This window comes from Peromyscus leucopus, chromosome 5, assembly GCF_004664715.2.
Source record: "Peromyscus leucopus breed LL Stock chromosome 5, UCI_PerLeu_2.1, whole genome shotgun sequence".
Classification (NCBI taxonomy): domain Eukaryota; kingdom Metazoa; phylum Chordata; class Mammalia; order Rodentia; family Cricetidae; genus Peromyscus; species Peromyscus leucopus.
In genome coordinates this window covers 94983353-95045179 of record NC_051067.1, presented here as the reverse complement: position 1 = coordinate 95045179, position 61827 = coordinate 94983353, and the positions used below count along the sequence as shown (strand labels likewise).

General features: G+C 48.8%; 1 protein-coding gene across 3 annotated transcripts; it reads left to right on the top strand.

Annotated features, from left to right (window-relative positions):
• The first annotated feature begins 1158 nt into the window (after positions 1 to 1158).
• Positions 1159 to 39503, top strand: Tom1 (target of myb1 membrane trafficking protein). 3 transcript variants are annotated; one of them, XM_028854872.2, is made up of 15 exons: positions 1159 to 1302; positions 15585 to 15669; positions 19197 to 19275; positions 20345 to 20494; positions 20745 to 20879; positions 20973 to 21119; positions 23750 to 23866; positions 26576 to 26709; positions 27622 to 27655; positions 27995 to 28088; positions 29721 to 29841; positions 32185 to 32260; positions 36485 to 36544; positions 38486 to 38525; positions 38625 to 39503. In XM_028854872.2, exons 1-15 carry the CDS (start codon positions 1251 to 1253, stop codon positions 38777 to 38779), a joined length of 1479 nt encoding a protein of 492 aa, XP_028710705.1. In that variant the 5' UTR covers positions 1159 to 1250; the 3' UTR covers positions 38780 to 39503. The 3 variants fall into 3 exon arrangements, with proteins under 3 accessions (XP_028710705.1, XP_037062054.1, XP_037062055.1); XM_037206159.1 differs by having other exon boundaries at positions 20973 to 21179; XM_037206160.1 differs by having other exon boundaries at positions 1187 to 1302; positions 15574 to 15669; positions 20973 to 21179.
• The last annotated feature ends 22324 nt before the right edge of the window (positions 39504 to 61827 follow it).

Below are 61827 nucleotides of genomic sequence, written 5' to 3'. Positions count from 1 at the left end.
AAACTAAAACATTTTAGACCAAATGCTGAAATAAAGGTCAAATTTTCATATTCCTACCTATTCTGGGTCCCAGGCTCCCAAATATCATTTGTGTATTGTAAAACTAGAGAATCTGTCATTGTGGCTGTAATGCCTGGCAAGTGAAACCATGTACATTATTGTATTGGCCTAAATCAAGTATCCATTAATTTTTGTCAGGGTTGCATGAAATAATGTGCTGAAAAATATACAGTTCATGTCCCATGAGCTTCCAGAGTCTTGTCTGTAAAAAAAAAAAAAAAGGTGATGTCACCTCCCTGTCTCTGAGTCTACAACCAGCTGGCCTAAAGTGAATGTTTGGTAATATTATGAACATTGAATATATGGAAATTTGACCTTTCGTGGTTAAAAAAAAGTTAATAGAAATACAAGATGTTAAAAATTGTAAGTAGCAAAATAAAACTTATTAAAGGCTGAGTTTTATGGTGCACAACTATAATTCCAACACTCAGGAGATCCGAATTTGAGACCAGCCTAGGAAGATTATGTCAAAAATAGGTGCAGAGCACTGGCGTGGTGTGAAAAGTTGTGGTCTGTCCTCTGTACTCACCATGACACACACAGTAAAAAGAATTAAAAAATTTAAAACATGTCTTATAAAGATATATCAAGGAAGAAATACTGAATGCCTACTATTGAGTGATTTACGTGTCATCTTAATACTCTCAAAGCATTATGGATATTGTCCCCCTTTACAACTGAGGGGAACAGATGCAGAAAAAGTACTTTTCCCATTTGCCAAGTAAGAACAGAGGCCGGTGAGGTGGCTTGCCACAGTCCTGGGCGTAGACTGAGTTCATTTTCTGTCTCAAGGGAGCACAAACCCAGGCCCTTGCCTCTTGGCTACACACAAGGTGGCTCTTGGAGCAGGGAGACATCAAAAAGAAATTTCGAGTCTGACAGTCAAGGAGCCTGCCACTCAGGGCTACGTCCCCAGGATTGAAGGCTAAGACACTGATACCAGCCCCAGCTGTGTAACCAGACCCAAGGCAGTCCCTGGCCAGAGACCCAGTTTCCGGATGCGAAGACTTCCAGGCTCCACCGCAGAGCAAGCGGAAGCCTTTCAGGGGCGTGGCTTAGGGGGCGGGGCCTCGTGGCTGTGCGCCAGAGCCCCCGCCCGCGGCCCGACCAGCGGGTCACGTGACGGGTCGGCGGCGCCGGCGGTTGCTGTCACCTGATTCTGGGAGCTGGTGGCAGCGGCAGCGGTGGCAATGGACTTTCTCCTGGGAAACCCGTTCAGCTCTCCGGTGGGACAGCGCATCGGTGAGTCCCCGAAGCCGCGCGCAGCCCCTCCCCTGTGTACCGCTCTGGCCTGGGCCCTGGGACCTGTCGGAGTCCCCGGTCTAGAGTGGGAGAGGTAGACGAGGCTGGCGCGGCGCTCCTGGCTCCGCCTCCCTGTGATTCACCCTGATTGACAAGATCAAGGGCCAACCAGAGGCCTCATATGGGGATTGATGCTGAGGATGACCAATAGGCAGGGGGAGGGCGGGTCCAGGCGTATGTGGCTCAACCAATGCGTGTGTGTTGGGGTCCAGAGTAGAGGGAGAAAGTTTGGGTTAAAGGGACTGCTGTGATGAGCGGGCGTTGGGCCCCGCCGACGCCGTGCGCGCGCAAGCTGAGGGCCCCTCCCGGGTTGGCCGCGCTCAGATCATTCGCCGCTTCTCCGGCCCCTCACGTACCCGGACACCGGAGTGTCTGGGCTCGGCCGTGCCTCTGTCCCCGCGGTCGGGAGACTGGGGTTTGTGTGACGTCGCCCCGGTGGTGTTCCTCGCCCGTAGTTAAGGGACGGTGGCCTGGCCTTCCTAGGCTTGCTTGATCATTAAATGCATTAGTAAGCGCGAAGCACTGAGGCTGCTGCCTGACACATGACTAACGCTTGTTGTTGTCACTGCGATGTACCACCTAGTGGGGCTGGAGCCCGTGGGAAGATGCCGGCTCCCAGAACCTATTCTCGGGCGGAGGGCAGGCGACATTTCCCCAGGAATGGGTGGTCTGGGTATGCCTCCTCCCCCCCCCCCCCCCTTGCCCGAAGGGTCTCAACAGCATTGTGAAATTCTTTTTGATGGCTTTTCGCCTTGGGTTCAGACTGGGAAGCCTGGATCTTTTAGTTAAGGCATTCTTTGCATTCTTCCTGCCTTGGAAGCCAAGGCTTCCCCAAAGTCGTTAGCCCAGCTCTGTGTTGTAACCGCCACTGCGGCTATTAGTAGCTCTTTTGAAGTTCTCATCAGTTCTCTGCAAGGGACTGCTAGTGCCTGAAATCCAGGTGCTTCACAAAGCCCCACCCTGAATCCTTGTTTAGGACCTGGAAAGAGAAGGCAGCCCTCTTTACATACTTGCTACGTAAAAACAAGCAAATTAGTCTGGCTGTAAAACCCAGCCACAAAGTCCTGAGACTTTCTGGATAAGCTTATTTGGGCTCAGTGTGCTTACCAGCTGTTCAAAACTCAACATCTCTTCGTGCCCTGAAAGGTTGCCTTCCTTGGGCAAGAAATACTTCTGGACAGACAGAATGCTGCTACATCAGTGCACTGACTAAATCTCACTGCTGGACCCTCTCTGCCTTGGGATTCATGTCAGATTAGGCTAGATCCATCTGAGATTCAAGCTGGCAGCTGTGGGGTTCTCATTAGTGCTCTTTGCAATGCAATTGGCTGGGAGACCACAAACTTTAAAACCTCCCACCAGAAGCAGTAGCTCACACCTTTAATCCTAGCACTTGGGAGACTAAGAAGATTGCCACCAAGTCCCAGACTAGCTGGACTACAAAATGAGTTTCAGAGCAGCATGAGCTGCAGAGTAAGACCCTGTTTCAAAACAAAAATACCAGTCTGCACAGTCCTGTTACTGAGGGGGCAGGGGATTGAGTTCTACAAAGGGAAGGTGGTGAAGACTGAGTCTCACCCAAGAAGCCAGTGAACTGATAGAACAACTGAAATGAGCCTTCCAGGGCTACTGAAGAGGCTGTAAAAGAGCCTGGTGTAGTGGAGCATGCTTATAATCCCAACACTCAGGAGGCTGAAGCAGGAATATTTTGAGTTCAAGTCCAGCCTGGACTACATAGAGAGCCCTACCTTGAACAACAACATCAGTGTTCCTAATGTACTCTTTTATGTGTAGAGACAGAAGTACTAGAGGTGTGTGTGTGTGTGTGTGTGTGTGTGTGTGTGTGTGTGTGTGTGTGTGCTCACCTGCCTGCCTGCCTGCCTGTCTGTCTGTCTGAGACAGAGTCTCAGTGTTGCCCAGCTTGGCCTGGAACTTAGGGACTCAAGCAGTCCTCCCCATCAGCTTCCAAGTATCAGCTGGCTGTAATGATGGGTGGCCAGGTTTTAGCTGTTTGAATTCCTGAATCTAGGCCTCTCTTTGCTACAGCAGTTAAATGGTGTCTTCTCAGGTCTGACCTCATGCCCTGAGAGTAGAGTCTTGTATGGTTAGCATGCTAGAGGACAGCAGTCACTAAATGGTGCTAGTCAGGGCCCAGTGTCACTGGCCTCACAATTCACATGCAACTTGATGCTTGCTGGTTTCACTGTCTGGAGTGTCTGCTTCTGTGAGGAGCTAGGCTCATCCCCTCGAGCACTAGGCACCATCACCTCCTCCACTGAGGTCTTTCCTAACTCCTGCTCCAATCTCTGTTCTTTTATTCTCTTGTCACTCTGCTTCCTGTAGGCACAAAACTGCTCTCACCTCAAGGGAAATCACAGATAGTTTATGAATCACAGCCAAATATGAATTGCTGTGACCCAGGAACACAGATTCACATCGCCGCAAATAACATGTTCCAATGTGGGAAATAGTTTCATGACATTTTTGTAGCTACAGAACAAAAGCAAGCCAGAAATCAGGCAATTGGGTTATAGCAAAGCATGAAAATCTATGCTGCATGTCTCAAGTGCCAGCTGATGACATTCCTAGCTCTTGGGTTGGTGGACGCTAGTTTTCTATTAACTTATTCCAAAAGGTGTTACCTGATAGTCACAGATTTGTTAGGTCAGACACAGATGAGATGAGCAATAAGTGATTACTAAAGGGTCTAAAGCAAGGTAATTTGTCTCAAGATCTGCAACATTTCCACTTTCCACAATCACAAAATTGTAGTCAGCCTTCTAACATCTTTAACACAGGTGTAGCTTTTTCTGGGAACTTCAGTTTGTAAACTTAAACTCTCTTGCTTGAGAGTAGTTGTAAGAAAGCTGGTTCCCAGAAAGTGCCTGCACAGTGAGAGGGTGTGGGGAACATCAGCTCCTGCTATCTCACCATCATTTACTGTTTCTACCTCCATCATACTGATACACCACCATCCCTGCTAGCCTTGATTTGAGACCAGGAGTTATCCCTTCCTTTTCTGGTGCCTCAGGTGAAAAAAGAAAAAAGAAGGACATGACTGCTCCTAGGTATGGTGGAGGAAAAGTTTATTGTAGATTAAAGGGAGAGTATAGCCAGTGAAGTGGGCCATGTGGAGGTGGTAGGGGAGAGGACACATGGACGGGGACACACGGACACACACACACACAACACACACACACACACACACACACACACACACACACACACACACACATGTTGGAGCTGTCCTTGGATTCCCAAAGCCTACCCATGGGCCCATAGACAGGAATCAGAAATGAATGACCAGCATCGGGGCTCTGAGGTTCTTTTGGGGCAGATGAGCTAGAAACCCATAGGCTAGGCCATGTTGTAGACATTGGGCTGGGTTAGGAATGATGGTATTGGTCCCTGACTATTGCAGTTCTGTCTCACATCCCCATCTGTAATGAAACACAGGGGCATCCCAGTCCCTCGCCTTCCCATAGGACTGGTGAACAGCAGTTGAAAGGTAGCAGGAATGGGGAAGGGTTAGTACTATAAGGCACAAAGGGGCAGTGTGGTGTTACAAGAGGAAGTCAGTGCTAGGGTAAGCAGCCTACCCTGGACTTGTCAGAGATGGGCCAATTACCTTGTTCATAATGAGCTCCTCTGCCCACTCTTGGTGAAAGGTAGAGGTCAAAGGAGAGGGAGCCTCAGAGGACTCTTACGACTGCTGGCAGGGTGGACTAGACCAGGATTACTCTACAAAGGGCCACACAGTCAATCCTAAAGGCTTAGGAAGGCCATATGGTCTCTGTTAAATAATTCAACAAGGCTATTGTTGCATAAGAGCAGCCAGAGACAATAGGTAAATGAATGGGCGTGGTGATGCTCCAATAAAACTATATGAGTCATGGAATTTGAGTTCATGTCATTTCCATGTGCCATTAAGTATTATTCTTGGTGGGTGTGGTGTTGCATGCCTTAAATGCCGCACTCTGGAGGCAGAGGCAGGCAAATCTCTGTGAGTTCCAGGCCAGCCTGGTGGACATAGTAAGACCCTATCTCAAAACAATGTCTACATAGGGCTTTGCCTTGGCTGGACAAATACTAGTAAGGCCCAAGGTGACCTTGAGTCAGAACACTCGCTCTGTGACCTGGAGTAGGTTATTAGCATCACTATCTTCTGGTTCTTCATTGGTAAAAGGAGGCTAATAATAGCACCTGTCAGGTGGGGTTGCTGTGTACTGTGTGGCATTTGAAGCACTTGGACCGACGGCTGCCAGACAGGAGGAGTTCACAGCTGTTAGCCACGGGGATGGTCATTGGTGGTGTCACTGTTCTAGGGCGCACTTAGCGACAGAGCCAAGGTAACAATGCAGGCCCAGACTCCAGTGCAGCCTTTCTGTTGGTCTTTGTGTCCCTGGGATGTGAGCAGTCACTGGCTGGGTGGCAGCACACTCACAGGCAGGTCAGGTTTCAGGTTGTAGGTGGAGCCGCTTCTGGGGATAGGGCTCAGCCTGACTGTGGACTGAGCTGCTGCTGAATAGGTTTTGTTCCCACATGGAGCACTGAGAAATAAGAGTAAAGTCCTGGATTTCTGCTCTCAGAGGGTGGTGTTTGGGCAGCTGAACTAAAGCCCTCAGTGTGGAACTCTCTTGGGGCTGCCACTCCATAAGGAGCCTGGGGATTCAGGACACTAACTCTTAACCCTTTGATGAAGGAGGTCCTGATCTAGGCCAATACTCTCACCTTGCCACATTCATCTGCCACCTTTTAACCTTTGTATCTTCATGCCTCCTTTATTCTTATTTTCATGGTGTTTTCCTTTAATTGGCTCACACACTCATTTCTCCCTGTCCTTCACAATTGGGCCTACAGGGTCATGGCAGCAAGCGCCTTTACCCACTGAGCCATCTCACCAGCCTGGTGAAGGTAAATCTTAGATGAGGTTAATAATGAAATAGTAGACCCTGACAGGCAGAGATTGCCCTCTATAATGTGGACGATCCCTACCCAATCAGTTGAAGACTTTCCTGGAAAGACTGACATCCCCAGAGCAAGGGAAATCCTGCCAGCAGACATATCTGTCGCTGATTCTCACTTGGCTCAAGATTTTGGACCTGCCAAGCCTCTACAATCATATGAGTGCATGTCTTAAAATCAATGAGCCCACTGGTATTTGCATGTTTGCTCACTCTCTCTTTCTCCACTCTTCCAGTCTTCTATTTCTCACTTATTTTTATTTTATATGGGTGTGTTGTGTGGTATATGCATGTACATGTGTGTGCACAGGTTCATGTGCATTTGTGTGAATGTGTGTGGAAGTCAGAGGTCAGTGTTGAATGTCTTCACCTTTTTTGATAGTGGCTCTCTTACTGAACCTGAAGCACACCAACTCAGCAGACTACCTGTCCAGCAGCTCCTGGTACTCTCCTGTCTCTGCCTCCCCAGAGTTGCTATCACAGGTACATACCACCACACCCAGCTTCTTACAGCTTCTTACATGGTGCTGGGGATCGGAAACCAGGTCTAAATAAACACAGCAAGCACATAACTAACCAAGCTATCTCCGTAGCTGCTCTTCCATTTCTCCGAACCCTGACTAATCCCAGCACCCTCTCCCCCTCCTATGCAAGGCTGTCCACACGACTTACACAATCACAAGTGGGGTGACACCAGCACTCCCTCCTGCCTCAACAGCTTAGGGAACTCTCCTCTGTCTAACCAAAAGTTTCTCAGCAAAGAACTGTAGTTAGTTACATCAATTTGGAAAAGGTGGAGTGAGGAAGCAATACCCTCTGTAAGGTTTTTTTAAGGTTTCTCTTGTGGCCTGTGGTTAAAAAAAAAAAAAAAAAGACAGGGAGAGACAACCAGGGTTTTAAAGGGTGTTTCAGCAACTTAGGAAATGGATAGAACATTCCAGGCTGGGTCTGGAAAGAGTTGTTCATTTGGAAAATAGGCTTCAAGACAACTTGCTGGCTAGAGAAAAAAAAAGTTAAGTTGGCTACTCTATATGATTTTAGAATGGTTTTTTTTTCGAGACAGGGTTTCTCTCTGTAGCTTTGCGCCTTTCCTGGAACTCACTTGGTAACCCAGGCTGGCCTCGAACTCACGGAGATCCGCCTGCCTCTGCCTCCCGAGTGCTGGGATTAAAGGCATGCGCCACCACCGTCCGGCTTAGAATGGTTTTTAATGGGAAGTCTTGAAATTTTGGACTATAGTTTTGTGGCTGATACTTTTGTAGTGGGTAACATTTGTTTGGTGCTTATGCTATCGTCAGTGGACTTAACATGCGCACTTTCATCCCCTTCTCACACGACCCTGGAAGGCGGGCACTTTAGTTACCCTATTCTGCAGAGGAAGAACGAGGTGCAGAGGAGCTCAGGTGTTCACTCAGGGTTACACAGGTACTTGGTGCTAAAGTCAGGACCTACACTGGGAATTTTCTGTTCACATCATGTGTTTCTAGTTTTTCCCCCTCACTGCTGACCCACAGGACTGAAAGGGACTCACTGGGCTTCTCCTTGCATCATAGGGTGTCCATCTAGAATGATTGATTGTATCCACTAATGGCTCCGATATTCCTACCTCTTCCATAACAATTTCCTTCCTAGGTCAGGGAGCTCAGCTGAGGACACCACCAGCAGCTTGAGTCTCTTTACTAGGAAAACAAAGCCTATAGGAACCTGTGTTCAAGTGGCTAGGAGTGAGTGGAGGGAGACTAGGGAAGAGAAACACTGTGAGCCAGGGGAAGGAGTCTGTCACAACAGCAGGTCAGCAGTGGTGTTCATGAATGTCATAGATCAGGTGTCCAGTAGTATCTATTGTGAGCAGATAAGTTACAACCATGTGTGGATTCCCACGCTGTACTTCCAGGTGGCTGGCACAACCAGCCTGTATCCCAGGGGCCACTTGAGATGGTGCTAACTGGGGGGATTATGTCCAGAATCACATCAGAGAAGAGTGTCTTAGGTTAAAGGGCAGATTAAGAAAAGATTTGGACCAGGTATGGTGGCACAGATCTTTAATCCCAGCATTTGGGAGGCAGAGGCAGGTGGATCTCTATGAGTTCGAGGCCAGCCTGGTCTATAGAGTGAGTTCCACGACAGGACAGCCAGGGCTACACAGAGAAACCCTGTCTCAAAAAAGCAAAAGGAGAGGGACAAAGAGAGAGCAAGAGAGGAGCAGGGGGACAAGAAAAGAAAGGAAAAAAAGGACCTGGAATTTTCTGAAAGATTGGGATTTTATCTAATAGCTACTAGGGATCAAGGAATGTCAAGTGGAGGTGGTGCTTCTCCTAACTAAAGTGCTATAAAGGTGACTGTGCTGAAAATGTAGCCTCATCATCATCCAGTCACTTAGCAAACAGGCCCTGCAAGCTTCATCCAGTGTAGAGAACTGGGAGACTTAACCTGCCTCCAGATGCATCACACTCTAATTGAAGGACAGACAGACCAAGAACCCAGCTGAGAGTTACATTCTATGCAGAATGCTGGTGGCCCACTGAGTACAGGAGCAAGCAGGGAGGACTCAAGGTACCCAGAAAATGACCTGACCTTATTGATGGGACTAGGAACTGAGTTAAGGAACAAGGGCACAGTCCCAGAAGAATTGAGTCTGAAGCTGAGCTATGGGAAGGTCATACTATCCCAACACTTGGCTCCTGACCACCAAATTCCAGGAAGCCCAGGGCACTCAAATTCATTCTATAGGTACCACAGCATGGCCAACCTCTAGGAAAGCCAGACAGCAGAGCCTGATAGAGGAACCCTGATCAGCTTGCCCTGTTCAGGCTTCTGGCAATAGGAAACCACATGTTTAAGGAAATCTGGAGAGAGACAACTTCCCATGGGCTGACATCTCAATACTGTCCTTACCAAAGCTCTTCTCTGACATTAGCTTGGAGGCTGAGGTGTGAAATGCAACAAAGAGTACTGGGGAGAACAGATGTCCAGGCCACAGCATTGAACTAAATACCTGGTAGCCTGGAGACTCAGGGCACTGTTGCTGGAGGGCTTCTCTCCAGGTTCCCCAAGCCCCGCAGTCCCACAATCCACTTATAAAATAATCACTCATACGCTTATATCACTTATAAACTGTATGGCCATGGCAGGCTTCTTGCTAACTGCTCTTTTATCTTAAATTAACCCATTTCTATAAATCTATACCTTGCCACGTGGCTGGTGGCTTACCGGAGTCTCTACATGCTGCTTTCCAGGCGGTGGCTGCAGTCTCTCTCCTCCTTCTTCCTGTTTCCCCAATTCTCCTCTCTCTTTGTCCCGCCTATACTTCCTGCCTGGTCATTGGCCATCAGTGTTTTATTTATATAGAGTGATATCCACAGCAGGGCACTATTACACAGACACACCAGGACCCTCTCCTGTCTGCCACCCAGAGTGTGGGGGTGGGAGAATTATGAGCTGGGCAAGTAGTGGTAGCCTTCAGGGGACAGAGCAAAGTGGCCAGCACTCTGGGATAAGTGCAAGCAAGCAGACTTTGCCTGTCTTCATCAGCATTGGCTGATACATCAGCCAAGGTGACAGGAAAGGAGGGTCATGGAGCTCATACACAGATACTTGCTCTGTGAGTGCTGGTCATTTGATCCTTGTTTTCTGGTGATCACATGGTACTACTGGAGGAGGCTGGCTGAGGAGATGGTTAAGGATGGGTGTGGGTGGAGTAAGGGTGGGGTATGCATTAGCAGACTCATTTCCTCTTCTGCATCCTAGCCCCAACAGCCTATGTGCTGACTCAGCCTCACTTTCTGCATTACCCACCATAACCTCCATTGGATGCACATTGGCTGATGGCAGGACTTTGTTAGCCTTGCTCACCAAGGTCTCCCCAGAGCCTGGACATGTTTCAAGGTATTTGGGAGGCATGTAACAGTGGTTACAGTCTGTTTGAGCCTGTAATCTAGGTGGGAAGCAAAGACAGGAGGATCAATACAAGTCCCAGGCTAGCCCTGCCTAAAGAGTGAGCATCAGGCAGCCTGTCTACACAGTAAGTCTCAAGCCAGTCCTCTCTACACAGTAAGTCATAAGCTATTCCTCTCTACAGAGTAAGCTCCAGGCCATCCTTGTCTACAGAGGAAGTCCCAGGTCACCCAGGGTAATAAAAAAGCAAGATTCTTTCTCTAAACAAAAAAGAGTGAGTGTGTTTGAGAACCAGACCTTTTGGAGTGTGAATCTCTGCTTTGCAGCTTACCAACCATGTGGCTGTGGACAGGTTACAGCCCTCTCTGTTCTCACCGTTGTTCTAGACTGTTTTGAGGGTAGTGAGTGTCACTATGTGCAAGACATTCTCAGTCTTACGTTTGGTGCATACTGTGCCCAGTGAGTGTGTGTGTGAACTGGCTGTCTGACTACATGAAGGATGACCTTCCAGGCAGCACCCAGGAATGTGAAAGAAAAAGAGTTCTAAAAGTGGGGACTCGGTATTGATTGTTCCTCTGAAGAGTTCAGATTATGACCCTTGGTAGCAGGGTTATAGATAACTTTTCAACAGAAAAGAGTGCTAGTTAGAATTGCATTAAAAGAGAAGGGTGTAGGAGTGACAGTCTAGGCCTCGGCATGTGATGGCATCTGGTCCAGAGCTGGCCCTGTCGTGAGAAACTTGGTAGCTTCTGGCCTGTGCAGGTGAGGAGACAGCTGATGTGGCAACAGGAAGGCAATGTGCCGTAGCTGTAATGCTGTCTGTAGCTCTACTGAGCACCTACAGAATGGTTCCAAGGGACAGAGCAGGGCCCCTCTGGGACCATGAAGGCAGCTGTCCTGCCAGGGATTGTAGGTCACCACTGAAGGTGAAAAGGTAGTGGACAGGCACAGGCACCTAGCAACTGCCTGGAGCACAACCATTTGGCTGTTGCTCATTCCTTTCCTTTGGCCCAAGTTGCAGTCAGACCCCAATGATCATCACAGCCTTCACCTGGCCTGAGAAAATTGACTGCTTGAGAAGCCACACTGCTGTGAAACAGGCAGGCTCAACCTGATCTAATACATGTAGACAGGAACTGGCTCATTTTGACCCATAGGCAAATAAGTTTGAGTTAGGAGATATGGCCAGCAGGCCCAGGCCATTGCCCAGCTCAAGTCACTATAAATGGAGGAATGTTGCATTTGTGCCAGACAAGAGACCAAGGGTCCTCTGGGCAGAGCATACCTGCATTGGTCCCAACACAGGACAAGCTGCTGACCATAGGACTGCTATCCCTAAGCAAAATTAGCAAGCCCTTATTGACAGCAGAGACCTGCAGGAGCTGGGAGACAAGAGCCATTGCCCAGCAGCCCTTGAAAGTCACTGCCAGCAGCCAGAGGTGGAGGAGTCAATTATTGTGCTCTAGGAAGCTAGTGACCATTTTAGGGTTACTAACTTAAAATACCTTCTTAAAATACCAAGTTATGCTGGGCACAGCCAGTGCTTGGAAGGCAGAGGCAGGTGGATTTCTGTGTGAGTTCAAGCCCAGCCTGGTCTACACAGCTAGTTCTAGGACAGCCAAGGCTACACAGAGAAACCCTATCTTGAAAAAAAAAAAATTTTTTTTTGTTTTTTCAAGACAGGGTTTCTCTGCGTAGCTTTGCACCTTTCCTGGAACTCACTTGGTAGCCCAGGTTGGCCTCGAGCTCACAGAGATCCGCCTGCCTCTGCCTCCCGAGTGCTGGGATTAAAGGCGTCCGCCGCCGCCGCCGCCGCCGCCGCCGCCACCCGGCAAAAAAAAAAAAAATTTAAATAGCAAGTTACTTTCATGGTCAAAAGCAAAACATAATGCCACTGTTCTCAGATTCCACACTTACAGGACACTTCTCCTCAGGGCACATCAGAAGGAAGTCCAGGATTGAGGAGCAGTGGTCTGCACACATCCACCAGGCCAGCCTCATCCCCACCTGTGATTCCCAGCTTTCCATCCCCAGACACTGGCCTTCCCACATGGCTATGTCTCTTCTGAAACTTCAGCTCTCTCCCCAGGAGAAGATGCTCAGTTACCAGGGTGTGCCAGTGGCCAGCAGCAGCACCAGCAAGAGGACTGCTGAGAGGAGGCCTTGAAGGGTTGGGGTTGGAGAAGGCAGAGCGCACAACTCTAAGCAGGTCAGGAGGATGCTTTGCCATGTCCTGACCCCAGGAAGAGCCAGGCACCAAAGCAGGCCTGACAAGTTTGTTGCAAAAGATCAGCCACCCTTCATCATAGGATGGCTAGTGTTTTATTTTGTTCTGAGTTTTTGGGGGTTTTTGTTTTGGTTTTGTTGTATTGAGATAGGATCTGACTATGTAGCTCTGGATGGCCTTGCTCTGTTGACCAAGCTTGCCTCTAACTCCCAGAGATCAGCTGCCTCTGATCTCTGAGGTTAAAGGTGAGCACCACTGTGGCCAGCCTGAGTGGCTGTTTTAAGGGGCTGACTCCTCTGTCTTGGTTTCCTCACTAGTGAGATGAGGTAGTAGTATACGACTCATGGGGTGACAATTAAATCTTGTGTTTTATATAACTAGCTAATTACACTGGTAATTGTGTAACATATAGCTCAAGAGGTTAAATTATTACAGAAGTGTTTTGTAGGCAAAGACTGGAGAGCCCTGGAAGGCCATGAAGCACAGGAAGGACATGGTCACTTTCATGGGAGGGGTAGACATGGGGAGGGAGAGAGAAGAGAATGGGCACAATGCAAACTTGGGAAGTGGGATTGGCAGGACACTGTGACTATTAGACATAGGTCTGAGGTCAAGGATGACTCAATACCTGCTGGTCATCTGGCTGAGTATAGTCTGTGGAAAAGGAGCAAGTTTTCATGTTTAAGCAGCCCCTGCTCCCAGGCCCTCTGTAGCAAGTCATAACCTGCTCAAGGGGACACTTGCCCTCAAGATGAGAAGTGGAGCACAAAAGCCACACTCAGTAGATATTTATGGAAAGAATAGGCCTTGTCTTCCAGCCCTCTAAAGGGAAATCTTCCTGGCTTCCTCCCCTGGCCATAAGCCAGTGGCAAAGCAACTGCCCTTCTATCTCAGCCTCCTGTCATATGTTTGGGCCACACAAGCATCTGTCTGTCTGCAGGAACCAAGGGTAGAATGAAGGCTGCCTGCCCAGCCCAGCAGGGGCATTGCTGATGGTTGGAAGAGGCAAGAGTCCCATTCAGTCACGTGGCGATCATGTTCTTCCTCTCCTAGTCCTGTTGAGACTGGAGCCTGTTCTGGATACCATGGGTCGAGAACTGTACTTTTTTGTCCACCAGGCATCTCAGTGCCTGGAATGGGTCTGGCTTACAAATAACTACACAATGGTAAGCTGTCAGCACCACCCAGCAATAAAGACTGTGTTCCTTGTGAGACAAATTACACCACCAGCCAAACTGGCTGATCAGCAGGTGTGTGAGTACACCACATCTACAGCCAGAGTCTGAAAGCCAGAGGAGATAGCTAAGGAGGAGGGGAATTTGGACAAACACCAAGGTTCCACCCTCTGAATATTGAATGTTAGCCTGTCACACAGATTACATGTGGAAAAATACATCTGTTATGACAGGAGATGGAACAAAGGGTGTGTGTTCTGTCTGAATAATAGACATGGTAGTGTGTGTGCATGGAGGGTTGGTGAAGGTCCTCACATTTTATCTGTTCCTGGATTGTCATTCACTTAACACGTATCAATGCTCTTTGAGATGGATATGTAGCTTAGTTGGGTTTGGACTTGCTGTGTAGCACCAGGCTGACCTTGACACTCAGTCCCTCTGCCTCTTCCTCCTAAGTCCTGGGATTATACGTGCATGCCACCATGTTCACCTACCCATTACAAGCCTTGAGAACTTTGTAGCTGGTTCCTAACTAAGAGATCTTAACCTAAGGATCACCCTAGCATGAAAATACCATGAGAGGTGGAAGTGGTTATACAGCATTGTGACTGTACCACTGATTACACAATTGAAGATATTATTTTATATGGTATGACTTCGTATCAATTTAAAAGGAAGAACTGGATTAGGAATGTAACTCAGTGATAGAGCACTTGCCTGCCATCTATGATGAGTGTTGTTTGTTTTTAGTCTTTTCTGAGTTTGTTTTGTTTTGTTTTACTCTTAGTGGCGGGGGGGGGGGGGGGGGCCGCTACCCAACTCCCAAATAAATCACTCATGGAGGCACATTATTACTTATGAATGCCCAGCCTTAGCTTGGCTTAGTTATCCCGACTACCTTTTGCCTCTGGCTTTTCCCCTTCCATTCCTGAATACCTTTCTTTGTTTCTTACTCCCATGACTGGTTGTGTGTGCAGCTGGGTGGATGCCCCTGGAGTCATCCTCCTGTGGCTGCTAGATCTTGGCTCCCTCTTCCCAGATTTCTCCTTCTATTTATCCTCCCTGCCTGCCAGCCCCGCCTATTTCTCTCCTGTCTCGCTATTGGCCGTTCAGATCTTTATTAGACCATCAGGTGTTTTATACAGGCAAAGTAACACAGCTTCACAGAGTTAAACAAATGCAACATAAACAAAAGTAACACTCCTTAAAATAATATTCTGCTGCACATGAGACCCTGCATTCAGGCTCCAGAAGGAAAAGAATAATCCTCAGCCAGCCGTCACTGCACAGCCATTCTGAGAAAGTGCCATTTGGACATTGCCTGCCCTTGAAACTATTCTTTCATTGACCCAATCTACAGAGAGAAACTGCCTCAAGGTGGCATGGAAAGAATGCCCCGGGAGAGAGCAGAAGAAACTGTCACATAGCTTTCATGTGGTAAAAATACATACATTTGCTATGCCAGCTCAGGCATGACAGGAGGTAAAACAGAGTGCGAGTGTCATGTGGGGGCCTGTAAGAAATGAGACCTAGGGCAAGGACAGAGGTAGTTGCTCCCCATTGACTACTTCTTTGGAACATTTTACCTTTTAAACCACATTGACTACTTCCAACTCAAAGGATAATATGAAATGAAGAAGAGCATATTACCTATACAAATAAAGCAATACATGATCTCTGCTAGCCTGTTACAAACAAGCCCTCTGAGGCCAGGCCTGCCTCAGTTCTTGGCCCCTTTATCCACTTATGACTCTCTGAGCCACAGTTTTCTTATCCATGAACAAGGAAGGACACTTCTGGCCTCACATGGCTGGTGCAATCCAATGACAAGTAGAACAGCATATAAACCTGGGTGCCCAGAAAGCAGACATGATCTTCTGTCTTATCTGTTCCCTTCTCCACTATTTTGGGTCTGCCCATAGAGGACTCCCCATACCTTTGTGACTCACAGTTTCTTCACAGAGAAAGCTACAGATGGCTCCCTGCAGAGCGAGGACTGGGCCCTCAACATGGAGATCTGTGACATCATCAACGAGACGGAGGAAGGGTAAGGGCCCTGAGAGGGAGGGGTATGGGAGGTGATACAGGCTGTGACAGCCAACTCTAACGTAGTACACACCAGCACTGATTCATACCTGTGTCCCACCAGATGATCCTCCCTAGCCCTCCACTGTTGTGGTCACAAAGTCTAACCCTGCTGTGCAGTATCCTGCTCCCATGCTAAACAACAGCATGGCATTTTAAACATCTTTAGACCATAATCCAGTCCACTGCCTTCATCAGGTGGATGAAAAGCTCAGAATTGTGAAGTTCAAAGACACAGTGTGAGCCAGGCAGTGATGACCCACAATTTTAATCCCAGCACTTGGGAGGCAGAGGCAGACAAATCTCTTGAGTTCAACGCCAGCCAGGTCAACAGAACGAATTCCAGGATGACCAGGGCCACATAGAGAAACCCTGTATGGGGGGGAGGGGGACCCACAAAGGTACAGTGTGTGGCCACCTGGCCCCTAGGTGCTGTGATACACACAGTGTCTCTGAACAGCAGCCCAGATGGCACACAGATCTTGAGCCCCTGCCTTGGTGCATCACCTCCCTGGAACAAACAAAGCCAGCTGAAGAGTCACAGTGCCTTTCTGCATGCTGAGAGCTGGAGTCCTAGGACAGCCAGATTTTCTCAAAGAGCAAGAACATACTTTCTCTTCCCTAAGATTAGCAACCAGCAGGGCCACCAGGGAGTTCACAGAGGGCAGTCAGTGAAGCAGAGCAGAGCTGTAGATCAGAGTGGGTACCTTCAGGCAACCAGGTATGGGGCCCTGGCGTTTGCTCAGAATGCTGAGCCCAGTCAAAGCACATAGTATGGGAGAGGTATTGGATTCCTGTCTTCCTCTGCCTAATGCATGCAGGCCAACTGTGTGATGGGGCCATGGACAAATTGCATTACCTCTCCAGGACTTTTTCCTCAAAGGCAGAACTCTGTTAAATCCTGCCAAAACTCTAGCCTAAGTCCTTGAATGGAGCAGAAAGTAGGGTGAGGTGCAGGGTGGCTAGTCATGGCAGGCAGGGAGTGCAGCCAGATGAGGACGTCCTCCCAGTCAAGTGCAGACTGAAGCAAAGGGGCAGGAGGCAGGGAGTGCAGGGAGAACTGGGGGAGACCTCAGTTGTGCTGTATGACTTACTCACACATCTGCATCTAGATTCGGAGTGAGGGTGGGGTGCACCTGGACAGATGTCAGCACCACCAGGAGAGAAGACAGGCAGACATGCTTACTGAGCCTCTGGAAAGGCCTGGCAGCTTTATGGATGGTGTGCCCTAAGTTGCTTCAGTATTTTTGCAGACAGTGTTCCTGTCTCCATGGTGAACTTGGGAAGCACTGTGTTCAGACTTCATTGGCTGTGTAGCTGTTCATTCGAGCACTTTAAATGTTCCAGACACTGCCCAAGCATCGAGGAGCCAGCAGTCGGCAATGACAGGCATGACTCTTAGCCTCACCAATCTTATCTACACTTTGTGTCTTTGGTGGATTCATGCCATTGCCACACACTTTATCTGTGTCCTGTGCATACCTGGTCCACTACCAGTGCTGTTCCCTTTTCTCCAGGCCACTCCATAAGTAGGAATAAGTAACTTCAAGCACTAAAATGGTCCACAGGTCAGCAACTGTGTCAGTCAGCTTTTCATAACTATAACAATGTTCTTGAGATGATTCGCTTATAAAGAGAAAATGTTTATCTCAGTTTTGATTTGGTTTGGTTTTTGTTTGTTTGTTTGTTTGTTTTTGAGACAGAATCTCACTGGCCTCAAATTCACTATGGAGCTGAAGCAGAAGTTTTTATTTTGCCTCACAGTCTTGATGTTGTATATCATGAGAAGTGTGTGATGAGCTACAACCACACACCTCATGGCCAGGGAACAAAAGAAGAGTGACAGGGACCAGGGTTCTATGGTGCCCTTTAAAGTCACATCTCTGATGACAAAAAGACCACTCAGCAGGTTCTAGCTCTCCCCCCCCCCCCCATTTATCTACCACACTTGGGATGGAACCCAGGGCCTTACACATGCCTTGCACATGCTAGACAAGCACTGCCTCCAGCCTAGGCCCCACCTCAAAGTTTCTGTAGTGTCTCAGCAGTGCTGCTGTGAGGATGAAAGCATTTTTTAAACATGTGGGTTTTGGGGAGACACTCAGGATCCAAACAATATAGCACTGCTGACATCAAGGACTGAAGCCTGCTGCCCCTGGAACTGGCCAGGGAAAGTCAGGGAGCTGTGCGAGGTTCTGAGTACAGGTTGTTCTCACCCTTCTGGACAGGCTCCTATACCTGCCCTAGCCTCTCCACTGTAGCACTGACCCACCTACACAGCTTTGCCTGCATGTGGGATCCCATCCTGGAGGCCTCTGCCTTTACTTCTGCTAAGGATCTTACCAGGATTCCATACTGCCCCAATGTGGCCCTTAAAGGTCAGCACTGACAGACAAGCAGAGTCAGAATAAACTTCAAAGCCTCTCTGCCTGGGCACCTGCAGTGGGCCCACTCTACTGAAAGTCAGTGTTTAAAGGATACTATCTGCTTGCTCTCTAGGAGCTGTCTTCTCTGCCTGGATAGGTTAGTGTTTCCGGACAGGATGCACTGGAGGGGAAAGCCCCTTGGAAGTTTCACGGATCACTAGGCCTTCCCTTGGGTTTGGAGCACAGGCAGGGTCCAACAGAAGCCTTCAGGGCAGAGCAGCTCTGGCAGTGCTAGGAAAGGAGTAGTCAGCAGGTGGGACAGGGAGGATAGGTAACCGCAGGCTCTCTGTGACCATCTGCTGTATGTAGACACATCCAGGCTCCTGACCCTCCATCTCCTCTACACTGTTGTCTCCTCTCTGTCCTTCCCAAGCAGCTTCTCCCCACCAAGCTCTCCCTGCACCTGAACCCACTCTCTGGCTGTCCTCCAACTTGTCCTCCCCATTCTTTATGGTTGGTACCTCCTTGAGTGTCTCTTAGACCCTACTCCATTCTCCCTCAAGACTACTTCTTCCTTCAGTTATCCCAGAATCCTTAGAAGTAGTGTGTGTGCACATATGTACACATACACACATATACATGTACACACACGTGCTTGGTTAAACTTGACTGGAAGATGGATTGTGGAACTGTCTAAAATGTGGCATTAGAACACTCTGCCTGTAGCCCATTTGTTCTTAGCATCAATACCCAGAAGGCCCTGGGAACTGTGGGGTACATGAGAAATAGCAAATTCTGGGACTGCCCTACTTGTTGGATTCTGATACTGTCAGCTAAGGAAGGCTTGGGATTCTGTATTTTTGACAAGCACTCATACCTTGCCCAACATGAGTCTGTGATGGGAGGTCCAGGGTCTACCTAGTGCTTGGACTGAGAAGGCCATGGTGGCAGCAGTATCCTGGTGTGATCAGAACCTGGCACACAGGTCAGGCATAGAGAGGAGGGAAGATCCTATCCAGCCTTCCAGCTTTGCAGAGCCTCCTGAGTTTGGGTCCTTAGCCTTCTGTGTTAGGAAAGAGGATTCTATGCCTAAGCCCATCATTCTTTTTGTCCTTTTTACCAGCCCCAAAGATGCGTTCCGAGCAGTAAAGAAGCGAATTGTGGGGAATAAGAATTTCCATGAGGTCATGTTGGCCCTCACGGTGAGTCTGTCTATCCATCCCTCCATGATCACTCCCATGGCTAGACCACGGTCTGCTGAAAGTTGCTTCTCCTTAGTTAGGTCCAGTGGGGCTCCCACCCGTGCTTGAATTCTCCTCTGAGGACTAGGAAGAAAAGCACCATGGGGAAGATCCATGCTGTTGGTGGAGGTAGATGACAAAGCAAGGGAGCTGGAAAGGAGTTCCTAACCTTAGTTAGGGGAGTAGACATACTGGGGCCACTTCCCTCTAAAACTGCAGTCTGAAAAATGAACATAAAGCAAATGCCAGTATCTAAGAACAGCATTGGCCACAGCACTGAGCCAGGCCAACATGGGCCAAGCACCAGGCATCCATCCTGTCTTTAGGACAGCCTGGCTGGGGAGTAGGTGGGAGAACACCCTGTCCATGCCTCTGCCATGTGGTGCTTAGATCCAGATGGTCCTGCTTCCCTGCAAAGCACAGGCAGCTCCTGCTAGGTCATGGGGAGAGAAGGTTGGTGCTTGGTCCTTGAGTCATAATGTTACCTACCAATAGGGGAAGCTCAAGTTTTCTCCAATTCCTCCTGGAGAACATCTGACACTCTAGGCCAGTGTTTCTCAACCTGTGACTCAGGGCTCACAGGGGTCACACATCAGATATCCCTTGTATCAGATATTTACATTACAATTCATAAAACAGCAAAATTACAGTTATGGAGTAGCAATGAAAATGATTTCTATAGTTGAGAGTCACCACAACATGAGGAATTGTATTAAATGGTTGTAGTAGCATTAGGAAATTAAAAACCACTGCTCTAGATCATGTGATCTAAAAAGTAGGGTTATGTTCTAACAGGCCCTGGTCTAGCAGGAAGGGAGTCCTGTCTGTCACATCATTCTGTATGTCGCAGTCTAAGAGGAGGGAAGCCCCCAGATGTAGCACTGCTCCCATCCCCATGTCCTAGAAGATCCCTCTGGAAGCCTCCTCTCCTCTGCTCAGCTTCCCTCTGGGATAGAAGGGGAGCCTCACTGGAGTGGCAGCCCGTTTCCTCTCCTCTGATGGAGTACTCTCTTGGCACCTTGACCTACAGGTCTTGGAAACATGTGTTAAGAACTGCGGACACCGCTTCCATGTCCTGGTGGCCAGCCAGGACTTTGTAGAGAGTGTGCTGGTGAGGACCATCCTGCCAAAGAACAACCCACCCACCATCGTGCATGACAAGGTGTTGAACCTCATCCAGGTGCGCTCTCCTCTTTGACAGGGTGGGGTGGCTTAGTGACCTCCAGGGGTTGGGGAGTGCCGGGGCTAGTGTTCTCTCTGCTGGTAGACTGCTTATGTGTGCAGCAGGCCTTAGCACTGTCTACTGACCCTGGTGCAGAAGGAAGGGGAGGGAAGCACTTTTGTCCTCTGCCTAGGTGCCAGGGTGGGGAAGGCTCACAGAAAAGAAGGTGAGCAGTGGTTACCGGCCATGTCCCCTTGTCCCCTCTCAGTCCTGGGCTGACGCGTTCCGCAGCTCGCCTGATTTGACAGGTGTCGTTGCTGTCTACGAGGACCTGCGAAGGAAGGGCCTGGAGTTCCCCATGACTGACCTGGACATGCTGTCACCCATCCACACACCCCAGAGGGTGAGGAGAACTTTGAGTGGGGCAGGAGTTATTCTGAGGGGCCTATAGTGCCCTTCCAGGAGGGCTTCACTTACCCTGTCTTTTGCCCCCTAGACTGTGTTTAACTCAGAGACACCATCCGGACAGAACTCTGTGGGCTCTGACACCAGTCAGCGAGGAGACCTGAGCCAGCATACCACCCCTCTGCCCACTCCAGCTGTTCTCCCCGGTGACTCACCCATCATGCCAACTCCTGAGCAGGTACACAGACAAGGTCCAGGGAGGCAGTGGATATCACCCATCATGCCAACTCCTGAGCAGGTACACAGACAAGGTCCAGGGAGGCAGTGGATATGGCCCTTAGCACCAGAAATTCCTTTGTCCTCCCAGAAGCCCACAGATGTATACTCTTCTTCCTGTGTTCAGGATAAGATTTAGATAGATAAATCCATTCACTCAGGGGCTGGGGAAATGGCTCAGAGGTTAAGAGCACTGACTGCTCTTCCAGAGGTCCTGAGTTCAATTCCCAGCAACCACATGGTGGCTCACAACCATCTGTAATGAGATCTGTTGCCCTCTTCTGTGTATATAATAAATAAATAAATAAATAAATCTTTAAAAAATAAATAAATAAAATAAAAAAATCCCCTCAAAATCACATGGCTCATCAGAATCGGCCGAGATTCCAGTTCCAATCTGTCTGTACTGGAATGCAGTCCAGTACCTCTGTCATTTTCCAAACTCTTCCTTCCATGGAGCCCTCTGTGGAGCACCAAGGAGAGGAAATGGCCAGCAGCAGGCAAGCAGTCCCTTTCACTTGGGCCACTCCACTGTGGTGATGGGCTCACAGAGAATTGCATCTGAATTGAGATTCTGGTTGAGGACACCTTAAAGGATCTATATGCTTGCTGGGGTTGGTGACACACCTTCAATCCCAGCACTTGGGAGATAGAGGTAGATGGATCTGTGTGAGTTCAGGGCTTCATAGTAAAGCCCTGTCTCAGAAAGAGGGTGAGAGAGTAGAAGGAAGAGAGGGAGGGAGGAAGAGAGGGAAGGAGTAAGAGCGAGAAAGAGAGAGAAGAGAGGAGAGAGAGAGATGCACAAAATGAGAAAGACTACACTGAGGCCTCCCACATGCCTCACGGAGAAGCTTGGAGGCCTAGCATAAGAGTCTAGGGAAGTTTCCCTAGCCTGGGGTTAGCTCTAGAGAGTCACCTGCCCCAGACCAGGTGGCTATAATCTAGATCATCGGTCCCTTGAGATGTGGTACTGGGCTGGACTTGAGGCCTTCACAGACCTTAGACCATCATCAGTGAAGCATACTGCACTTAGCTGCTGAGTGAGCTGGAGGTAAAGATTCACAAACATGATACAGATGAGAAGCTTCATTCTAAAGAACTGTTTCCTGACCACTTGTATGCAGTGCACAGTCTCAGCCCCACAGAGAAATGTCCATGATATCTTATAGCAAGTTATGAAACCGAGCACCACAGCAAACATGACTAGAGAAGGTTGGCATGCTAAGCAAGTAATTGAAGCCTACAAAACTGTAAAATTACCCTCCTGTCAAAAACAATTCTCTGCCTTGCTTCTGGTTTTAACTAGTATTCCTAATGTCTGTATATTAAGACTGATTGATTACTTTAGTGCTCTTAGAAGGTTCTTGCTAAACAAAACTGAGTATTTTTGTTTGATTTCATAGCCCCTTTTCCCTCTTGGGGCATGTTAAGATGTTGTAGTTTAGTGATGTAACTCCTAGGCTCCTTTGTGGTTAGGTCCCTTTGGGTTTGGATGTGGCAAATTGGTGATGAACAGCTTGTCCACTCACACCGAGAAAGTTATTAAACAAGTCATCCTGCCTGGCACTGTGGGGTGTGCTGTTGGTCAACTTCAGTGGATATAGTACTTGTCTCTGCATGCCTGTTTCTTCATCCTCAAGCTCTTTAAAGGTGGCTGAGCCTACTTGTGATGGTATGTGTTCAGTGCTTGGCACTTATTAACTAGTCAGTAAATGGTAGCTGCTGTCATAATCATGAAGTTAATTGTCACTCAGTCACACAATTTAGAATATACCAGTATTTCCCAAAATGTACTCTTCTAGCCACTAGACTCATGAGCTATCCCGTTATAAGGAAGTCTTGATCCAGATACATTTGGGGGAGCCTTCATATGATTCTCAGCATTCAAAGTGGACACAGTGTCATGAACATACAAAGTTCCTTGGGGTTCACAAAAGATACTATACAGTGCTCCTCACAACTTAATCTGTTTGAGGACACTGACCACCTTTATTGTTATGTGTCCCCAGGCCTGGAACCTTGACTCCCTTTGACTACTAGTACAAGTATAGGATCTGAGTTTCATGTTCAAGTGGATAGCAGGCCTGGAACATTTTTTTTTTTTTTTTTTTTTGGATGAGCCTGGGCCCAAACATGGACCAGAGACAAGAAAGAACCCCAGTTCTCTTAATGGAGGGAAAGACATAGAGCCCACTCTGTCCTCCAAGACATAAGGGGCCTACAACTTTCCCACTCCCTTGGGAGAACTGCCACTCCCTAGAGCCTCATTAATTGTCATCTTGGCCCCAAAAGATGCTGGCGCTCTCCCAACCACACTCACCGGCTTATTCCCCTCCGATTGTCACACTTCTTCCAACCTCCTCCCTGCACTGGCTCCTGGTTTGGAGATGGCAGCGGTTGGTAGCACTTCTGTGAGGGGGCTGTGTGGTGGGATGCACCCTCTGCTGGCTCTTGAGTATAGACTGTCCCCAGAAGTCAGGAGAGAAGCTGTGCGGAGAAGGTGTTGGTAGGGCAGTTCTTGGGCTACACGTCTGTTCGAGCAGCATGGGCTCTAGATTCTGGCTTCTCTCCCCTTATTATGCTGCATTTCAGATTGGGAAGCTACGAAGTGAGCTGGAGATGGTGAGTGGAAATGTGCGAGTGATGTCGGAGATGCTGACAGAGTTGGTGCCCACCCAGGTAGAGCCTGCAGACCTAGAACTACTACAGGTGAGCAAACAGCCTGCCTACAGGTTCAGCCCCACCCAGGTGCCCCTGTGTGCATCCATACCTGCTTCTTCCCTGCCCACACTGCAATCTTTTGGTTTTGCTGGGGGGCCTGAGGCAACAGAAAATATTACAGAGAAGAACCTTGGATTTGCATCAGATGGGAATTCAGATCTTAATTCTGCTGCTTTCCAGCTTGAACAAAATAGCCCCCCATTTTCTCCATCTGTGTGGCTGCTTTGATACAAGTGGGAGATGATAATTAAATGAGATAGTACATGTGAAACGTAGTCCTACACCCAGTACTGACAGCATGAACAGCACTTCGAAAAGCTGGAAGGGCTGATTTCCACCTTTCACAGCATTTGAGGGAGCAAGCAGAGGCACAGAGCAGTGTGAGCTTTGAGAGGAGTGAGCATCTGATCTTGGGGAGCTGAGGCAAGTGGGAAATGCTGGATTTTGCTCCCAGGTGTCATGTGATATTCACCTGATCCTGTCCACATATGGGGTGGGGTACTGGAGTGAAGGGAGCTAGGCTGCCTTCTTCCTGTGGAGGACACTCAGGGAAGCAACCGCCAAAGCTTAGGAGTCTCCAGAGTGCATGTGCAGAATGCTCAGTGTGCTCAGTGTGCTGTTCATGCACCGCCCTCCTACCAGCCTGGTCTTTATGTCCCTGTGACTGCTAAGAGATCCATATACTTGGGAGGATCCGTATACTTGGGAGGATGGGAGGATGGAGGAGGGCACACTAGGACTATCTTAGCTGAGTGGACTCTTGAATGTGAGGACTAGATGAAGAAAAGGGTTGATGAAGGATTGTTGTTAGTTGTATTTGTCCCAGGCCATGTCCATCTGGATATGTGCAGTCTGAGATACTCAGAAGGCTGGAGCAAGCTGGCAGGGTGACAGAGAGTCAGTGCCCACATGATGGGTGCTCTGCATGTGTCCAGCTCAGTGTAGGTACTTGATATACATTCACTCATAGCCCTGACCGCACCCATTCACCAGATCAGGAAACTAAGGCGAAGAGAGGTCATGTAACATGCCTAGGGTCATGTGGCTGATAGGTAGCAAAGCTGGGATTTGTGACTTGGAGCAACAGCTTCAAGCTGTGTTCTTCTGCTGTCCGGAGGGGCCCATTAGGAAGCAGAGACTAATCCTCAGGTGTGCTTCATCATGGGAGAAAGAGAAGGGAGCCCAGGGATGTTGAAAGTCACCCTGAGCAGATGAAAAAAAATGAAGGAGGCCTGACTTAGGAGTGGGTAGGGAACAAGGTCTACAGGAAGCCAAAGGTTGGTGCAGAGCCTCATCTTTGATCCCCACAAGAGAAAGTATGCTGGCATGTGGCCAGGGGCCATGGTCACGTGACAGGTACTGGGGGAAGAAGTGACCAGCCTTACCAGTTGTCTATAAACCAAAGGAGGTTTTATCTTTTTCTTTATTTTTGAGTCAAGGTCTCATTATGCAACCAAAGCTAGTCTTGAGTGTTCTCCATTCCCCTGCCTCGGCCATTGACTGCCAGGGTTACTAGCCTCACACCCAGCCTCTTAATATTTTTCTTTTTCCAAAGCAAATTTAACTGTGATTGAAAGCCAATCAGTAACATGAAGACTAAATGCAGTGTAGGATCCAGAAACAGAGAAAAGACGTTAGCAGAAAAAGTGACACAACAGGAACGCGCAGTTGAGTCAGTGCCGGTGTTGATGCCTTCGTTTGGATCAGTGTCTAACCGGTGAAGACACGCGGGGCCTCGGGGCCATCACTGCAGCAGCTCTGCAGTGCACCTGAAAAACTGTCCCCAAACAAGCTTGTCAAAAGAACAAACCAAGTCAGTCAATGAGAATAATGAGGCAAAAACTCAAAATGGGGATATGTGGGGTAACAGAAATCACTACTTGTTCATACACCCCAGCCCCATCCTCAGGCCTGTCATCGCCGTCACCCTCTTTTGTTCTTCCCTTTGGTGAGCGTTTTTGTGCATGGTGTGTGTGTAAGAGTGAGGACGGGTGAATACCGTGGCATGCATATAGAAGTCAGAGAACAGCTGCAGAGAGTTGGTCCTCTCTTCCGCTCTGTCTGAGACTGTCTCTCTTGTTTGTGCCGCTTCACCACATGTGCCAGACCAGCTGGTCCACGAGTCTGAGGTTTGTTTGGTTTTTGTTGTTGTTTTGGTTTTCGAGACAGGGTTTTTCTGTGTAACAGCCCTGGCTGTCCTGGAACTGGCTTTGTAGACCAGGCTGCCCTTGAACTCACAGAGGTCTGCCTGCCTCTGCCTCTGCCTCCCGAGTGCTGGGATAAAAGGCGTGTGCCACCATGCCCAGAAAGTCTGAAGTTTTTTTTAAGGAATCAAACATGTTGGCAGAAATGTGACTCTTCAGTCTGCGTGCACTCTCATTAAACTGGCAGAATCATTAACATGATGAGTTCCTGTACTTTAATGTTAGTGTGAAACCTCCAGAAGCTGTGGATCACTTGAGGCCAGGAGCTCCAGACCAGCCTAGGCAACATAGTAAGACCCCATCTCACAATTAAAGAATGTAGTTACACTGTAACACCCTGAGAAGTGATCTTGAAAACAGGTTTGTAGAACCCCAAAGGCTGTTCTGTGGTGCCTTGAAGACCTTCCTCCAGGACAGACCCAGACTGAAATACCATCCATGAGGGAGAGCCTTGTCCTGTAGTGTGGCCTCAATGTCCCACTTCTCCCTGCAGGAACTGAACCGCACCTGCCGCGCCATGCAGCAGCGGGTTCTGGAGCTCATCCCACGCATCTCCAATGAGCAGCTGACCGAGGAACTTCTCATGGTCAATGACAACCTCAACAATGTGTTTCTGCGCCATGAACGGTAGTCCACAGTCATTTTCCCTGTTCAGGCACCAGCAGGCTACCAGGGGCATGTGCCTCGAGCTCCCTGCCCATCACTGAGACACCTGGGTAGTAAGGAGTCACGAAAGCAGGCAGCAAAGCCCTCTGCTTGCCTGGAAACGGGTTATTGTCTGTCCGCCTCCCACTCTGTGGGCCTCTTTTCTGTCTTTCCCCACTTGCCCTGTGGTTTGCAGTCCGTTGAGAGGGGCCTGGGCCCCTGAGACCAACAACTGACCACCTTGTCCAGTTCATTAGCCCAGTAGAATGTAGGACCTCCTTCTTGCCATCTTGTGTGGTAGACCCCCAATACCCTAGCATTAAGCCCCTAATTCACCAGTTTGTTCCAGTGCCAGCCACTGCTGCTCATTTTTTCAACTAAGTCATCACCTGAGCTGGCAGGCAGGTACCCAGAGACGTTAGACCAGAAGATGAATTCAGAAGTGATGTCCTTTACACCAGGCCACAACTCCAACAGAGTGCACACTAAGGTCTTCTCCATCCATCTCCTCAGCCCCTTGGTAGACAAGTGGCCACCCTGGAGAGCTGCCCACACATTCCCCAAGTGTGGAGTAGGTGGATAACTGAGACACTTGACAAAGCAGCACTCCCCTCTGCTTGCTGAGTGTCCCTTTCTTTTCTCTGTGTTCTTGTCAGTTGTTTCTTGCTGACACTTACAGGGTGGCCCTATAACTGATCCTATCCAACCCTTGTGCAAGTTGAAAGACGGGCTCGGTTAGAGGTGATGGGGGACAGTAAGGATGCACTGGATCTGTTAGGGAGGACCAGTATATGTCATCACCCTGGTAGCAACCTGTGATTTCAAAACCTCCTAGGGGTTTTCTGGGGACTGTGTCAATTTGACCTTTTGACTGGGGTCTTTTGTGTCATGTAGGTTTGAACGGTTCCGAACAGGCCAGACTGCCAAGGTAAGAGGCATGTCTTCTGGGACTAGATCGTGCTGTATTGATAGGAAATGAGAGGGAAGTTCTCATCCTCTCCCTGAAGCCCTACACAGGGAACTGGTGCTTTTTAGGCTCATAGAGAAGTTTCTTCTGACTTCTTATACCACTGCCCCTTTAAGGGAAATAAGGCTCTGCCACCACCAGCTGGTACCTCAGGGCCTTCCCAGTCTCCCAGGGATATAGCCAAGCTGGAGCCCAAGTGGAGGGGGAGAATCTCCCCAGCTCCCATTCAGAGATGCTGGGGCCTGGAGTCAGAATCACTGCATCCAGAAAGTATCATCCAGGCATCTCCCTTCATCTCAGGCCTCCAGTGAAGCCGAGCCAGCCGCTGACCTGATTGACATGGGTCCTGACCCTGCAGCCACCAACAACCTCTCATCCCAACTGGCAGGAATGAGTAAGTATGTTGGGGGCTCCAGCCAAGGGTATGTTACAATGCATATGTAGCCTCTAAGTTCTGGGGGTGCCTTCCTGTACTCCCCAACAGTAGTTCATTGGTCCAGGTCTCACTTTGCTGGGAGCCCAAGCCAAATCTTGCTGCAGGGTTGGGCACTTGATAAAAAACTTGTGAGAATGCCCTGGGAGCACCAATGCTTCTGAACCCCTTGGATCTAGTAAATCCCACTGTGCTCTGACCATACCTCTGCACTGATATCCTCCCCAGCCCCCCCACCTGAACAACCTGAGGGCATCAGGACAGTCTGATGCTCAGCCTCAGGAATTAGTTCCTCCTTGAAGAAAGAGTGGGAGGGAGAACAAGAGACTGCCAGAAACAAGCTTCCATCAAGGCTGAGCCAGAATGCACTCCATGTTTTGATGGTACTTGGGGATAAAACCCAGGGCCTTGCACATGCTAGACAAGTATTCTGCCTCTGAGCTATACTCCCAGCTCATTTATTGATTTCTTTTGGTGTTTTGTTTTGAGAAGAGTAGATAGTTTAGGTTTTATTTGATTTTGGTGGCTTTTGATCATTTGTTTGTTTGTTTGCTTGTTTTTCAAAACAGGGTTTCTCTATATAGCTTTGTCCTGGAACTCACTCTGTAGACCAGGCTGGCCTCAAACTCACAGAGATCCGCCTGCCTCTGCCTCCTAAGTGCTGGGATTAAAGGTGTGCCACCACCACCCAGTTTGACCCAGGTTGTTGCTAAATGCTTAGTGGCCCGTCTAGGTTAGCCTTGAACTTTCTCCATCTTCCTGCCTCAATCCTCTGAAGGCTGAGATTACAGGTGAGTGCACCTCCCTGTACTCTTGATAAATGTGAGCAGTTATCTCCCTGATCTTTTTGTTGTTGTTTTTTTCCTTTGGTGTTTTGTCTTGTTTTGCCGTGCTGGGGATTAAGCCTAAGGCCTGGAGTATGCTAAGCAAATACTCTACCACTGAACTGTATTCCAACCCTTTAATTTTGAGACCGGGCCTCACAAGGTTCCTCAAACTGTCCTTGAATATGCTTCATTGTAATCCAGGCTAGCCTCAGTTTCTCCTGGGGCTGGGATTACAGACCTGCACCACCAGGCCTGCTTGAGATTGTAATGTTACTTGAGGGTGTAATGGTGTTGACTGCTTGCTCCAAGCCAAGCCCCACTTTGAATAACTGATACTACACTTGTGAAAAGTCGGATCTCGTCACTGTCATGCTGACCAGCCTCTTCCACTAGTACGGTGGTGATCCCCAACCATACAGTTATTTCATTGCTACTTTATAATTGTAACTTTGCTACAGTTATGAATCATAATATAAATATCTGACATGCGACCCCTGTGAAAGTGTTCAACCCCCAGAGGGGTCACAACCCACAGGTTGAGAACTGCTGTTCTGTGTCACAGGCAGCGGTTTTTCCTGTTCTCTAATCCTCACCACAGCCAGGAGAAGGTGATTGTGCGACCACATTAGAGATGAGTACACTCAACAGAAAGGAAGTCCAACTCCCACCACCTAACCCCTAATACTCTTCCAACAGATAGCCCTAGACCCAGATGGGACATGGAAAGAGCAGGTGGATATCTCACCTGGCCTTTCTGTCTCTGCAGACCTTGGCTCCAGCAGTGTGAGAGCTGGCCTGCAGTCTCTGGAGACCTCGGGTCGCCTGGAAGATGACTTTGACATGTTTGCTCTGACTCGGGGCAGCTCGCTGGCCGACCAACGGAAAGGGTAAGTTTCCTGTTCCATCCTGCTCTCCTGCAAACGGGGGCTCTCCATTGGTGAGAGCATCGTTCAGGATCCCTGAATCTGGATTGGAAGTGGGCAGGCAGGAGAAAAGACACACAGTCCCTAAGTTCAGTCCAGCATGGCCTGGTAAGCACTGTGATCCATAGACAGAAAGGGATGAGCAGGAAAAGGATGCTAGCATCTGACCAGAACCAGAACCAAGGCTGGCCATAAGCCATGGGACAAGTGGCTAGCATTTGGCAGCACCAGTTTGGGAGCCTTTGGCCATTTGTCCAAAACATTGTGTCTGGCTGGCCCACCATCTTATGTAATATGCAGCCAGTCCCAAGCCCCCAGGGGCAAGGAAGGCCCTTCGCAAAGCCTTAGGGGCTTCCAGGTCTTGACTGTCCCATAGCCACCCCTATCCCCAGAGGAGACTCTGGCTCCATTGGTGTATGTCTTTCCATATGAGCTATCCATTTTCAGAGAGGTGCTGTCACAGCCAGAGCCTATAATGGAGCTGCTTTCCAAAGGCCACTCCCTGCTTTGGCTGATTTCATGCTGGCTCCACATGTGCTTGTCAAAGGAAATAGTTTAGTGCTATTTCTTATCCCTTTGCTTATGACCCCCTTGGCTGAGCTGTAGGCATCTATGGTTCTTACAACCAAGGAAAGTTCTAGATTAAAGAAGCCTCCTAAATGTTCCCACATGACTCCTTAGTGACCATTCTGTCTTTGGGGGCACTGGCCAGAGGGAATTCCCTGTGCACACTGCAGATCCAGGTGAAATCTGACAGTCTGCAGCCAGCGGATCCATCCTGAGGTGTGAACCAGGTTTGCCTTTACCCTAAGCAGTCTGGACTCCCAAGCCCAGAGGCTCTGGGACAAGCAGCTTACAATCGCCATGGAGTTACGGGTGCTGCTGAAGCAGCTATGCAGATGAAAGCTAATGAGTCTAGTGGGACCCACACTCGGGAGTAGGGCCTGTTCACATAGGCCCCGGGCACAAAACAACTGGGCACACTGGAGAGTACCTCGTGTCGAACCGGTCTGCCAGCATGGCTGGGATATGCTGTTGCACCGTCTTCCCTCCATGGGAAAGGCACACATGCGGCCTGCCCTTTCAGGCAGCTGTCTTCAAGTAGTGGTGTGCATGGCCATTGTTGTGTGATAGAGTGCTTGACTGGCGGGGCAGGCAGCTCTTCAGAGAGCTCAAGGCCAACAGGTTTAGGGAGCATTTCAGGTTCTAGGAAGAGCATGTGCAGATGCTTGGAGGTGAGGTGAAAGGGCTGAGCTCTGGCCCTTCGCTGGGCACAGGTCTGAGAAAGGGAGCAGACACTAGAGGACTACACAAAAGTTCTTCCTCATGTTGGCAATAGGGGGCAACATGGGCAGGGGAAGTGTTTCCTAGCAGACTTGTGCCTCTGAAGCTCCCTTTGGCTGCCATAGCCCTTCTGCACCCTCTCGGGCCTTTGTCTTGCCTGTCCCCTCACTACACTTGCAGCTACCTCTCGCTGCAGAACGCACCCACAGAGACAGGACTGGGCCCTAGCCATGAAGTCCTTGTCCTTTGTCCTCCCATGTAGTCACCTGGATAACCTTTTCTGCCCAGATAGTTTCCTTACCCTCTCAGCCTTCCTCCCACTCCAGGGTGACCTCTTACTCCCTGTACTTCAGTCACACCACATACTCCTTCCCTGTCTTCATCTTCCAATAGCCAGGTGCCAGTCCCACCCCTCTCAGCCCTAGCCTTCCACCTGCCTGGCTGCCTGGCCTCCCTTTGGGGATGTATAGAGGAGCTGTAACCAATCCATCAGAGAGGTAGGGAGCCTTCCTAATGGTGAGCCAACGTCAGACAGGCCTCAGCAGCTTACATACTCATTTTGGCAGTAGAAGGGACTCTTCCATTCAAATGCACCCTCAAACATAATCACAATTTATGAAATTCAGATGGGAACTGCTCAAAAAGGAACCTATGCAAATTCACCATGGGCATAGGGTCACAATCTATTTCCTAGTCCCTCAACTCGGCCCAGAGTGGTCACAACCATGTGTGATCTTGTTCCTGGTCTTTGGTCAAGTACTGCTCCTAGATTCTCATGCATGATTGATGCAAATCATTATGGGGCACATATCTGAGCATAATCCCCAGTAGGAGAAAATGGAGCCCCTTCTTCCTGTCCCGGGCTTGGAGAGAAGGAGCCTCGGGTTAGGCCATCCTGTGACCTGAGCCACTTCTGCCCAGGCCAGCCCAAGTCTAGCTTACCTGGTCCCCTTAATCCTCACATTGCCTTTCAGGCCTGGTGTGGTCAGGCAGCATCTGATGCCTTGCTGCTTTGTATTTCAGAGTCAAATATGAAGCCCCCCAAACCACAGATGGCCTGGCTGGGGCCCTGGATGCCCGGCAGCAGAACACCGGAGCGGTAAGCATAGAGGTCCTGTTTTACCCAGAGTCTGCCAAAAAGAAGGGACTCTGGGCCCACTATGAGCTCAGCACTGGCTTGGCACAACCTTTCCCATTTGACTCTCAGTTGGCCCTTTGTGACTGATGTCATTATTCCCAATGGAGAGCCAAGGAGGCACTTACCCAGCAAGGATTCAGACCCAATCCCGCCTCGGGAGCTGGTGTCCAATGTGGTCCTGGGTTCACATCCTACTTCATCAACTGCCAGCTTTGGGTCATCACGCAAATTAACCCACTGGCCCTGTTTCATCTTCCTTACCTGGAACTTTTAACAGCAATAGTAGTTGAGAGAAGCCTGTGAGAGAACATCACTGTCACTAATAGCAGCATGGGCAGAGGGAATAAAATGGAGAACCTAGAACAATAGTCAGAATTCCCAGGCACTCTGTCTGTCTATTTGTTTGTTTGTTTGTTTGTTTGTTTGTTTGTTGTTTGAGACAGGGTTTCTCTGTGTAGCCTTGGTTGTCCTAAAACTCACTCTGTAGACCAGGCTGGCCTCGACCACACAGAGATCTGCCTGCCTCTGCTTCCCGAGTGCTGAGATTAAAGGTGTGTGCCACCACTGCCCAAGCTCCCAGGCACTCTTTTAAGTCCAATTAATTCCTTGACTGTGTGTTGAGGCCCAGATTGAGCATTCTGTGGCCACCCTCCTCAGTGGTAAGATCTTCAAGTATAATCTATAGTAAGCCAAGTCAGTGGGAGTGTGGGAGAGCTAGAAACAGCACACCCACTTAGAAAATAGAGGAGAGCAAGGAGGTCACAGAGGAGGGTTGTGGCAGATGGACTCTGAGGCCAAGTGGGCCTGAGAAGTGGAAGAAGAAGTCTAAGTGGTGGCTAAGACCATGGGCATTGTCTTAGGTGAGGTAAAAGTCATTTGAAAGCCTTGGACACAGGAGAAGGAAACTAGAGCTCCATTAGGAGATCCTGCTCAAATGGGGCAGGATCTGGTGATTCCCAGGAACTCTCCATCTGCATTCATGTGCTTCCTATCTCCTTGCTTGGGGTCTATTTCAAGTCAGAGCAGAACAGGCACAAAACACTGGGGCATCAGCGCCACTTTGAGATCTTTGGCAGCAGTAAACTCTGCAGCTCACACACAATTGAGCCTGTATGATAATGAGTATTCAGAGACGGGTAATGTCTGGGGGGCGCTCACCAACCTAAGACAGAGTGCCTGTGTGGCCTGGGCAGGCGTCTCCATGATGGGTAAGGTGACCTGCTGACGTCCCATGCAACCTAAGTCAGAAGCTCGTTTATTAATAAAAGGGGGACCTGTAGGGCCCTGGCCCCCGTTTTGGATAACTGCTGCCTTGCTTGCTGACTTTGACCTTGATATCCTCCCTATGCTAATTCCCTCCCTGGTTTCACCCTCCTGAATGCTTAAGGGAAGTTCCTTGTCTGTGTATCCTGCATAATGGGCGTTAACAGCTTAGATGCAAAATTGTAAAACATCTGTAGCGAACTTCTGCCCTCCAAGGTTCTCCCATTGTGCTGTAAGCCTGTATTCAAGACCTCCTCCCTCCTTCAATAAACGACATTGGGCATTTAAAAAAAAAAAAAAAAAAAAAAAAAACACTGGGGCATGCTGGGCAGTGGTGGCGCACGCCTTTAATCCCAGCACTCGGGAGGCCGAGGCAGGTGGATCTCTGTGAGTTCGAGGCCAGCCTGGTCTACAGAGTGAGATCCAGGCCAGGTACCAAAACAACACAGAGAAACCCTGCCTGGGGGGAGGGGGCGGGGGACCACTGGGGCAGGCTTCATGGAGTACGAGGGCCTCCATTGGGTGTGACAGAGCACACCTGCACTGGGCCTTGGTGCCTCTGCATGCTTTTGAGCCATCACTGTTGAGCCTGTGCTCTGTGCTTGGCCCTATGATAAACCCTCATGTTCCCCTCATGGAAGTCACACACAGTCCACTCTTGCTGCCACCCAGAGATGGGGGCATCTTCCCAGGAGAAATACGTCACCAAAAGCATAACCAGTGTTGTGTTTCCAGGCTCCACAGCTGTAGCCACAGTGGGAAACAAGCACAGCTCCACTCACTGACAAGCATGAGCATTCTTACTCTCTCTCCCCTTTACTTGGGCCAACCATCTGTTGGATGCAGTTTTTGAAGACCAAAGCCAGCACCCACTCTCAAGGGCTTAAGTCCAACTAGAGGCAAGGCAAGGCACATAATTCACTCACTACCTGGATGTGATTGCAAGATCAAAGTTCAAACTGGACCTGGTAGGCAGTGCCTTTGTCCAAGACTCAGCAGAACTGACAACTTATGTGATATACATTGTTGCACCAAGGGCCAGATTCTCTCCTTCATTCCCTGGGGTGCAGCAGTGGGCTGGGCCTACTCTGTCTGTGCAGAGTGGACAGGGAGGTCAGTGCATAATGGGCTGGAGCCCCTCCACCACCCACCTGCTCTGGGGCCTAGAAAGCTTTCTCTTTGCTGTTTGTAACTATGAAGCCAGTGGACAAAGCAACTTTTCTGTAACTTGGATGCCCCTCAGAAGCCCTTGGCCAGTCACCAGTCTGGCTGATAGCTTCTATTCTTCAGCTTTGAGTATGCAGGCTACCCTTTGGGATTCCCTGGGAATAGCAAGGAGTTCATTGCTGTTGTTTTTGTTTTTAAGATTTATCTATTTATTATGCATATAGTGTTCTCCCTGCATGTATCCCTGCAGGCCAGAAGAGGGCACCAGATCTCATTATAGATGGCTGTGAGCCACCATGTGGTTGCTGGGAATTGAACTCAGGACCCCTGGAAGTGCCCTTAACCACACTGACCCATCTCTCCAGCTCTCACTGTTGTGTTTTTGTTTTTGTTTTCTCTTCACATTGCCCCAGTCTAGAAGCTCTGGGCTCCTACCACCATGGTTCTCCCATAGTGAGGCACCCTGGGTATCTTCCTTTGGCTCTGCTGCCATACCTGTGTATGCACACACATACACACACAGTCATATATGTGCACATGAGCATCTAGGTGGAAGAGGCTGCCAGCCCACCACTGGCCCTGAACTCAACCCTGCTGCCTGCCACCCTGGTAAGGCTCTTTGCCTGAAATGAGAGAGAGGTAGTGTAAAGAACCTAATGATCAATGGTCAAAGTATGAGCAAGCACCAGGCCACAGAATTGGTACTAGGGAGCATGACCCCGGGCAGCCTCAAGAGAGGAAGGCTAAGGCTCAGATTCAAGCACTCCTTCCTCCAGCAGGCAAGGGACAGCAGTTAGCTGAACAGGCCTGGCCTGCCAAGAGCACCTGCTGCTGGAACGCTCTCCCCCGCCTCTTCCCTGTAGTAGGTGATAAGCTTGGGCCCTAAACTGGTTTGGTCAGAAACTCTAGCTCTCCTCTGTCCAAAAGCTGCCAAACGGGAGCTTAGAGTTCCCAGCCCTCCTCTGTAAAGGCTCTCTGCTGGACTTACCTCCTCCTAACAGCACTCCGGATGGCAGTTGTATGTCAGGTGAGGAAGACAAGTATAAGAACATTATGCAGGATGCCACGAGTGCTTCAAAGACCATAGCAGACCATATGTATGCTCTGACCTCCAACCAGATTGCCACTGTGGAAACCATTAACAGAAAAAGACCCCAACCCCTGTCCTTTTAGGAGCCATCATGTGAGAGCCCATGTGTTTGGGCCCAGAGTCAAATGTTCCCATCTAGAAAGCTGCCCCTGAGACCACCAGCCTGCCCTTTCTGGAACACTCAGACCCTCCTTCCTCTTGGATCCTACTGTTTCTGCTTCTGCCATTAACTGAATCTACCAAGGTGCCTGGAGACAGAGCCTCTTTGGCATTGCTCTGAGCACAGGTGACCAGGGTTGTCCTTGTCCTGGTCCATGGCATAAACCCCCCTCAGCTGGAACACCTCCCCACACATGCCGTTGTCGGGACCAGATGTACGTTCTCTCCATGTGGGGAATGGTTCCTGTTTGCCCCTTGCCTACTCCAGCTGCTGGGAGCACACAGTCCCTGCTTATTCTGCTGGACCTGTGTTCCTTCACCTACAGCCTGGCACCGCTGCAAAGTGGTCCTAGGCAGCTGGAACAGGTAATTCCAGGATGTGTACCCCAGCAGGAGGCAGAGGAAACTCAGATCAGGGTGGGCGAGTGAATTTCAAGGACCACTCAGCTTCCTTCACGGCAACCAGACCACTGCCCCTCCCTGCCTCACTGCTACCTTCCTTCCAGATCCCTGCCACCCAGGCCCGCATCATGGAGGACATTGAACAGTGGCTGTCCACAGACGTGGTAAGTTGGGGCTCACTCTTCGCCTAACAAGGAGGGATCCCTTTGTCTTGTAGAGGGCCTGGTGTATAACTGATGAAGAGAGATAAGTATTAATGTCCTCATCTGGTTCCCCAGTGTCCTCCCCCAGGCAACAGCCTCCCTGTCCCAGATCACACCTCCAGTGTGAGGTCCCTACACGTGCCAGCCATCATTCGGGAGATGGCATTGGTTATAGACCAAAAGGGGTACTAAACCGTGTCCCCACAATAGCCCCTGGAGACCTAAAGCCACTCAGAGGGAGGCATCATTATCACCCCATTTCATATCAAAAAAGGGCTGGAGAGATGGCTCAGTGGATAAGAGCACCGGCTGTTCTTCCAGAGGTCCTGAGTTCAATCAATTCCCAGCAACCACATGGTGGCTCCCAACCATCTGTAATGAGATCTGGCGCCCTCTTCTGGTCTGCAGGCAGAACACTGTATACATAATAAAATCTTAAAAAAAAAAAAAAAAAAAAAAAAAAAAAAAAAAAGGTTGATAACTGCAAGGGACCCAGCTCCTGGCCACCACATTTCTAAAGGGGCATGACCAGAAGACAGAAGTGCTGAGCCCGGCATCAGGGCTTCTCCCCAGCTTCTGCCACCACCTCTGTGGACATTAAAGACCCAGTGACAGCTTGAGTACTTCCCTTCCAAAGGCTGCCATCCATAAGCAGCAAGACTTTGTTTTTACCCAAATTAGGCCAAGGACTAGGCAGGACTCAGGCCCTACTAACTAGGGCAGAAGCCTCATTCCATCCCCATACCCCATGTGTTCAGTGGTTAATGGGTTATAGCTTAGCTCCAGCCATACTTGAGCACAGCTTTAGCTCAAACAGTGCCAGTGAGTGTCAGCCTTCCATCCATGGAGCTAGATAGTCCCGTCTCTAGCTCCTGGAGGAAAGGGATGTGCTGCTGGGCACCACACCTGGGCTTGATATTCTGTGCTTAGCTTCCAACAGCTACCAGCTTAGCCTCTGCTGCAGATCCTTTCTTTCTTTCTTTTCTTCCTTTCTTCCTTCCTTTTCCTTCCTTCCTTTGTTTTTTGTTTTGTTTTGATTTTGTTGTTTTGTTTTGTTCTTGAGACAGGGTTTTTCTATATAGTACTGGCTGTCCTGGAACTTGCTGTGTAGACCAGGCTGGCCTTGAACTTACAGAGATCCTCCTGCCTCTGCCTCCTGAGTGCTGGGATTAAAGGCATGTGCCACCATGCCCAGCCATCCTTCCTGTTTCTTTAAAAAGATTTAATTTTTTAAGATTTATTAATTTTTACATGTATGAATGTTTTACCTGTATGTCTGTATGTGCATCACATGCATACCTGGTACCTGAACAGGTCAAAAGAGGGCATCAGATCCCTTGGAACTAGAGTTACAATTGGTCATGAACTGCCATATGAGCACTGGCAGCAAAACCCAGGTCCTCTGCAATAGCAAAAAGTACTCTTAAACACTGAGCTATCTCTCCGGCCCTAATTTTATGTTTTAATTGTGTGTGTGTGTGTGTGTGTGTGTGTGTGTGTGTGTGTGTGTTCATGTGAGTGCAGTGCCCAGAGAGGCCAAAAGAGGACATTGGTTCCCTTGAACCTGGTGTTAAAAGCTGTTATGAGTTGCCTGATAGATGTGCTAGGAACTGAACTCTGGTCTTCTGTGGGAATAGTATGAGCTCTTAACCACTAAGCCTCCTTCAGCTCCAGCCTCCTTGTTTAAAGGAGAAAAAAGTCATGGCTCAGAGAAACCGGAACACCTGGAGCCTGAAGCTCACTCAGGAAGGAGTGAACCAAGGCCTGTGTCCTGACACTAGGGTCAGCCTCAGCATAACACCAGCACTGGTCCTGGTCAAGGGCCTGTCTTTGCCCACTGTGTGGCAGGCTGTACAGCTCCCAGCAGTACTAACCTCTCTCTCTTTCCCTCTGCATTCTCAGGGCAGCAGTGCTGAGGAGCCCTCTGGTGTCACCAGTGAAGGTAACAGACCACCCTTCCACCTACTCCTTCCCTGGAAGTGATAGTCCTGTCCCTGTCCCTCCCCCAGCTCTAGCCTACAAGACTACTCTTTCCCATTAGAATTTGACAAATTCCTGGAAGAACGGGCCAAAGCTGCCGATCGACTCCCCAACCTGGCCAGCCCTTCAGCCGAGGGACCCCCGGGACCTTCCCCTAGCACGGCTCCTCGGAGGAAGACCCAGGAGAAGGATGACGACATGCTGTTTGCCTTATGAATGCAGGGTCTGGCACCCTGCAGCCCAGGGCCTAGCACTCTCATACCCACTGGGGCCCCTCTCTTGGTGTTAAGGCTGCTTGGGGGTGCTGTGTTAACCCCTTCTCTCCTCCTGGAGCCTGGGTGGCAGTAGGATGAACTGGGGGAACGGGTCAGCCCTCTACTGGGATCCTGACTGGTCCTGCCTCCTCCATCCTGCTACCCACTATGACTTTGCTGAGACCTGGGGCCCCAGACAAGCTGGCCTGATGTGACCTGATTGACCTGGTGTGAGACTGCTTCCATGAAATTCCCCTGGTTCCTTCCCCAGGGAAGCCCATGGGAGCCCTCCAGAACCCACACTACCAGTCTAGGTATAGAGGAGACGTGACCACAGCCTTGCCCATCCCTGCCCCTGCAGAGCGGGGCCTGAAGAAGGGTAGGCTATGGTGGCCCCTGCTGAACTGCCCACTGTCCAGGTACGAAGTTGCACCCAGTGAGGCAAGACCTCACCAGTCCAGGTGTCAAGATGAGACCTTGGGGATTCTGGGTACGCAGAGCCCCCCAGTTCCTCCACTGCCTTTCCCCCATCCTTGCTCTGTTCCTCCAGCAGGGCTCCACCCACCTGAGGCTCACCTGTTGGTTGGTTCTCAGGTACAGGGAGAGATGCCTTTTGTGTCCTCAAATAAAAGTAGAAAGCCACCTGCCAGTGTGATCTGCTTCTGGCAGGAAGCATTTTGACCTCATGGTGGGCAGGGCCTACTTTAAGCTAGAGGCCATCTGAGAGGTGGGCATCTATTGATGTAGCGTGGTCTGTAGACCACACTCACAGCACAGCAGGATGGTGCACACAGCCATACACACATATAAAACCCCTGTTTCACCACACAAATCCAGCCTCCATCTGTTCTGCATAGGACAGCCATCTGCCTCTTTGGGTTCCTTCACACGTGGCTACCCCCATGCTCTGCCCAACCTACAAGAGTGGCATGTTGCTCAAGAGAGGGAGCCAAGTATTGGTGGACAGTGTTGGCATGTTGGGGAAGCAGGCTACACACAGGGAGAATGCTGGTGCCAGCCATGACCCAGGTGCTCTGCACTGTCTGCACTGCATACTGGTGACTAGAACTCATGGCCACCTTGGCACACAACACTGGGCACTGGACTGTGCACATCAGGTGTAGGCACCCAGACCTTGCCTGGTTCTACACAGCCCTCAAGAGGACAGAGACTAACAGTGGTCAGCACATAGGGTCCGGTACCTGCACTCTGAGACCCGGCTCAGCCCTCTAGGGACAGTTGGGTAAAGGAACCAGATTGGGGATAGCCTGTATGGGCCCTGGCTGTCCATCTTTAAGCAGGGGAAGGGCGGAGTTTCACATCCAGGCCAAGCCCATCTACCCCTGGCCTGGTCCCACAGCGTCCATGGTACAGGTCGGTAAGAAGGGCCTTGTTTGATTAATTAACAAGTCACGGAGGAGAGGGACCCCAGCCCACTCCTCTGCCTGCTTCCTTCATTCTCTCCGTGTCTGAACCCTTTAGGGAAACTGACTTTGTGATGATCAAAGCCAAGGCTGCTGCTTTCCTGTGTACGCTAGAAAGCCCCAGGAAGTCTCCACAAACCACTCCAGAAGCCCAGGGCCCTACCAATAACTACAGCTACCATCTTGTCTGTTACCAGGGTTTGATGTTGTCTGAGTGATCATTGTAGGGCAGACATGGTATTCAGTGCAGGGGATACATATGGGGATGTGACAGATGTTCCTGCCTGGGCACTTGTAGAGGGGAAGGGACAATAAAATTAGATCTCAGATAAAAGGGCCACTGCACTAAGTGGGAATCAAGGATCAACCAATCAATCCCCAGATTTCCACCAAGACAGGGCAATGCTGCTTCTCTCTCTGGAGACCACGCAGACAGCAGAGGAGAGGAGATGCTGGCAGGAAACCAGGTACTGCCTGCAGACCTCAGGTCAGTTGGCCGCAACATGGCTTGGAGCACACTGCTCTTCTCGTTCCTCAGCACAGCCTGCAGTGTTGCTGCCCAGCTCCAGGTATGTGTCTGTTCAGGACAACTGCTGGAGACCTAGAGGGTAGCACCAGTCTCTCCTCCTGCCTTGGATGCCCCTTGCCAAGATCCCAGCAATAGGAGTGAAGCAAGGGCTGCCCACAGGGCCTGGTGCTAGCCCTGCTACCGAAGCCAGTACTTCCTGAAGCCCCTGACCCCTCCAGGATAGCTGGAAGGCTGTCCTGCTCTGACTTGTGTGGGCCTGGCTGCAGGATCAGAGTCCCATTGTGACCACAAGATGGCAGCAGTGCTGCATGCACAGGAGCTCTTCTTGCTCCTTTCCCTGCTCACACTCACACACACACACACACACACACACACACACACACACACACACACACACACCCTACCCTTGCTTCTCTGACTGGTGAAATAGGGAGATGGAATCTGAAGAATCTGAAGTCCCTCTTTCAAAACTCAGCTAAGGACTTGATTCCCAGAAGCTTCAGCTCTGACTCCTGAGCTGCAGGGAAAACACATCAGAGCCAGCAGCAGGCTGTGAGGCTGTGGCTAGGTAGAGCCCATCTCCTGACGCTCCTGGTAAAACCAGGTGCGCAGACTAATTTTTGTACATGTACTAGTTCATGTACAGCTGCAGCTATTTGTACATGCCAGAAGTCAGGAATGGCACCAGGTACAGCCCAGCACCCTTCTCAGAGTCCAGCTTCTCATGCTGTTCCCTTCTCCGGTAAAGAAAAGCAGCCTCGCTGCACATTTTGCACATTTTATTTTTCTTTCTTCCTTCCTTTCTTTTTTCTTTCCCCCCCCCCTTGTTTTTTCAAGAAAGGGTTTCTCTGTGTAAGCCCTAGCTGTCCTGGAATTCACTCTGTAGATCAGGCTGGCCTAGACCTCAGAGATCCACCTATCCCTGCCTCCCAAGTGCTGGGATTAAAGATGTGCACCACTACTGCCCGGTTTATTTTTCATTTTTTGAGCAAGCAAACTTCCTAACCTCCCTTCTCAAATTCTGAGTGTTGTGGTCTCAGGCATCACCTCATGCCTGCCTTGGTCCACGCTGACTATGTCTTGCTTAGTCCCATCACCACCAACCTGTTGTTGTCCCTATCTGATACCTTCCAGGCCATCCTCTGCTGGACCCCATGGCCCTGTCCAAACACCACTCCTCTCTCAACTCAAGCTCCTGAGCTCCCTCTGGGCCACTGCTGTCCCCTCACTACCAGTGGCAATCTTGTCACTCATCTCACAGCTCTGGGACAGGAAGGGGAGAGGAAAGAGAAAGGGCAGGCTTCGATGTAGGCAGATTGATAGAGTGACATCCACAACCTACTGTCTGGGCTAACTCCTCCTCTGGGCAGTTCTGGGATTTGTCCCTGGAGGAGACCTCTCCACCTTCAGCATCAGAAAGCTCCACAGAGATCACTGGTCCATGCAGTTCCCTTGCATGGTTCCCCAGCAAAGGGCCACAGCTGGCTGAACAACAAACTTTTGTTCTGGAAGTCCAAGATCCAGGTGTGGCAGAGATGTTCTCCTTGGTTTGAAGATGGCCATTTTTACCCTGTGTTGTCACAATGGCCCACGTATCTTCACCTTGATTTCCTCCTGTTAGAATGATATAGTTATATTGGATTATCCCCCTATCTAATGACCACATTGAACTTTAATCACTTCTTCAGAGGTGCCTCTCCAAATACAGTCACACCTGAGGACTTTAACATATGCATTTGGAAGGACATATCCTTCCCATGGCTATGACACACAGATTCTTTCCACTGTATAGAGCAGTGGCATGTAATACCTGCCTCCATCCTTGCCCTCATGGAGATCTGCAGTGACTGATAGATCATATTTGGCCCAGCCCCAGAGCCATGGGAACTCACCAAGAACCAGCCATGAGGCCAGAGCAGAGCTGGAATAGGAGACAGAAAGGACTCAGGTCTAGTGAGCCTGGCTAAGGCTTCTACCTGCTCCCTAGGATGGCCTACCCATCCAAAAGCAGCACGTACCAGTCAGCAAGCAGGCTTCACTGCCACCCATCTGGATCCCCATCCTGCCCATTCCTTGCTTAGCCAGTCTGCACTCTGCCCCTGCCAAAGACCACCCTGCATTCCAATCCCCACAGCTGCATGCTGCAAAGGACTTGGGTTCAATTCCCAGCACCCACATGGTAGCACATAACTATCTCTAGCTCCACTTCCAGGGAATCTGGAGCTTTCTTTGGGCCTCTATGGGTACCAGACATGTACATAGTACATGGACATATATGCAAGCAAAAACACTCAGACACATAAAATAAAAATAAATCTGCTGAGCAGTGGTGGCGCATGCCTTTAATCCCAGCCTCCATCCTTGCCCTCATGGAGATCTGCAGTGACTGCGCAGATCCAGAGCAGAGGCAGAGCCAGGCGGATCTCTGTGAGTTTGAGGCCAGCCTGGACTACCAAGTGAGTTCCAGGAAAGGGGCAAAGCTACACAGAGAAACCCTGTCTCGAAAAACAAAAAAAAAAAAAAAAAAAAAAAAAAAAAAAAAAAAATCTGGTTTTAAAAAAGATTAACATACCAGAAAAAAAAAAAAGCCAAGTGACAAAAACTGGAAGCACTTCCCCACTCGGGCTTCGTATAATAAGTGGAGCATGCTCAAGCCAGTTTGCCAAGACTTGAAGTCTTTTGGGATCATTCTTTTCCTTGCTCACTAGCCCTGCTCTCCTGGAACTCGCTCTGTAGACCAGGCTGGTCTCAAACTCTGAGAGCCACCTGCCTCTGCCTGCCCAGTGCTGGGATTAAAGGTGTCCACCACCATGCCTGGCTGTTTGTCCTTTCTTAATAAATGGTGTCTGTTTATTTCTAACTATGTGTCCCTGGTGCAATCTTTAGTCGGGAATGGGGGGCACAAAAATCAGGAGGCAGGCAACCTCTGAACTCAGGTCGCTATGTATAACCCTATCTCAACCTGGCTTAGGGAAGAGACAACTCCCACCCAGGCTGTGAGCACCAGGGAGGCAGTGCAGGACCAGAGCATGGGGACTCCCAGGCCTACCTTTTTCAAGCAAGTTGCCTTGTGGTTGGAGTCGTCCTGGGAGTCAACAAGTAGGCCCAGCTTCTGCCTCACACATCCATGTAAAATACTTTTGGTTTGAGGCAAATCCTTTCTCCTTTCTGGGCTTCAGTTTCCCAATTAGGTAACCCACAGAAGTGTCCCCCACTCTGCTATTCTGCCCAATCTGCCTTCACACTTCACTGCCCACTTCAGGAAAGAATGAAACAGGTAGAAGATCACACCTATAATCCTCATGTTCAGAAGGTTAAAGCAAGATGTTGTTATGAGTTCAAGGCCAGCCTGGGTTACATTATTTCAGGCTAGCCTGTGCTACAGAAGGATACCTGTCTCAAAACAGAAGACTGGGGAGAACACAAGGCAAGAAGCCCAAGTCATCTGTGGAGATAGGAAAGCAGTGTTCGACTATGCTGCCCACCAGACCAAGAGAAGAAAATATCTATCAGCAGGCTGGATGGACATGCAGAGGGAAAGAGCCAGCAGGCCCCAAAAGAAAGTGAGACCAGCAGGGTGGTAGCACATGCCTTTAATCCCAGTACTCAGAAGACAGGGGCAGGAGAATCTCTGAGTGAGTTCCAGGACAGCCAAGGGCTACACAGAGAAACCCTGTCTCAAAAAAGGGGGAAGTGAAATTCAGGCTAGGGTACATTTTTTTTTAAAGATTTGTTTATTATGTACACAGTATTCTGCCTGCATGCCAGAAGTGGGCACTAGATCTTATTACAGATGGTTGGGAACCACCATGTGGTTGCTGGGAATTGAACTCAGGACCTCTGGAACAGCCAGTGCTCTTAACCGCTGAGCCATCTCTCCAGCCCTAGGGCACATTCTTGCACCCTGGTCCCACCCCTAACAAGGGGAAGTAAAATGGACTATGGAGAGTGTTATGGGTAGCTGTGTAGCTAGAGTTTTCCTGCCTTGCCCACAGTCAGGACAAATCTTTGTCACCCGCCAGTCCCATAGCCGCTCAGACCCAACCAAGTAAACACAGAGACTTATATTGTTTACAAACTGTATGGCCATGGCAGGCTTTTTTACTAACTGTTCTTATATCTTAAATTAATCCATTTCTAAATCATCCTGAGTGAGGTAACCCAAACCCAGAAAGACAGTTATGGTATGTACTCACTCATAGGTGAATTCTAGATATAAAATAAAGAATAATCAGACCACAATCCATAGAACCATAGAGGCTATATATATAGCATGGAGGTCCCTAGGACGACTGTGGCTTATAATAAATTTCAGTTTTACTCAATTATTGAAAAAAAATAGCCAAATGAATGGAAACACATGAACTATGAACCAAAGGCTGAGGGGCCCCCAGCTGGATCAGGCCCTCTGAATAGGTGAGACAGTTGATTGGCTTGATCAGTTTGGGAGGCAACTAGGCAATGGGACCAAGTCCTGTGCTCATTGCATGAGTTGACTGTTTGAAACCTGGAGCTTATGCAGGGACACTTGGCTCAGTCTGGGAGGAAGGGACTGGACCTGCCTGGACTGAGTCTACCAGGTTGATCGCAGTCCTCGGGGGAGGACTTGTCCTGGAAGAGGTGGGAATAGAGGGTAGGCTGGGGGTAAGGGGAAGGTGTGGGAGGGGGGAGAATAGGGGAACCCATGGCTGATATGTAGAACTGAATGGTATTGTAAAATAAATATAAATAATATAAAATAAATAATTCAAATGGTTAAAAAAATTAATCCATTTCTATAAGTCTATACCTTGCCACATGGCTCGTGGCTCATGGCTTACCAGCATCTTCACATGCTGCTTGTCATGGCAGTGGCTGGCAGTGACTCCTTCTGCCTTCCTGTTCTTTCTTTTCTCCTCCCTGTTAGTCCTGCCTTACTTCCTGCCTGGCCACTGGCCAAACAGTGTTTTATTTATTGACCAATCAGAGCAATTTGACATACAGACCATCCCACAGCATAGCTGTTCCTACTGGATGCAGCCCTTACCAGAGCTTTGGGAAATTGCATTTAAAGATAAGTGAGGTTGGTGAGGCTAGCTAGGTCAAGGTCCAGTTTTTGCCTCACTTCAAGAAGGGACACTGGGAGCTGGAGAGATGGCTCAGTGGTTAAGAACACTGGCTGCTCTTCCGGAGGACCCAGGTTCAATTACCAGCACCCACATGGCAGCTCACAACTGTCTGTAACTCCAGTTTCAGGGAATCTGGCACCCTCACAAAAACATACATGCAGGCAAGACACCAATGCACATGAAATAAAAACACATCATTTTTTAAATGTTTTTAAAGAAGGAACTCTGAGGGTATTGGGCTGGTATGTTCTAAATTCTGGGCCTGGGCCTGTGCATAAGGCTGCATGGAGGCTGGGAACATCACTGTGTGCATTCCTGTGCACTTTTGTATTTTTGTCTGCATGATATTTCAATATGTTGAGCAGTTACTGTTTCTCCCTTTTGCAATTCAGTAATCAGACTGGGTCCAGTATTACCACAGAGACACTCCGCCTGCCCAGCCTCCATCTGTGCAGCCCTGCTGCCTGAGGCAGAACCCCTGACCCAAAAGGACAGGAAGTGAGAATAACCAGGCTCACTGGGCTACAGGCTCTGAGACGCTCTTGCCAACCTTAACTCCAGTCTCGTGAACATGCTCATTCATGAACCCCTAGGCCCACACTGTCCTTGAAGGCTTTGCTCCGGCTCTGCAAACTGCTGAGCCCTATGCCTTTCACTGTCTTGCTTTACTGATATTATCTCTGTTATCCCCTCCTGGTACCCATGCCCTCACCCCTCCTCAGTCACTGCTGTGCCAAGAGCCCTACCCCTAGTCCACCAGCTAGCTACAGGTCAAGAGCAGACACCTGTGTTTTCTCTTGTATTACACAAAGTGCAATGACTTGGAGGAGACAGACTGGAGCTGAGGATCAGGGATGCATTCCTGCCTCTGCTCTTCTCTCAGGCTCCTCCTCGACCAGCCTTGGCCCGTGTGCCATGCTGCCACCGTAGATGTGGCTCACAGGCACGAAAGCCTGCACACCCTCCAGTCTCAGCACAAGAAGAGGGTATTCGTGAGATCTGAGGTTAAATTTCCAAGATTTGACTTTTTTAAAAATTTATTTATTTATTTATTTATTTATTTTAAGATTTATTTATTTATTATGTATACAGTGTGTTCTGTCAGCACGTACCTCTGCAGGCCAGAAGAGGGCACCAGATCTCATTACAGATGGTTGTGAGCCACCATGTGGTTGCTGGGAATTGAACTCAGGACCTTGGGAAGAGCAAGCAGTGCTCTTAACCTCTGAGCTATCTCTCCAGCCCAGATTTATTTATTTTATTTATGTGTGTGGATGTGTGCCTTTGTAAGTTCATGTTCACTATGTGTGCAGGTGCCCATAGAGGCCAGAGGGAATTGAAACTCCTGAAACTGGATTTGCAGGAGGTTGTGAACCACTGGTGTGGGTGCTAGGAGCTGAACCTGTAAGAGCAACAAGTACTTTTAACCTCTGAGCCATCTTTCCAGCCTAAAGGCTGAATTTTAAAATTTCATTTATTTTTTTATGTGTATGGGTATCTTTGCCTGCTGTAGGTCTGTGCATTACTTGCATATAGTGCCCATGGAGGCCAGAAGAGGGCTGGTCTTCTGGAACTGGAGTTATAGATGTTAGTGAGCTACCATGTGGTTGCTGGGAATCCAACCCCGGTCCTCTAGAAGAGCAGTCAGTGTTCTTAACTGTTGAGCCATCTCTCCAGCCCCTGTAATTTTTAAACAGTTTTTAAAATTATTGTCATTACACTAGATGCACACACACACACACACACACACATACACACACACACACACACACACACACACACACCTGAGTGCACATATGCTTAAGTGAGCATGTGGAGGTTGGAGAGGAAGGCTTAGGAGTTGGTCCTCTCTGTTCACCATGTGGGTACTGAGATCAAACTCAGGATTTCAGGCCTAATATCTACAGGCTAAGCCATCTCACAAGCCTGGCCATTGTTTGGGGTTTTGTTTGTTTGTTTTGTTGTTGGTTTTTGTTGTTGTTGTTTTGTTTTGTTTTCCTTTTTTGAAACAGGGTCTCCTGTAGCAAAAGCTGACCTCAAATTGACTGTGTAGGGACAGGCAGTGGTGATGCATGCCTTTAATCCCAGCACTCGGGAGGCAGAGGCAGGCAGATCTCTGAGTTCAAGGCCAGCCTGGTCTACAAAGTGAGTTCCAAGCCAACTAATTGACTGTGTAGCTGAAGCTGAGCTACACTCTTGACCCTTCCTCCTCTACCTCCTAAGTTGATGTCACAGACACACCACCTTGCTGGGCTGAGGCCAGAACTTCCCCTGCACAAAGGGAACAGGAAAGTGAGTGGCATTGCATGAGCTGTCACGAAGCAGGCAAAGCAGTGGGAACTGGCTCATCATGTCCAGGGCAGCTACAGGACGACATGGAACCAAATCTCCCCAAGTTGTGAATTACACTGTCACATCTGGAAACTCAAGAAGGGAAGAGCTAAAGCCTATACCAGGAAAGGGGCAATGACCACACTATCCCTGTGCACCCTGGAAGAAGGGCAGCAGAGCAGAGAGCCAGAAAGGAAGCCAGGCGTGGTGGCATACATCTTAATCCCAACTCTCAGGAGGCAAAGGTGGGTGGATCTTTGTGAGTTCAAGGTCAGTCTGATCATCAAAGTGAGTTCCAGGACATCGAAAGCTGCACAGAGAAACCCTGTCTTGGAAATTCAAAACAAAAACAAACAGAACCAGAAAGGAGGAAAAGAGAGAAGAGACAAGAGAGCACCAGTGAGCCGGGACCAGGCAGAGCCCACAGGCTCTGAGATGAGCTGCTGGATGGGAGAGAAGATCAAAGCCAACCAGAAAAATGTCTAAGGTGCCATGTCACTTTGTCCTTTAAGTGGCTTGCTGTCAACCCTCTCAGTGTCCCCAGATGTTCTGCCTACAAATATTTGTCAAGAGCGGCACTTTGTGGAACTGGAGAAGGGTGACAGTTCATTCCTGAGTCAGCACAGCACAGAACAGGAAGCCCTGTGAAGGATTGGGGTACTGGGGCTCTATGGTGAAAGCAGAAGTTACCCTCCCCTCTCCAGACCTCCTGGAGGACTTGCATAGACACTGGGCACTGACCTCCCAGGATGGGAACCTCCATGCAGTCAGGATGCTCTTTTTGGGGAGGAGGGGGTCTCAAGACAGGTTTTCTCTGTCATGGAATTCACTTTGTAGATCAGGCTGGCCTCAAACTCACAGAGATCTGCCTGCCTCTGCCTCCCAAGTGCTAGGACTAAAGGCATGTACCACCACAGCTGGCTGCCATGATGCTCTTTTAAAAATATATTTTATTGGTATGTATATATGTATATGTGTGTATATATATAGATAGGTGCTTGTGAGCATAGTGTATGTTTGAAAAGGCAATTGATTGCCTGGAGCTGGAGTTACAGGTGGTTGTGAACCACCTGATGTGGGACCTGGGTAATATGAATCAAATTATGTCTTCTGGGAGTGCAGCATTCCTTTCTTTAAAAAAAATAATTTAAGCCGGGCGTGGTGGCGCACGCCTTTAATCCCAGCACTTGGGAGGCAGAGGCAGGTGGATCTTTGTGAGTTCGAGGCCAGCCTGGGCTACCAAGTGAGCTCCAGGAAAGGCGCAAAGCTACACAGAGAAACCCTGTCTCGAAAAAACCAAAAAAAAAAAAAAAAAAAAAAATTATTTAACTTTATTTTATATGCATTGGTGTGAGAGTGTCAGATTCTCTAGAACTGGAGTTACAGACAGTTGTGAGCTGCCATGTGGGTGCTGGGAATTGAACCTGGGTCCTCTGGAAGAGCAGCCAGTGCTCTTAACCTCTGAGCCATTTCTCCAGTCTGCAGGGTGACTTCTTGTAATGACTGAGCACTCTCTCTCTCTCTCTCTCTGTCTCTCTGTCTCTCTGTCTCTCTGTCTCTCTGTCTCTCTGTCTCTCTCTCTCTCTCTCTCTCTCTCTCTCTCTATTTATTTATTATGTATACAGTGTTCTGTCTGAATATATGGCTGCAGGCCAGAAGAGGGCACCAGATCTCATTACAGATGTTGTGAGCCACCATGTGGTTGCTGGGAATTGAACTCAGGACCTCTGGAAGAGTAGCCAGTGCTTTTTTTTTTTTTTTTTTTTTTTTTAGTTTTAAACAGTTTTATTGAGGTAGAATGACATAAAAAATTAGAATATCTTTAAAACAAATAACTTGGCAAATTTTGATACATAGATACATTTAACATTTGTGAGACATCATCTTAGCCAATATAGTAGACATTGTTGTCATTCGCCAAAGTAACCTTGTGTCTTTCTCTAGTCCTTCCTCACCCCACTCCATCTTCTGCTGACCCCCACACTCCACTATTGAATTTTGAGGGACTTCTGGATAGAAGTCTTTTTTTTTTTTAATGCCAAATGCTGTTTATTGAAGGAGGGAAGAGGTCTTAAATACAGGCTTACAGCACAATGGGAGAACCCCAAAGGGCAGAAGTTCGCTACTGATGTTTTACAATCTTGCATCTAAGCTGTTGACGCCCATTATGCAGGATACACAGACATGGAACTTCCCTTAAGCATTCAGGATGGTGGAACCCAGCAGGGAGCAGCCAGTACTCTTAACCACTGAGACATCTCTCCAGCCCCTGAGCTATCTCTTAAACCCCCAGGATGCACATCTGACCATGTTTAATTTTAAATTTGCATTTATTTATTTATTTATTTATTATTACTCACTTACTTATGTGCATGCCTGCTACAAGAGGCCAGAGGACACTTTTAAGGACTCAGGTCTCTCCTTCTGCTGTGAGGATCCCAGGAATCAAATCCAGGTTATTGTAAGTCATCAGGCTTGACAGAAGGAACTTGTACTAACTGGGCCATCTCACTGGCCTTAACCATGTCTTATAATACCTAGTCCTCAAACCTCAACAAAATCAAATCTTTTACCCAAGTTAAAGACTCAAGTTCTGTCCTGGCCAAAACTTCAGGGTCTAGCTCCTGTAACACCCAGAACACAGGCCGTTTTCCCCACACAAGCCTCAAAGTCCTGTGCCCCCACCTTATGGCCTCTGTACAAGACATTTGTTGTTCCCTGTAGAACATGCCCCTCCCACAAATTATCTCACCTGTCCGGTGTGTCATCTCCTCCAGTCCAGTCATTCCTAACCTCCTGACCAGACATTTACCCATCGTGGAATTCTCTGTAGTTACAATAGCAAGATGAATGGAAGAATCATGAGATGGCTTGTGTGACTCATCGTGGCTCTGTGCCACCATCCCTGAACCTATTGTCCATAGGAAAACAAGTTGGAGGCCCATTGTGAAGAGGAGGAGGTGGTAGTTGGGAGCAGCGCCTGTCCTGTCCTATTACCAAGTACTTCACACTCACAGACTCACCTCCCATGCAGGGAAGAGGGCTGTGGACAGTCTAAAATGTGAAAACATGGGTAAGAGAGAAAATGAGCTCCCTGTGTTTGTCATGGACCTGGGTTGGCCTGCTGAGACTTGGGGCCCTGGGAGTCAAGGAGCCTGATTACTGCTCTGCTGGTTTTTAATGCAGGGAAACTGCAGGTCCAAACATGTCCCCTGAGAAGCACAGAACCCACCCTCACAGCAAAACTATCTTCTCAGGAGCAACCAGAGATCAGCCTTTGCCTTGACTGGCAGCTGGCAGAGATTCACAGTCATAGGCTGGCATAGCACAACAGCCAACTTTGGAATCATAGGCCTAGGTCTTATTGGCACACTCCAATGTCAAGGCATTTACCATCTACCTGGGAGTCTTTCTCCCAGAAACCACCAACTCTGCCCACAAACTAAACCATAAAGGTTGGTTGATGTGATGTTTAGTGGTGTCCATAGGGTTCTGGTGTGGGCTTCTGGGAAAGCTCTAAAGATGGACAGTATGATTATGTGTTTTACCACGAGTTTCCTTTATTTTACTTATTCCTGTGTGTACCTGTTCCTGTATGTGTTCTTACGTGTATACATGTATATGCATGTGTGTCTCTAGAGACCAGAAGTCAATGTCTAGTGTCCTATCTAATCACTCTACATCTTATTTTTCACGACAGGGCTTCTCACTAAACCTGTAGCTGGCCAATGAGGCTGACCTGGCTAGCCAGTGAGCTCCAGCCATCCTCCTGTTTCTGACTCCCAGCACTGGCTTTAAAGACATTTTTGTGTTAGATTTATTTATTCTATCTTATAAGTATGAGTGTTCTGCCTACGTGGATTATATATATCACATGTGTGCCTGGTGCCCACAAGAGGCCAGAAAAGGTTATTGAATCCTCTGGAGCTGGAGTTACAGAAGGTTATGAGCCACCATATGGGTGCTGGGAATCAAACCCAGGGCCACTGCAGGAGCAACAAGGGCTGTAGACCACTGAGCCACCTCACCAGCCAGCTGGCACTGGCTTTTTACAAGGGTTTGGAATCCAAACCTATGCCCCCACCCCGACTCTTTACCACAGTTTTTAATAACGTTTCCTAATGCACAAGCTGCATGAGTTGTAGCAGGCTGAGACAAGGTCTCACGTTGTCACCTTGGCTGGTCTGCAGCCCACAGAGATCTGCCTGCCTCTGTTTCCTGAGGGCTGGGATTAAAGGGTACTGCTACTAGGCTGACAGAGACTGGGGGTGTGGCTTGGAAGAGGAGTGCTTACCCTGCTTGCAGGAGGGAGAGGCAAAGCCCTAGGGTCCATCCCCAGCACCATGGGCAGTGGGCAAAGAGCACTAAGCCAGTGAAGGCCTACTTCACCTCGTCTGTCCTGCGTCACCCTCCTGTGCTGTGGTCTAGTGTGCTGTGTTCTGGGAACAAATTCAGGGAAGTCACTGTCCTTGACTCTGTCATTGATTGATCCATCAGATGATTAACTGATTTATTGATGGAAACCTGTAGAGCCCCTGTCCCCATGAAGGCCATCCGGGATGCCGACCCCCTGGGGATTGGCCCTGATGACCCGCCTGACCTCTTGAATGACAACAGCACAAGATGATGTAAGGTTCAGTCTCTGTTGACCTTTGGGGGTCAGATGACAGAGCAGCACATGCTGAAGAAGAGTGAGATGGAAGGAGTCGTTATAACTGAAGCCACCACCACTCCAGGACCATACCCCATGGACACAGCCAATTAGAGGGCACAAGTATAGGCTAGCCCAGAGCCTCTACCAGTCCAGACTATGCCAAGTCATTTAGAGGGTTTCTGTCTTCCTCTCTCTTTTCTTTCTCTTTCTTTTTCTTTTTCTTTCTTTCTTTCTTTTTTTTGTTGTTGTTGTTTGTTTTTTGAGACAGGGCTTTTTTATGTAGCCCTGGCTGAACTGGAACTAGCTTTGGACACCAGGCTGGCCTAGAACTAATAGAGATCTGCTTGCCTCTGCCCTCCAAGTGTTGGGATTAAAGGCATTCACCACCACCCAGCTTGTTTTTTTTTTTTTTTCTTTAGCTCAATCTATTGTATATGTTATATGAGAGACTTCTAATTTTTTTTATTAGAAATTGTAAGGGGGGACTAGGGATGTAGCCCTGGCTTTGATAGAGGCAGATGGATCAGAAACTCAAGGTCATCCTTGGCTATCTAGGGAGTTTAAGGCCAGCCTGGGCTTTATGAGACTTTGGCAAGAATCTGTTGGAGCATGTGAGCTCCATCAGGCCATAAAAAATAAATCATTCTGGTCTATTTTCAGTGTGATGTACATTTACAGTTCATCAATGAATAACAGAGAAGCGGGAGGCACTAGGCCGCTGTCATCCTCATCTAGTGCTGATATTGCTTGCTTAGGTTGGAGATGAAAAGTTACAGTCAAGCCGGGCGGTGGTGGCGCACGCTTTTAATCCCAGCACTCGGGAGCTAGAGCCAGGCGGATCTCTGTGAGTTCAAGGCTAACCTGGGCTACAGAGTGAGATCCAGGATAGGCACCAAAACTACACAGAGAATCCCTGTCTCGAAAAAACAAACCAACCAACAAACAAAAAACAAACAAAACCAGAAAAAAAGTTACAGTCAGTTACATGACTAAGTTCACTAGGAGGAAAGGGGGGAACTGGACCCCCAGAGGATGGGGGATTTGAGGTGGAGGCTATGCCAGATGAGTGGGAGAGACTGTCACTCTCTAGAATATCAGCCTATTGAAAAAAGAGGGTAGAGTTGCTTGTGATTTAGGACTATAAAAACCACTGTTTGTGCGAAAGTGGTGCCAGCCATTTGCCTTTTCTTCAGGTTGATGTTCAGCTTTGCAAAGGTGAAAATAAACTGCTTTGGTTTTGCCGCGCTGTCTCCAGCACTCAACTTTGGGGGGGGAGGTGTTGGGGGGGCTTGAGACAGGGTTTCTCTGTGTAACAGTCCTGGCTGTCCTGAAACTCACTCTGTAGTCCAGGCTGACTTCGAACTCACTGAGACCCACCTGTCTCTGCCTCCCAACCGGCTGCAAAGTGGAAAAATCTACTTCTTTGGTTTTGCCACTCTGAGTCTCCATCACTCACTTTAAAATTTTTTTTTGTTTATTTCATGTATGATTGCTCTATCTGAATGTTCAACTTTATGCCAGAAGAGGACATCAGATCCAACTATAGATGGTTGTGAGCCACCATGTGGTTACTGGGAATTGAACTCAGGACCTCTGGAAGAGCAGCATTGCTCTTAATGGCATCTCTCCAGCCCCTCCAGCACTCATCCTATGAAGTGGGGATTACTGTTTTTCATAAGGCTACAGTCCCTGCACACCAGCACCTGTCACATGGCCTGTCCTCCCTTAGAGCCCCTGAATTCTAATCTAATATTCTTGTATCACTGATCAGTTTGATGAACAAGCAACTTTCCCAAGGTCACACAGATAGTAAGTAACTCATTTGGGATCAGAAAGATCTAGAATCTCTGGGGGTACCCAGCACACACTCAAGTCCTCCAAAAATCTCCCAGGAGCCTCTGCTGTTGGGCACTAAGGTGGGCACAGCTGTGCAGGAAAGCCACCTAGGACAACGGAGGGGACAGCCCCAGGCCTCTCAGAGCACGGTGGTGATACTGCATAGTTGATACCTCTCACCCCATCACATGACATCATCCACACCACTTGGGTTTGATCCTGACCCAGGTTCTGCCCCCAGCTCTGTGAGCCTCATGTCCCATCTGTAAACAGTGTGTTTATAGTGGGAAGAACTGAAATATCCCCACCCAGGGTTGCCTGCCCAAACTGTGGAAGCTGAATTGCGTCTGTGGAAGGGAAAGCAGATGGGCTGATGAGGCTGAGGAAGAAAGAGGAAGTGCAGAGAGGAGGAAGGGGTGGTGACGCAGCACTGAGGGGAAGAGCAGGCTGTGTCTGTGCCCATCAGGGGCTGCCTCCAGAGGGCTTAGGGCTCTGGGCTGCTAAGGCTGCTGCTGACCCCAAGCAAAGCCTTGGTTTTGAGTTCTGGCAACATAAAGGAAGAAGAGGGGCCGGCAAGATGGCTCCCGGAGTAAGGGCACCTGGCACCAAGCCTGACCAAGTTCAGTCCCCAGAACCCACATGGAAGAAGGGAACCAACTCCAAGTTTTCCTCTGACCTCCACATGCATAAATGTAAAATAAGGAGAGGAGAGGAATTCATGTTTGACCCCACAGTTTATTACTAAAAGATTCAAAGCCAGGTCTCCGGTTGGTTTTTCTTCTGTTGTGTTTTCTGTTTGGTTGGTTGGTTGGTTGGTTGGTTGGTTGGTTGGTTGGTTGGTTGGGACAAGATCCAGCTGTTTAGTCACGCCACTCATTGCTCTCATCTCCTCCTCAGGAGCCTTCACTATGTCCTTCACACCCACGAAGGCCTGTGCCTGAGTCTCATGAGCAGCAGAGTTTGACTGAGGATGCAGGTGAACACTAGTGTGCTCATCACAGGCAGCTGTGTCTAGTTTAGTTAGCCACCTCTGCCTCCAGCTCAGGGCCCACATGCCTGATGAAAACTGACTCAGCACTTCCAGTCGCCTCTGACTGCCCATAGCTCCTCAGGCAGAGGTGGAACTTCCTGAGTCCCTCCCCAGTCGGTGTTGGGATCTTGGGCTGGTTTGGTTTTGTGCAAATCATGTTCCAGCTACTGTGAGTTTACATGTGCAACTGAATTGTAATGCACAGCAAAGACTATTCTTCCACAGACATCCACTCCCTCTGGCTCTAACAATCTTTCCACCCTTCTTATGAGATGAGTCCTGGGACTGGGGGAAGGGCGTCCCATTTAGACCTGAGCATTACATAGTCTCTTATTCTCTGCTCATTAACCTGTTCGTAGTTCCTGTGTTAATCTCCATCTCCTGCAAAAAGAAGCTTCTCTGATGAGAGTTGAGTGATGCACTAATCTATGGTTATAAGGATAAGAAATTAAGAGGTAGGCTGAGGGTGGTGGCAAAAGCCTTTGCTCCTAGGACTCCCAAGGAAGGTGGATCTTACCCACTGAGAAAGCGCCTCCTGAGCCCACCAGGCATCACTTTCACAGCAAGTGGGTCTAAAATGTTTTTGTTTTGTTTTGTTTTCTCTACCAGAGATAGAACATGGAGCTTTGTGCATGCTTTAAAAAGTATGACTTAAAATTTTTATGTAAAAGCCAAGGATAGGATTAAGTGGAAAGAAACGTCTTGTTGAGCAGTCTTTTGTTTTGTTTTGTTTTGTTTTTAGCTTACATAAAGCCATTGGTTAACAGAAAATAATTTGAGAAGCCCTTTTCACAGACAGCAATCATAACGGCCCTCCTTCCTTCAGGTGCTGTCAGAGAGGATGGGGGTGACATCCTCAAATCATCATGCCTGAGTGTGCAAGAGCTCTAGGGACTGACTTGGCTCCAGGTCCAGGGGTCTTGGTCCTGTTTCCTCCTGTGGCCCTGTGTTTGATATGCACGGCAGTGATGCCCAGCTCTTGGCACCTCTGGGCCACATCCTGGGCAGCCACAAGGCTGCATACAGAGAAGACTCATCTGTCAGCCTTTACCTTCATTCCACCAGTCATTCGGCTATTTCTGAATGTCATCTCCAGACTCCTCCCTGATGAGCAGGGGTTTGGGGTTTTTTGGTTTTTGTTCTTTTGAGACAGGGTTTCTCTGTGTAGCCCTGGCTCTCCAGGAACTCACTTTGTGAACTAGGCTGGCCTCTGAGATCCGCCTCCAAGTACTGGAATTAAAAAGGGGAGTGGTGGCGAGGCCTGGTAGTGCACGCCTTTAATCCCAGCTCTCAGAGGCAGAGGCAGGTGGACCTCTGTCAGTTCGGGGACAGCCCGGGATACAGAGTGAGTTCCAGGGTAGCCAGGGCTACACAGAAAAATCCTGTCTCGGAAAAACAAAACAAAACAACAAACAAAAAAAGGCGTGCGCCATCACGCTCGGCCTGTTGATTTTAAGACTAGCAAGTGTGTGTGGAACTGCAGCTGGTTCCCACGCTTCTGAGGCTCTAAGCAGGGTCCCTAGACAACTCCTAAACAAGCTTCCAGGGCTCAGAGAGGGGTGGAGGAGGGGCCAGGGTGCAAAGTGAGCCGGCTGCTCCAGGAGCAGCAGCCTGGGCCGACCCCTACCCCTGCCCCCACTGTGCAGTCCTCAACAATCCATTAGGACTGTGCAATCCAATCTGGGGCTAAGCCTTTTCTGCTGAGTCAAGGTCCGGGACAGCGTGGTGCTGAGTCACGGTCCCGGGCAGCGCGTTGCTGCTGCTGAGTCACGGTCCCGAGGTCTGTTTTCACTGAGTCATGGTTTGAGCTGCTCGGGATTGAGCCCCTGGAGGCGGAGTCCTGGCAGGAAGGAGAGCGGACGTGCTGGCCTAGCAAGGCTGCAGGGCTGCCAGGGCCACCTCGGTTCAGGCTCAGATCCGGCACTTGGAGGTGGGAGCTATGGAGGGACACAAAGCAAACAGCTGGCTTGTGTTTTTGAAACACATCAAGGTGACAAAGCAGAGGTAAAGGAGATCACAGAGGACAGAAACGGCAAAGCCATCCCTCGAATACACAGGATTTGGGTACAGTCTGCGCTTATATAACGTGTGTATGTAGAATTTAAAAGAACAATTCCCTAGTGTTGTGAATTGAATCCAGGGCTTCAGACACACTGTTACGTACTCTACCATCCATCTGCACTGACATCCCCGAGCTTTACAGTTAGAGTCTGAGTGCTGAGGACACAGGTCTGTTGGCAGAGTGCTTGCACCGTAAGCAAGAAAGCCTTGGGTTTGATCCAGCACCCACCACTTGTGGTGATACAGCCCTGTAATCCCAGGACTCAGAGGATGGTAGCAAAGCCCCTCTCCTCTGGTTACATGAGACCTTGCTTTAAATTAATAAATCAGTTTGAAACAACAATCCCCAAGTATGCTTTTTTTTTTCTTTCCTAACACAGGGTTTCTCTGTGTAGCTTTGCCTATCCTGGAACTCACTCTGTGGACCAGGCTGACCTAAAACTCACAGAGATCAACCTGTCTCTGCCTCCTGAGTGCTGGGATTAAAGGAGTGCGCCACCACCACCCAGCCAAGTACGTCATTTTTGCATTCTAAAAATGTTTTAAATTGTATTTATTACTGTGTGTGTGTGGGTGGGTGGGTGAAAGAGAGAGAGAGAGAGAGAGAGAGAGAGAGAGAGAGAGAGAGAGAGATGGAGGGCACTCAGTCAAGGTCAGAGGACAATTTTGTTGAGTCAGTTATCTCCCTCTAACTTTTCAAGGGTTCCAGAGGTTGAACTTGGGCGATCAGGATTGCAGTTACACCCCTGAGCCATCCTCCCAGCCCCTTGACGCAATTATTTTGTGCTAAAGGCTAAAAGAAAGAAAGAAAGAAAGAAAGAAAGAAAGAAAGAAAGAAAGAAAGAAAGAAAGAAAGAAAGAAAGAAAGAAAGACAGACAGACAGACTGGCTCTCACTATGTAGCCCTTACTTCCTGGAACTCAATTATCTCTGCCTCCTGAGCACTGGGCTTAAAGGTGTTCACCACTATTAATAAATAAATAAAAAGCTTAGTTGAAAAAAGACTAAGGTGCCAGGAGGTGGTGGCACATGTCTTTAATCCTGGCACTTGGGAGGCAGAGGCAGGAGGATCTCTGTGAGTATAAGGCCAACCTAGTCTACAAAGCAAGTTCCAGGACAAACAGGGCTACATAAAGAAATCCTGTTTTGTCTAAACAAAACTATACACGCACACACCCAAACAGTAACAAAGACAGGAAATTCAGCCTTCATTCGGAGGAAACCACCCACAGGCCAGGAGGAAATCAGTGGCCTCCTGGAAGTGAGGAAGCAGACCCAAGCAGATTCTATCATCTGTCTTTTCTGGTATATGGACCCTCTCTTCACCCAGTTTACCCATAGCCTCGTTGCCTTATGATGGAGTCCCTAACCCCTTAGCATGACTCACATAAAAGTGCATGGCTCCAAATGGTTCTTCTTTTGTTTTTTGTTTTTTCTCAAGACAGGGTTTCTCTGTGTAGCTCTGGCTGTCCTGGAACTCTCTTTGTAGACCAGGCTGGCCTCAAATTTACAGAGATCTGCCTGCCTCTGCTTCCCAAGAGCTGGGATTAAAAATATGTGCCAACTGCCCAGCCAAATAGTTCTTGTCTCTACTTCCTTGAGTGCTCCTGCATCACACACTACTTCTCCCTGTTAATCTGTCGCATCACTTAACTCACAGACCGGAATAAGAGCTCTGTACCTAAGGCACTTTGCCTCCACTTACAATATAATGAACCAGCCAGGTGGTGGTGGCCCACGCCTTTAATCCCAGCACTCGGGAGGCAGAGGCAGGTGGATCTCCGTGAGTTCAAGGCCAGCCTGGGCTACAGAGTGAGTTCCAAGAAAGACACAAAGCTACACAGAGAAACCCTGTCCCGGGTTTATATATAATGAACCATATCATTATGGAAATTTCTAGATTAGAGAAAAACTGGGACTGAGTGGTGGAAGGGGAACTGGCTCTCCCTGGCCATGTGTCACAGTGGACACTTCCCCTCCTCTTCCTCTGAGCCATGCCCAGTTCTGAGCTTCTCACAGATACTCCCTGACCCAGCCTCCCCCCACTGAGTGGATGTTATTTTTAATTCTCATTTTTCAAATGAGGAAGTGAAGGCTCAGGAGGTTCAAGTGTGCAGTTACTTGTCAGGACCCTGCTTTGAGCTGCAAACCCTGCTGGAAGTCGCTTTCGTTAGTGTTTGCATTGTCCTAGGAGTTCCTCCTTCATGCAGTCAAGAGAAGCCAGGTTCCACATGGCTACACAGTCCTTGTGGTCTAGGGGTCCAAACAGCAGACCCCCAGCCTGTCTGATGCTGAGGGAGGCTGGGTGATGTCTAGAAAGGGTATGGCTCTATCTACACCCTCAGTGTTTAGGCTCAGTGGGTTGCTCTGAAGAGGAACATGCAGGATGCCAGGCACACCTGGCTCCACATTTCAGGTGAGTGTGTGGCCTCCAGGTAGCAATTGAGCCCAACTTTCTAAGCCTCCTACATTAAGTATGCAGACAATTCCTGTGTGGTGCCACCAAGCTCTGACTCAGGCACGTGATGCCTGTGTCATCTTGCTGCCCAATATTGGGTTGCTTATAGCTAGGTGGGGTGGGGTGTCTGGAGCACTGGGATCTGAAGGGCAGGCCCCCTAAAGTGACTGGGGATAGGAAAAAGCAGGGAAGCCTAGCTTCATGGAGCTATAACTGAACTGTAACAAACTTGACACATGTACAAAGTGTGGTGAGTTCAGGCCCCATAATTTTCGAAACCATCCCCACTGCCAAGGTTCTAAGCATATTTATCACTCCTAAGGGTTTTCTCACCTTGGTGAGCCCGGCTTTCTACCAGGTAGTATATCTGATTAATTTACTTGACATTTTCTAAATTTTTATATTAGCTTAATACATGTTTTATTTATATATATATAGTGTTAACTTATATTAGTTATATATTTTTATACATGTTCTTATGTAAATGGAATTACACAGCAAGTGCCTTTTTTGGTTTTTGACCCAGGGTCTGTGTAGCCCTAGCTGTCCTGAAAACTGAAGTATAGACCAGGCTGGCCTTGAACACACTGAGATCTGCCTGACTCTGTGTCCAGAGTGCTCGGATTAAAGGCAACACCTTTACACCAGCACACCTTTTTGTCTTTATCCAGCATAGCTATTTTGAAGACTTGGGTGTTGAAGCATAAATCAATAGTCCCTTCCTGTTTATTGTGTTCATGTTTACATGACAATCTATTTATCCAGTCACCTGCTGAGGGATATATAGGTTATCTCAGTTTGAGACTATGACAAATAAAGATACCATGAATGTCCCTAAACAATCTCCAAAATCTAAGTCCTTGCTTGGGCAGTAGGTGTACATTTCATGCTTGAAGAAACTCCAACGGAGTGGTTTGGTCTAGGAACTTTCCCCCTTTGCCTCCTAGGCTCTCTGGCTGGAAATAAAACAACAACAAAAAGATAAGTGAAGCTGTGCCTGGGGAAGCATGGCTTTAGTCCCTCCCAGCACTCAGGAGGCAGAGGACTTGATTCCCAGCACCCACATGGCAGTTTACAATAATCTGTGACTGCAGTTCTAGGGAATCTAATACCCTCTTCTGGTCTCCTTGGGCACCAGGTGCTCATGTGGTAAACAGACATACCTGCAAGCAAAGCACTTATACACCTAAAATAAAATAATTAAAATAAAAGACACCTTAGGGAGCTTTCTCTAGGGTTGGAAAGATCTAATATTTGTATTCATTACGATGATGCTAGACCTGCTTTGGGGCAGGTGAGGGAGGGGAAAGCACAGAGCTTTTGGGGACCTTATTATCTTCAGTTCAAAATAATCATGTGCTAACACAGCATGTTATTAGGGCAACATTCTAATCACCACAATGCAAGAGTTTTCAGTATTAATAGGAGTCATTCATCTTCTTAATTAAGCCCTTCTTGTAAGTGTAGAGTGATCTCACTGTGGGCTGAATTTGCATTTTGGTGTCTCTTCTTATTCCTAGTGGGTATATGGGTGGTAACTTGGATATTTGTACACTGTATGAAGGTGTATTGCTGTAAT

Bases quoted from the DNA above. Each gene is read 5' to 3' on its own strand.
- Tom1 (XM_037206159.1), top strand. From the start codon at position 1,251: ATGGACTTTCTCCTGGGAAACCCGTTCAGCTCTCCGGTGGGACAGCGC. The intron at 26,710-27,621 runs GTAGTCCACAGT...TGTGTCATGTAG, and splicing joins GTGTTTCTGCGCCATGAACG to GTTTGAACGGTTCCGAACAG. The intron at 28,089-29,720 runs GTAAGTATGTTG...CTGTCTCTGCAG, and splicing joins ATCCCAACTGGCAGGAATGA to ACCTTGGCTCCAGCAGTGTG.